Below are 72089 nucleotides of genomic sequence, written 5' to 3'. Positions count from 1 at the left end.
ACAGAAAGGAGTCTAGATAAGAGGTCTTAGAGATAGGCCCTATTCAAGCATAATTGGTATCTTTACATGGAGTCCAAGTCACCTTATAGAGGTAGATACTACCCTCTCCGAGGAGGAGGGGATGGGGGTGTGGAAGGGATTGTGAAAGGTGGTGACTGGGAGGGGGCCAGTGAATGTGACATAAAGTGACTAAGTAAACAAAATTAAATTAAATTAAAAGAAAATCTCATGAGAAGAAATAGGAGCAAGTAGGTACCATCAGGGAGAAGAGCATCATGGAGAACCAAGCCTGCTGGTGTTTGGATGTCAAACTTTCAGCCTCCAGGCTCTGCAAAAGATGTGCTTGTGCTGTTTGAGCCACTCCATTGGTGCTGTTATGGCTGTTGTTATGGCTGCCCAAGCAAACTAATACAGTTCAAGAGTATAACTGTTGAATCATATAGTAAGTCTGTGTCTGCAGTTTTACAGAGCTGCCAAACTGTTCCCAGTGAACCTTATGTCCCACCACAAATGCTAAGGGGTTCCTGTTCTCCAATCCCTATAAAACTCCTTTTCCTGCGTTGTCAGAGCCATCTTAGGTGATAATGTATTATCTTATGGTGATTGTAACATTTTCAAGCTTACCAAACCTGATACTCCCAGGAAGTATCTGACCGAAGTGCTAAGCCAGACCTGAACCTTACTTATCTTCTGAAACTAGGTATGTTAAGTGTGGTATGTCTTTATGCCTGGTGCAAACAACGTGTAGGTAGTAATAACATTGACAGACTTTTCATGTATGCATTGAGTATTTTTATAGCTTCTTAGGGGTATATTATTCAAGTCCTTTGCTGACTTTAAAATTTTGGTTTTGCTTTGGTTTGGTTGGTTTTTGGTTTTCTTGGGCTTGGTTTTTGTTTCTTTGGTTTTGTTTTGCAGGGAGTGTTTTTTTTTTTTTTAATTTTGTTTGGTTTTTTGTTGTTTTTGTTTTGGTTTGGTTTGGTTTGCATTGTTGAGTTGTAATACTCTTTATTTGTATACTATCCAGTATCAGATGTACAGTTTGGTTATATTTCCACTCGTTCTGCAAGTATTTTTTTTTTACTTGCTTAATAATATTTTTTGATGAACAAACTTCCTTGAAGCAGTACAATTTTTCCATTTTTCTTTTACTGCTCTCCTTCTGCTGTAGTATTTAGAAAAATCATTGGCTAATCCAACTTCAGAATATTTAAAATGGTTTCATTCTAGTAGATATAGGGTTTTCTTCACTCTTACGATGATATTTTTTGTTTTATACATGTTTCATATGTGCATGTACACATGATGCATGTGTGTGCGTGTATGTATCTGTCTGTCTGTCTGTCTATCTATCTATCTGTGACTGGGTATTGAGTCCAGAGCCTTATCTATCCTACCTTGACAAGTGATCTACAATTAAATGACCTGATCAGCTTTCAGTCCATTTTGAGTTAACTTTATGTATGATGAGACATAAGATTCTAAACTCACTCCTTCTCATGTGGATAGCCAGTTTTTCTAGATTCGTCTGTTCAAATCATTTTTATTTCCTAAATAACAGCGACACTTGACCAAACACCCCCCCACATCCCCCCCACACACATGCATGCACACACAGTACAAAAACTTCTTTGGCAAACATTAGGTGATCCTTAATTATGTGGAAAAATAAGGGAAAGGATTATTCCCTAACTATGAACTTTAGAGAGGAGAGCTGAAATCATTTTTACATGAATTAGAGTTGATATTGTGGTGGTTTAGTTTTAAAAATTATACTCCCCAAATCATCTGAAATTTATTTTCACCTTTATTCTCCTTCTTTTTCTGCTTGAAATAACACCAGTCTAGAAAAATAATGATGTTTGCCTTTTGCTAAGACATGGAAGGGTTATAATACAATTTAAGAAAGAAGGAGTGGGGAAGTCCAATAAGCCATAGAACTAGGTGTATTATTATTCAGTCTGTTGGGTTTAAAGGACAATGAGATTTTTTTGTGGGATTATTTATATAAAGAGAATTCTTTAAAAGGTTATAATATAAATATCCACATCTATGAGTTTGATGTTCTTTGTGTCTGAGAAGAGTCAACCCTTCTGAGTAGTAGAATGAGCCTCTTGGGACTGATACACATGATGGCTTCATAAAGTGGCTTGGATTATGGTGCAGGTAGAAGACCGCTTCCAATTCTATGCCCATTATGACTCAGGGGCAATGATAATGTGCACATAAAATCTACAGATTGGTTCAGAATGGCACTATAAAGACAGGCTTTTCCTAATCATGTCACCATTTTGTGTCTGCTGGCTTGGATTATAGCCTGGATGGTCAAAGGCAGGACTATAAATGGGAAATGTTGAAAAGCATTTCACCACAAGCCAGAGCAATCTTTATAAAACATGTTAATCGTATCACTTCAATCAATCCCCCAGTATAAAAACGTTAATGGGTTCCTAGGTGTTTAAAAAAATGTCCTTCTTAAAAGATGCTTGCACATATTGCTTGGCTTTTCATGAAGCTTCACAGCCCTCACTTTCCAACTCTCATACTTCGTGTTGTTTCCCTGGGATTGCTAAATCCATTCCTACTTTATGACTCTGTGATGATTTCCTCTGCCCGGAATGCTCCTGCAAATGGGATTTCCATGAGGAATTGGTTTTGTCATTAGTGTCTCTGCTATTTGTATTATCTGATTAGTGTTTAACTTTGTCAACTTTTCTTATAAATCTCTCTCTTTGGTCTCTCCATCTCTCTCTGTCTCTCTGTCTCTGTCTGTATGTCTCTCTACCTCTTTCTCTCTCCTCTCTTCCCATAGAGCTTTATTGATCCACTTACCATCACGTCATACAGCCATTAATGAATCCTATTATCAAAAACTATCCAAATAAAGAAGCAGTACTCTAGGAATACATATCATTTTTATTCATTTTTACATGAGTCTGAGTATGTGTGAGCAAGCAAGACATTTCCGGTCTCTTATAATAATGTACATAAGACTTCTCAGCCATATATATATTTTTATCTTGTTTTCCCTGGAGCAGTCCAACAAAGCTATGCCAAGAAGTGAATTTCCTGGCCTGACCTTGACATTTCTTTCTAAACCTCTGTTTTCTCAGAGTTTTGAATGTAAACTTCCCAGATACCCTCCCCACAAGATAGCTAGAGAAACGGCTGAGTTCAGTCCCAAGGGCTGGTTCCAAGAAAGGTTTAATCCTCTGGTGTTCTTGCAGGTGTTTAGTTAGGTGTGTCTTCAGATGGATGTGACAGTTTTTCTCACACTGAGGGAGCATCTGGCTCTTTGTAGAAGAGACGATATGACAGAAATTAGTGTTAGCCTCATCTTATGTCTTCCTTCATCTCAATTTGCAGGGAAGGCATGCAGTGAGAAGAGGGACTCTCTGTGGATGAAACAGGATAAAGGCATGCATATATGAGGATAAGAGCTAATTTGATAATATGCCTGCTTTCTAGTTTATATTTTAATTAATGTGTCCTATAGCATGCAGTCAATTTGATAGATGATACAATCTACACATAAAACCACACAATCAATAGAGGGACAATACAGAAATTAAGAAAAATAGAGGGAAAAATCACTTATTGATTGTTTTGAACTAACCAATCTATTATTAGCACATTTTGAAAGTAATTCTTTTTATGTTTTTGAGATTATAATATAATCACACTATACCTTTTCATTTACCTCCCTCTTAACAGTCTCATGAACTCCCTTGCTCTTTTGAATATTCATGGTCTCTCTCTTTTTTTTTAAGTGATCAAATTAAAGTGTAATCCTCAACCCCATTAAACAGGCTGCTCTTTGCAACAGATACTGTCACAGAAAACCACAGCCAATTAAAAAGCACAGTTATGGAACCCTGTCCTTACTGATACATGTACAACACAATTTCTGCAATTAAGGCTCAGGAATCATTGCAGAAGGGGTAAGGGGTGGAGAGGAGAAAGAATGAAAGACCAGAGGAACAAGAAATTGGCTGTGAGATTGTACACCTAAAAAAGTCTCACACACATGGCTCCCTAAACATGGCCTAAACAAAATGACACCATCAGACATACTAATAAGAAGGAGAAACGGTCATGAGACCTCAACCCTGACGAAGAACTACAGGTATGTTCTGAGAGATGCTGAGAGTAGGCAAAAACATACTAATTGGTTATTGGACCTCAAATGGTCAGCCTTGAAAATATATGCATACACGTAATATACATAATGAGCAGGTTGTCTTAATGTATATTTTATGTATTGTCAGCCAGTATATTTTATTTTTGCCATTGATAGGGATAAAATTTACTTGCCTTATGCGTGTTAAGCAAGTATTCCACCATTGAGCTATATACCTTAGCCCTCTTATTAATATATTTAATTGAATAACATTGGGTTTACATGTGCTTCCAGTTTTACGAAGTTCAGCCACGATGATGCAAGCCTGAAAATACAATAGAAATTGAAATAAGTGATAAAGGGATTGGGGAGGGGGGGAACTGTTCATAGGGAAAAGTAGACTTTTCAATATTTTTGGGAAATTTTAAAACAATATGTTGACAGTGTATAAGTAGAAACAGAGACAAAATTATTCAATGATAGAGAGCAGCCTGATCACAGGGAATGCAAGGCTAATTCATAAATGCAGCAAGAGCTAAGTTAGCAGCTGCTCAAGGGACCTGGAGATCTCAGTACCTCCGAGCCCAAGCCTTCAAGATGCTCACTTAGTATATTACCTGTCTAAAGACCCAAGTTTCTGTCATAGTTTTGTTTTTCCTTCTTAGTCTTTTATACATGCTGACTATCAAACTGTCGTTCTAAGATAAAAACATGTTTTACATCAAAACAGGACTTGTTAAAAAAGAGATTTCAGGGTCATACATGGAGGATAGAGGTGAGGATGGAGTCTGGAAGTTCTTAAGTAGTTAATGACAACCTGTTTAGAAGCTACACTTTCAGAACCACTGGCTAGAAAAAATATTTTCTTCTTTTTCCTACATCATTTAGATGTACTGTAAATTATTTTGTTTTAATTCTTGGTGTTCATTTATTTATTTAACACAGTTTCTCATTATGAACCTGAGGCTTTCTGGATCTTGCTATATAGATCAGACTGGCCTTGAACTCATGGCTTTGTCCATCTGCAAGTATTGGAACTAAAGTTCTCTGCCATCATACCTGGTCTTGTACTGCAATTTACAAGTAATAATAAAATTAACTTTTATATTTAAAATGAACTAATATAATCTTCACTGTGTTTTGATCATATGGTTCTGAGTAAAATCGGTCACTTTTGAGACCAGCTCATTAATAACCAGTCAAGTCAATTATGGATGGCATAATGCTTCTACATGTTAGAAAGCCTTCCCCAGTCCTTTGCTTTCTCATAAAGATCTAGAGAGGTTAAGGCAAATGAGACATAACATTCATCATCTACTATTGCATGGATTATCTGATCTTCACATTGTGTGATTATATCCTTTTCCTCCCCAACCACATTATTGTAAGCAGCCCATACCCACTGGAAAAATACCCCCAAGTACAGAAAACTTGATAATCTCTTCATGCCTGTCTACTAGGTGGCTGTCACACAGCCATGCAGTTAGTGATGCTTAAAAATTTTCACACTCTCCATGACTCTGTTTTAGCACCACATTATCCCTGTGCTATGTAGAGAAACTTATTCAACTAGCATTACATAACAAAGGACAGAGATGGATGTGTTCATTATGAATCACCAAATCTCTTTACAATAACTGGATCACAATTAAGAAATGAGTGACACAGAGTCCATTTTTGTCTCAGACTGAAATGTACAGTCCTCCTCTAAGCACTTATAGATGATAATTAGAGAGCAGTCCTGATGTCAGTAAAAATTAGTCAAATCACTTTATCTATGCAAACAAATTGTTTAATGCCATCTAGAGTGTACACCCACAGTTCAGTCCAGCATACTCACTGAAACTTTCTAAAGTTTGGCTACCACTCTCACATTAAGGTACAGATTTAATTCTTATGTAAGTTTCTGGTTTGCATCACAGACTTCTCCCACATATCCTCCCCCAGACACTTTATCTCTTAGAATTGTATTTTTGAGTGTTTTAACATACACAGAAGGAAAGAAGCCAAAGTTAGTCTTCTAGCTTGGTCACTTTTGAGACCAGCTCATTAATAACCAGTCAAGTCAATTATGGATGGCATAATGCTTCTACATGTTCGAAAGCCTTCCCCAGTCCTTTGCTTTCTCTTAAAGATCTAGAGAGGTTAAGGCAAATGAGACGTAACACTCATCATCTACTATTGCATGGATTATCTGATCTTCACATTGTGTGATTATATCCTTCCCCCCCCCCCACATTATTGTAAGCAGCCCATACCCACTGGAAAAATACCCCCAAGTACAGAAAACTTGATAATCTCTTCATGCCTGTCTACTAGGTGGACAGTGACAGCATCTTGTTGACAGTCTGAAACTGAATCTGTAAGGGAACGTTCTACCTAACAGTTGACTGAGACACATATAGACACAGCCAAGCACTGGACTGAGGTCTGTAACTCCTGTGGAAGAAGTAGGGGAAGGACTGAAGGAAATGAAGTAGATGACAAGCCCATAGGAAGGTCAAAAATGTCAACTAACCTGGACCCCTGGGAGCTCCCAGACACTGAGTCACCAACCAGAGGGCATGCAGGGGCTGGTCCATGGCGCCCAGCACATATGTATCAAAGGGCTGCCTCATCTGGCCTCAATAGGAGAGGATCCACCTATTCCTGTAGAGACTTGATGGCCCCTTAAGGTGGGGGTATGGGGGTCACCCTCTCAGAAGAGAAGGGGGAAGCAGGATGGGTGAAGAACCCTGTGAGAGGGACCAGGAAGAGTGCAACAAAATTTTGGATGTAAATAAATAAAAGAATTAAGAAGAGAGAGAGAGAGAGAGAGAGAGAGAGAGAGAGAGAGAGAGAGAGAGAGAGAGAGAGAGGGAGAGAGGGAGAGAGGGAGAGAGAGAGAGAGAGTTCCAGAAGCTACATGTGAAGAAACAATACGCAAAAGAGTTCTTGACCCTAGTTTCAAGTGGGCATCACTATTCTTCCTGGATTTCCTGTTATTTCTTTGTATCACTTCCTACATGATTTAGCCTCAATATAAAATTCAGTTGCTTATCTCTTTAGATTATACAGGATGTCAGCATTAGTTCATTTGATAAAGAAAATGTACATCTTGTAAATGCCAGGCATAATTAATTCAATTTCTGGTCAAGTGAAGGGATGGGCAGACAATGTGCATATACATAGAAATATGTAGGTTTGTAAGTATATAATCTCAGTAATGACATGCACAGTAAATAAAGACAGAGGCAGGAAAATAAAAGACGCGGCAACAGAGATACAACCAGTCAACTTAGATTGTGTGAACTTAGACCGGTAAAGTAAATATCAAGAAGATATCCAGCATGCAGGAAGAAAGAATGGACATTAGAGAGAAAGAAAAATGAACAAATGTAGTAAATCATGAGAGATTACAAATGAGTCCTAACATAACTTTTGAATTTCTAAGAAACTACATTTTAACCAATCAAGATTAAAAATAATTACTTTTGGGAGAAAAAAAAGAAGCAAGTAGCTGAACATTGAAGAACTATAACAACAGGATTTGTATGCGCATATGTATGTGTATGTGTGTGTGTTTTAGAGAATTCCAATAATAAAGGTGTTTCTTAATCTCTAGCAAGCATAGCATTCAAAATATTTAACACCGAAACAAAATGGACAGTGGCAGGGATGATGCATAAAGTCAGCTCTACGGGTATTGCTGTAAACAGAACATCAATAACTAATATATCACTGGCGGGAAATCGTGCTGCAACTGGATAATAGCCTTTTCTACCTTATCAGCATCAGAGAGCTACTGCAATCAGCACCACACTTTTCAGAGTTCTTTGTCACTTGTATTGGCCATTACTATACAGAGAAATGCCATCCAAGAGATAGTTCAACAGAAAAGTGTCCATTTTACTATAGGACTCCATAGGACTCCACTTCAATGTCGGTTCTAAATAAGAATTCTAACAGCCACCTGAATATTTAACATTGCATTATCTACCTAATCAATTACATTATTAACAATTTTTGTTTCTTAAATTTATTATCTATTCATCTGATATTTTAATACCTATTATAAAATAAACATTTTTGGAAGCCAAGGATAAAGAAATGAATAAAATATTCTGAAATCCTGCCTTTGTGAAGTTTACATTGTAATGAGAGGACCAGCAATGTAAAAGATAGATGAAGGTTATTCAAGGTTTTTAATATTGTGATAATCAATAAATAAATCAGGGACCAGGTATCTGGAATGCTGACAGGAGATTTAAATTGTCGTCATTATAACATCTCTAAAAGTGCGATTATCTAGCCTTCGCTCACAAGGAGACCCAGGCACTAACTGTACCCTTTTTTTATGGAGAAAAATCCAAGCCAATCAAATGTCAAGTGATATATCACTAAGACAATAGTAACAAAAACCTGTTGTACCACACATAGAAATAAAGTTGAGAGAGAGAGAGAGAGAGAGAGAGAGAGAGAGAGAGAGAGAGAGAGAGAGAGAACAAAGGGAAAGCAGGGTGAGAGATCAGTGGGAGATATAGGTACAGCAAGAATGGAACTGACCATCCACCATCTGTTTCTTGTATAGTGTAAACAATCTCAGAACTTGATCTCTGAGTAAACCAGCTAGCCAGGGAAGGTTCAGAATAGAGTATCAGCCCGGTAAGATATGAAACCATGGGTGTTCCTTAATGCACTTTGGAAGCAACAGTGGATCTTCCTCACACCCTTTTGTTTTGAAAAAAATAAAACCAGGGCTGAAAAACTGATACTACATATCATCAGTCATGTGTCTTCTGATTTCATAAATACAGTACTTGGGTTAGTTGTTTGCAGAAGGGGTATCTAAAAGATGTTATTTGAATAACTTCTTGCTTATATCCTTGTTTTCTTTGTAATATGAGTATTTCATATTCACTACACATTATATTACATTTTTAGGAAACTCCATCCAACCAAGAATTCTGAGCAACTAGTGATGGCTCAGTCAGTGGTAAAGAACACTGGGTTCTTCCAGAGGTCTCAACTTAGATTCTCTATACCAACTCGGCCACCCAAAACTGCCTGTTACTCCAATTCCATGGCATATATTGCCTTCTTCTGGCCTCCTTGTAAGTCAGCCATGCAAGTAAGGCAAAACAGTGAAAACATCTATACACATAAAGTTTAGGAAGAAAGAAAGAGAGAAAGAGAGAAAGAAAGAAAGAAAGAAAGAAAGAAAGAAAGAAAGAAAGAAAGAAAGAAAGAAAGAAAGAAAGGAAGGAAGGAAGGAAGGAAGGAAGGAAGGAAGGAAGGAAGGAAGGAAGGAAGGAAGGAAGGAAGGAAGGAGAGAAAGGAAGGAAGGAAGGAAGGAGAGAGAGAAAGGAAGGAAGGAAGGAAGGAGAGAGAGAAAGAGAAAATTAAAAAATTAAATTCTGAGTCTAAACAAAATTAAAATCTAAAACTAAGATTCTATTTCAAAATAACAATGCCTAGATTTCCCACAGTACCTTCAGGATATAAAATTTAGAAAAAATATAAAGATAAAAACTGAAAATGTCATCCTGTATATATTGTGTATATCAATAAATTCCTTCTACAGTTGTTATACATGATTAAGATCTTATGAATTTTCTAGACCCAGCCTACAGAGCTCCTTGGAATTACCTTGAAGAGGCCTGGCCACACATCAGTTCACTTCAAGTAGAGAAGCAGAAACAGTACGACCTATTCGCGAGAGCCTAAAAAAACAAGTGGAGATAATAAAATCTGCTGTAAGAATGTAGCTATGAAGAAAAACAGGAATTTCTAATTTACCAAGGAGGCTAACTAGACATGAACTGAAATTTCACAGCTAAAAATAAATTTATTTACAAAGATAAATTTACAATAAAAGTACATTTAAGGGACCTGGGGAGTGGCTCTTTGCGTTAGTGCATTTGGTACATAAGCCCTCCATGGTGTTAGGATTACAGACACTAAACCGTTTTTTACATTGATGTTGGGAGTATGAACTCAAGTCTTTATACTGTTCTATGGATCTTTCTAGAAAGCCTATCTCCAGATTCAATAAGGAACATTTTGTTAAAGGAAATAAAGCTAAGAGTAAGAGAAAACACTCAATGTGTCATGTGATCTTCATGTGACACATGGCCATGAGCAGCTGCTATACACACATGTGCACATTCAACATACATACACACAAAGACGCATTGATATACATACACGTACACACACATTCACACAGGAAGATATGAATAAAGTAAAATCACATTGTGCTTCTAAATTGATGAAATTATAGATTTAAAAAAATCATAATCTATGAAGGATTTCAGCTTCTACTTTCAAGTGTCACCTAACCTGATGCTGATACCTAACAAATAGGGTACACATGCACAGACACAGACACACACACAGACACACTCACTCACATTCACACACATACACACTTTCCCTCCTCTCTCTCTCTCTCTCTCTCTCTCTCTCTCTCTCTCTCTCTCTCTGACAAAAAACTCTCACTTTTGAGTTTAGATGTGAAATGAAATCTAAATAAAATACTAGCAAATTGAGTTCAGCAAGGTATTTTAAAAATAATACATTGCAAATAACTGGTGTTTGTTCCAAAAATGAAAGAGTTGTATGACATTAGCAATTCTAATAATAAAGGGCTTACATCATTAGATCAAAAATAAAAATGTTGTTGCTCCAAGAGATGCTACAATATATAATAAAACTAAAATCTCAGGTCCAGGGAAACTTTTGAAAATGGAATATGAAGGTTCAAGTGAGAGAGGAAAATTATAACTAATTATATATAGTTATGTAATTGTTGAATTTTGTTACAGGCTGTTGAAATGTTTAGGCAGGTCAATAGAATGTCAATGCTAAACATTTCTGCATATAAGTGCTACAACAATCATGTGGATATCAGAAGACAAGCTTGAGTCCGACCTTCAACCCTGTTTTAATCTAAGTCTCCGTCAGTCAGGCTAGCAAGCCCAAGACCTTCCAAGGACCTCTTCCCTTCATTTCCCATCTCAATTTAGAAACACTGTGATCACAGATGCACACTAGATTTGCATTTTTGAGGGTTCTGGAGGGTTGAACTCAGGTCTTTCCACTGTCACAACTGACTTTACCTACTTAGATATCCATGTCCCCAGTTCTACAAAATTTTAAGTCGATATTGTGTGTATATTAGCCATTATCCCACCCTGAAACATGAATGTGTAATGGAAAATTAATTACATGATGAATACTAATAAATTATGCCCAATACAATGAATGAACTTAAGATGAAAACTATTTTGAGAAAGAATCTAGCATTAGTGGAGAACACATGGAAACCTTAACAATAAAGGCAAAGTGAAGGCTCGTAAAGACTCATACTGTGAATATAATGTAGATAGTAAAGGAATCAGAATAACATTGTTAATGGTATTTTGAAAAGTAGGATAAGATAGTTTCTAAGCTTAAGTGAAAAGACAAATTAAGGATATTTCTATCAAAGTATCTGGAAAATCAGAATAGTTTATAATATCCAAAAGTCAAGTGGTACTGAATTATAGCAAAAAATAGAATAATCAAAATCTTGTCTCATCTTACCAAGCTTTAGGGGTGGAGACAAGACATCTTATATTCAGGATTTAGATGTTTCAAAAAGACAGGGAACAAATCTATAAAAAGATTTATAACATTTATAAAAATTAAAAATCGATTTAATTTTAAAATGTATTAAGACATCTTAGAAGCATGAAGAGACAATTTTCTGAGCATTGAAATCCTTCCCATTTTAAGGCAATAAAAGTAAATAAGCCCATGCATTTTCCCTGTAAGCATCCCTGTGATAACAGACTTTGCATGGCATGGTGGCCAGAATTACTTAGAGTATGTTCTCATTTCTTTCTCTTGCTGTGATATAACACTGGATATATAAATTGGATTGAGGATTATTTGGCATATACTTTCCACACCAGGGTCCACCATTAAGGGTATTTAGAGGAGAGACACAAGGTAGAATCTGGAGACAGAAACTCAGTTACTTTTCAAAAAAATAAAAAAATAAAAAGCCCTGGTCTATCTGCATATGGATGGTACCAGCCACCTACACTGGGACTTCCTGCATGAATCAACATTCAAGAAAAATACCTCACAGCTATCACAAACTAAACTGAAGAAGGCAGTTCCTTGGCTGATAATAGCCTTCCTTCCCAGGTTTGTATAATGTTGACAAAAAAGACCTAGTCCAGTGTACAAATCTTAATTTCCTGGCTTTTTAGTGGGAAGAAAGAAACCATAGCTGAAAAGGAGATTTTTTTTAACCATTAACTGTAGTCTTTAATATAACATTTGGCACATATGTAATCTGTAATCGTAAGAAATTCAACATTTCATAACTCCAACTTTTTATTAACATAATTATCTTAATTATATCTATTTTGAGTGTATAAATCATGAAATCCATTTGAATAGCTAGGAAAACCATGAGCTTCAATTTGCCTCCCATGCCTGTCCATTTCCAGTCTGTTAGCAGACCGCTACTTTGTTTCAGAGCCTTGCACATCATTGTCTTTGACGTTCCAAATAAGTCTTTGTGGACAATCAGGATTCTCTTTCTTCTCCTTATTTCTGAACTATAGTATCTAAAAACCTCAGAAAAGACCTAATGTGTGTGTGTGTATATATATGTATACACACACACACACACACACACACACACACGTCATGGTTTCATTTAACTGAGAGGTAGGGTAACTGGAGTTAAGGAAGATGGGAAAGAAAAAAACTTTGCCTTCATCACCGGCTGATGGTCAGGGTCACAGTTGCAATTTATTTTAGCTCTAGTTATGCTACTTTTAGTATTGTGGGCAGCAGAGAACCAACAATAAGCAGCTTCCTGTGGTTTCAGTTTCCTGCAAACTGGAAGCAATTTTCTATGACATTTACCAGATCAAATACTCAATGCATTGGGGAAGTCCCAAGTAGTGCAGCTCCCTCTCTATTAGTAGCCAAACCCAATTGCAATTGTTCAATAGTTTCATCCTGCTATTTTTTTATCCTATGATCCCAAGCTGCTCTGCCTCTGAGAGGGAATATTCAATCTTTTCTAGACTTCCTCCCTCGATTTGCTGAATTCTGACACTGAGCCCAGTCCAGGATTGCTGAAGGCAATTTCCACATCATCATCTCCCCCCGCCCCCCAATTTTAGTCACTCCTTTAAAAAAAACTATCCTACAAATTTCAGCAGTTTTCAGCCTCCTTCCAATGAGGCGATTGTACTCAACCTGAACTGCTTGCTGCCAACTGTAGTGACGCCCCCGCCCCCCAACTCACTGATTTTAAGCAATTAAGGCGGATACAAATATCCACATCTGCCAATCAATTGATTTTTCTACAGTCTCGTATATTTTGCAGATTGGATGGGTACAGTGTGTCTCTCCCCCACAGACTGCAGCTGTGGATTTGCAACTTTTGGATTTCTGTTCATTTGCCACTTGAAAATTTTGTTTGGCAAAAATAAAACTTTTCTGCTGGGAAAAATATATATACAGGAATGTATCAGTCAGCAGTTTCCATAAAGACTGTATAAGGAAATGATACCAGAGTAAAGATTAGCGATGTAGTCAATAAGGATAAACAGAGACTTTAAATCATTCATGGTTCAACTGTTTCAATGCCCTGATTCCTGAAGAGAGGAGCTTGGCGACAGATCTGAAGAACCCCAAAGCCTTGAAATGTAAACATGAGGAAGAAATGCTTTTCTGTGCTTGGTTGCATACTGAGGTTCATACATATACCTACATATGAATATTTCCTCACATGATTATTTGGCAAATAATTGAGGATTATGTTTGTAGTCTGTAGAAGAATTTCTGCAGAATTTTCCTTAGCTATGGTCATTGACAGGCTTTTCGACTCGGCAGACAATGTTCCATTAGACCCTTCTTCTTGTTTCAAATAACCAGTAATCAAGTGGTTTAGAAATAAGGTATAGCCTTGAATAAAATTTCTAATATAAAAAAATTAACTTATCAGACACTTTCTTTATCATATGTTTGTACTACAAAATCATTGTTTTCTACCTGAGTAGACAACATTTTAGATGTCCTGTTAGCTTGAAAGTAGCAAGGAGGTTAAAAATATTGAGATAGGAGTTCTTAATATTTTGTGTAGAAATGATGTGGCCTTAGAGAAGAAAGTTATTAGATAACATATGAGTTTTCAATTTTTTTTTTGGTTTTTTTAGATTTGGTTTTTTCGAGACAGGGTTTATCTGTAGCCCTGGCTGTCCTGGAACTCACTCTGTAGACCAGGCTGGCTTCAAACTCAGAAATCCGCCTGCCTCTGCCTCGCAGAGTGCTGGGATTACAAGTGTGTGTCATCACCACCCGGCACTTATGAGTTTAAATATTCAAATATTATCAGAAAATGAAAAATATGGCTTGAAAGAATACAAATAGTAAAACACATTGATAATTACTAGGCAGACTCAATATGCTTCCAGAAACTCCTATAATGAGCATAGAATCTAATGCTAGGGAGTTGCCATTCTTTATTTTATTCAAGCATAATGCAGCATTGAAAAAATTCTAACAGTGGGATTTTTAAGCTTTTAGATGATTTAGCAACTTTCAGCATCTTTCTATTCTGCATGAGAGAAATTGGGACCTGGGCATCCACATTTGGCTGCTCAGTTCATATCTTCAGTCCTGTAGAATTGAGGCACCCAGCACTAGAGAACACCAGCAGTGAAGCAAAGCGATCGAGTCAGGAAAAGTGATAAGGTACTTTCTCAGAAAATCCACTCCGGCACAACCCTGATAGAGCAAGCAGCAATAATCAGGTAAAGCAACACATTTCCAAGAAATAGAAGAAGACAAGAGAGTAATGAACATCAAGAGGGGAAATGCGACCAGCCCTGATGGCTCTACTCAGAGAGGAAGCAGTAACAGAGGGCACAGAAGCAGCTATTAACCTTGATGACTGCAGAGAGAAAAGTAATGGGCTTAGAACTATGGGCACAGAGCTCAACTCTTGATCCACAGGAAGAATAAATTCTTTCCAACACAGAATTGCTGGTTTGATTTGTTTTTGTAGCTTGCAAATAAAACATCCCATATGTTTCAGATTGAGAATGAAATGGAGGGGAAAATAAGACATCTCACTTTCAAAGGGAGATCCAAATGTTCTTAAACATCTCCTTCAAGAAAGGATATCCTATTATGGTCTCAAGAAATGTGAGGATGGACAGCGAGTAAAATTCATAAAGAATATGTACAGGTGTCTGCACAATAAAATTATTTTGAAGAGTCTCTAAATTATTCTATTGTCTGGGGAAGATTAAGTTTAAATTCTTAGGATATTGATTGCTTGCATAAAATACTAAATTAAAACTTTTGGTGATGAAAAGTTAACACTATTATCTGAAAGCTCAAATTCCTGCTAGCATCAATAAGCAGTGCCTACTTCATGCTATGGAGTTAAAGATAATAGGAAAATGTAAACAAATGATGAAATGAAAAAAGTGCCATCATAACTATTTTTTTAATTTATTCAAAATATGTAATACTATTGGGAGGGTGAAAAATTATATCCTACTATGTATGATGTTTAAACAATATTTAAACTATTAGTATTTCCAGATACATTATTTGTCCAGTTTTCTAAATTTTAACCCACAATTCTCATTTTTACAGATCATGTTCAGTTTTAAATAACTCACATTAAAATTCCTCTCATGAGTAGCATGTGAGAAAACTGAAAGTATTGTTTTCCTAACTAGTAAGCTTTTCCCAAACAATTTAATGGTGAGTCTAGCCCATTCTTCATACTTTTCTAATGATCTATAATGATCAGGTATTAGTTAATCTATTCCCAACATAGTTCTAGACTGCCACTGTGAAGACAATAACTCAGTTGTTCATTTTATGTCTTTGTTATATATCCTATTCATTGTCATTTATTTTAGTGTTGCTAAGTAGCTTATTGAAGTCTCACTTTCTTATTCTTTTGAAATTTCTTTCTCATATATTCTCATAGAAGTGTGTTAGAAACAATGTTGCAGGATCAGCAACATGGTACAGAGAGTATGGCCTCTTTCCACGAAATAACTACTTCCTCTGTGGATATATAAAGAGAGTTGTAATCTCAACTCCTCCATTCCACTTATCTCTTTTGGTAACATCCAGAGTCTGTATCTGCAGTGACCATATCAAAGAATGGATATTGTCACCCACTTACTTCCACAGCTCTTTGACATATTTTGAATGATTAAAAAATAGTTTATTAAATACTTACCAAGGGCTTGATGTTATACTTGGGATGGTTTCTAAATACACATACATCCTTCCTTTCATTAAGCAACACTGCCAGACATCATGTAGCTGAAAGCAATGTTGAAGTTGATTTACTCAACATATCTGTAGAGCTTCAAAACAATGAACACTGGGTGATCTGACAACCTCTTCTCCTTTCTCTTGTTCCCCAGTGAAAACTACCTGAAAAGTTTAGGATGAAGTTATGAAAACTATGCTAATTTGACTCTGCCTCAAGTTCAAGAAGTTCTCAAATGAATTTTGATTTTACTAATTCCCTGAAAGAGGCCACAGAACTCCCTGGAGAGCTAACATATGCACTGTTGAAGTTTATCACAGTGTAAGTATGCAAATCAAACTCAGCCAGAGAATCACTTAAGACAGAAAACAAGAGAGTTTCAAACATATTTGCTTTTTCTATTCTCTCCTCTATAGAGTCAGGCTATCTTGTTCTCCAGGCCTGATGTATGACACGATTCATGGACTATTTTCAACTAGGGAAACTCACCCAGATTCCATAGCCAGAGAATTTAATGGGGATGTCATGACATAAATGTGATTGGCTAACTGCTTGTCCATGTGTTTGATTTCAGTCTTAAGATCAATTGATGCCTTACGATGCAAACTTTCTACTCCAAATAAATGTCATGTTTGCTCCCTTTTATGAGGCCAGGCCCTTATCCTAATATGATCAGATATGGCCAACAACACCTTAAAGCCTCTCTGCCATGGTCTCATTGTGCACAAAGACATTCCTGTAGCAGATGTAACTACCTCCTAGAAGCTGAGGCCAATGCCAGACTGGATCACTGTGCAGCGTTCAGCATCTTGTTAAGGCAATCTGGACTATTTATCTTAGCCAGGGATGCTTTGCCAGCAAATAAACTAAACTTGTGGACTCAAAGAAGTCCTGCCACAGACAAGCTCTCTTTCTCTCTGTCTCTCTCTCTCTCTCTCTTACACACACACACACCAGACTTGATCATCACATCAGCTGTTCCGAGTGCTGTTCTTCCTCACTAGAAGCTCGTTATAGGCTTGGCATGTTTTTATAGTACTAAGCTGAGAAAAAGCTCACATGACAGCTGAGTGAAACATCAGGACTGTAAACTGCTAATTGCCAATTCCATATGTTTGCAAGGCAAACAACAGGGAGGAATGTGAGTTGTGAGAAATCACTGAAGCTTGTACTTACATAGCAGGCGGCACAAAATTGATATGAACTCATATCTCTCACGAGTTCTATCTGCATTTTCAAATCAGTAATTGTAAAGATTAAAGACCCTAAATGTAAATCCTTAGTCTTCCATGTATTTTCACTATGTACCTTTATACAGCTTTTAAACCTTGTTCATTTGCTTTGGGGACTGATAAGCAAAGGTAACACTATATACTATAAAAAGGATTAATTGATGCTCTGAACTCAGATTCTCAGATTACACTTACACATTCTGATCTTTCCCAGCTGTGGGTCCCTAAGCATGCCAGGCAATCTTCCTGCATGTATCCCTGGGTAAAATATTTCAGTTCTGTGGGGTCTTCTGTCATTGAGTGTTGAGTGAATGTTATCTAGGATAGTCATCAGTAAGGCTCTGGGAGGAAATGAAAATCTGGGGGCTAAAACAGTTTCATTGTTAAGGACAACTAATCCAAATGATAACTATCTCTTGATTACACGTGCCCATTCATGGGAAGTCTCTGAGAACTAAACTTCAGAGTATCATTATCATGACCTGCCAAGCACGCAGAGGGAGAAAACATACTAGTTTGACTATTGCTAACTAAAAGGGACATGATTTTTGAAAAAAAATACACACACACACACACACACACACATATATATATATATAGTTTTATTAAAACTCTATAGAAACCCTAGTGAAATGGATAACAGCACTGACTTTCCCTAGTGTACTAAGTGATTTCTAGGACAGCAAGTCTCAACTAAGAAAAATGCCCTTTTCCCACTTCCATGGAGACAGGAGAGGGGAACATTCAAATTTGTTTCAGTCTGAAAAGAAGAAAGAATTAAGAGCACAAAGTGGTTATAAAGGAAAACTCCTAAAGAAATCCTTTTCTTTCCCTTTCAATTCTCAGGTTATTGGTCATAGGTTTTTAAAATCTTCTTATTTTTATCTTTTTTTCCGGTAAAGACTTATTTTTTTCCCGTAAAATGAATCATTTTATTGATTGCTCAACAGTTTATCTCTAGCTGTTGAGAGATAAGCAAAATCAAATATACACATTCACAAATAAGGATAATGGTGGTACCAATAATAAATAACATATTCTGGATACATGCAACACAGATTATTCATTAATATATATACCCTATATAAATTTTCTTATTAATAATAAATATATCATATACCTATATTATTAACATATTAATGAACATATCATATATTCATAAGCATATATTTTTAATAAATATTATATAGCTTCCATGATTGTGGAATTTTTCCTTTTTTTTTTTTTACAATTTTGTTCATTTCCTTTTATTTTTACAATTATATTCTTTGGCAATTTTATATGTTGATACTAAAGATCACTGTCATACTCTGTATGCTGTGTTGCTCTGCCCTGTTCTCCCCTCCCACCCCGCTAGCTTTCCCTCCTTCTTACCAGTATGCCTCCTACTATCATGCCTTTTTCTCTAGTTTGTGTTTTTGTTTCTGTTTTGAAACACAGTGAGTTTAAGCAGCGACAAGAGCATGGGTGTGGAACAAAGATATCTACCTAACCATCAAAGCATGCATGACTGAGCAGCAGCCGTACCACTGAGGAACATGACAAGTTCTCCAGGAGCCACCTACTATACCATAACTCTCCTTGATGGGCCTGACCCCATGAGCCCCAACTCTCCCTACATACCTGACAGAACTGTGAATGGTTCAGTCTTCTATTGATGTTAAACAGGTAATTCATGAGCACAATGGTAATGTCCCAAATAGAAGAAAGTGTTTTACAGGCCTCCTCCTTGTCTTGGAGCTCTTTATTCCCCTCCTGCCCCTGGGGACATTCTCTAAGCCTTGGATGGCTTGATCAGAATATCTTCCTGAGGCCCATGCATTCGGCAGTCATTTATTCTCAACATCTGAACCAGCCGTTTCCTGTACCAAACACTCACAGAGGCAGAAGGTTTTAACATTTCTACCCCTGTGAAAGATTCATGGACAAAATTCCAAAAGGTTTTTGTTCTTTAATTAATAAGTTGTATTCTGATTGATGATCTGACACACAGTTAGGTGCAGCCTTGAGGCCCAAATAAAGTTGTTTGATTCTTTGATACTTGGTATTTGTTGTCAATAAATAAATATACTTGCATTAGAATATATCTGTGAATGACATTAAATACATTGCAGTGTTGTTTAGAAGCTTCGGCTAAATCACTTCATGGATGATGTCACTGGTCAACTGCTTTGTTTTGAGGAACTGCAGAGACCAGAATCTTACCTTAGAAAGAACCGGAAAGGGCCAGGACCTAAAATGTACCCTGACCTCTTTTTGTGAAAAATTTCATTTGTTCTTATTTGAGTATGTAATTTGGTCCTCCACAGAGGCCTTATTAACATTGATTTCTTATTGATCTGTCCAATGCCAGCATTCGCTTATAAACATACTTGACATTTGTCCATCATTAAAAAAAAAAAGGGAATTGGCTGATAAGTGCCAACTTAAGGTTTGATCAAAATGCTCCATAATTGAATAGGAAAGCAGTGTTAACGGTATGCATTTGATTCCAGTTCATGTACTCAATCTGCTAACATTTTAGAGCACTGACCCTCAAAATTCTAATGCATGTCAAATCGGCATGTAAATAGCAGCAATTCTGGGGAGATTTGCAATGTGGAGCCTTATGCTAATGAGCAATATCCCAAGGAGCTGTAAGTTTTCCTTCCCCTCTGATACATGAACCAGAAAATTAGAAAGCAGACTCAAGTGCAAAGTAGCTTAGAGACCATTAAAAGATAGACTGAGCCTAGATCATTGGTGAGAGCCACGTGTACTACTGACAATGCATACCAGGTAATTAGTTCCTTTTAATGCCTTTAAATTTCCCTAATGATAAAAATAAAAATATCACCTGTCCCTAATCAAAAAATGTAGCTCCTTTTTAATACAAACAACAGTATTAAAAAACCAAACCAAACTTACTATTCAAATACAGGTAAAATATTTTACCTCAGCCTGTTACAGAAATTTCCAAGTTTGAAGATGAAAATGTCTTCCTTATTTATTCTAGAACTGGGTGTGCTTAATTTTTGTGTGTGAGCAAGAAAGTATGCAGGGGGGTCTATGATCAAAGACACATCTAAAGTTAACCTTTTTATTCATTGCCTTACATTAAAAAGACCTTCTTCATTGAATGACTATTTGTCACTCCTGCTAAAGTACTGGCCAGTCTGGCACAAGTTGCAGAAAGACCCACCCTGTTCCAAATCCATGCTAACATGTTCTAGCCCAGCATGATTTATTACTTGTTAACTGGATAAAGCTGGCTTAAGCTCGGTGTACTGTAAAACTGTACTTCCTCTCTTGAATGTTATCAAAAGAACTAAACAGAAAATGCTTTAGCAAATAAAACTCCCTAAGTGGACAGGAAGATTGCGGTCCACCTCGCTGTCCATTTGACGTTAGATAAAGAATAAACAATGCTCTACCTTCAAGTAACAAAAGGCATCCTGACTCCAGTCACTATAAGTATTTTGGAAATGGGAATCTCCACGTTTAAATTATATTTTCAAAGCAGCCTATTAGAGTGCCTTTGAAAAGTTTACACTGCAGTTTCTTTTGCATGCATGGATTTTGGCTTCTTGTAAAATCCCAGGTCATTTTAAATAAGGAAAGGTCATTTAGCTCATCTGGTTGATTATAGCTATGATCCATTTCCCCAAAGAGAAGCAAAGGATGTATTTCTCAATGTGTATCAGAGGAAGAAATAAAACTCTTAGGGCATTAGTATTAACACATTGCATATGCCACAAGCTCTGGGCACCTAATTTCATCACAGACAATTTACGCTTCTGCCATCCAAGCTGAATCAGACCCAGGACACTGGGACTCAGTGATTTGGTCAGGTGGCAGGTTCACTGCAGCCTTCATCTAGTTTAAGAAATATTTTATTGACACAGAGTATTCTGGGTCATAAAAATACATCATATTTATCACTGCTTCTATGGCATGCATAGATATGACATGGGGCGTTGAGCCACAGAGCATCAGACAAGCATTCATTTCACCCTGAGCAGCCACGAAGAATGCAGACCTCAGCTACTATCCTCTGGGCTGACCCAACAGGATAGATTTTTATCAGAAATAAGCACTGGAGAAAAACACAAAAATCAATGTAGAAGCATGTATTAGCAACGTATCCTATTGGGATTTGCCCCCCCCTTCCCATCCCTACTAAACAAGCATATCAGTAATACAACATCACATCCTTCTGCCAAAGGCATCAGATGGCTAAACTGAAGATTTCTGAAAAAGCCATCATCATTTATGGAAGCGGGCACACAGCCAGAAATTTACCTCTAAGCACTTTAACCAACACCGATAGTTTATGATTATATTATCACCCAGGTTCTGATATACGTTTTTTTATAGAGAGCCGTTTCCTGAAGAATTATGATCCAAGAACATTTGGCTTTTCAGTTACTGAGCAGACAAACAGTTAAGTATGGACCAAGATTTAACAGGAGCTGAGTTTGAAAGGCACCAATAGGCCAAAGAGGCAAGTTACATTTGCAAGTAAATGGTAATTGTAAGAAATTGTGGAAAGGAAGGTTTAAGAAATTTGAATCTGATTTAAGCTTTTGTACATATTCAGCAGAATGCAGTTGCCACAGCTTGTTGGGCAGTATTAGAAAGGTAGTCAAGGCTATAGACCTTTATGAAAGAGATGCAGGGATATGTCTTTATGAATATGGACACAGAAGTGAATCTACAGGTACTCAGCAGGCTGCTTAAAACAAACAAACAAACAAACAAAACCAAACAAACCATCAACAGCCAACGTGAAAACAAAGAAAATCCCCCTTCCTTATCTCTCCCCACCTCAATCTTTCTTTGAAAAGAAAGTTGTTGTTTTTTTTTTTTTATGAGACACTAGTATTGAAAGCTACTGGGGTTCCATTGTCACCTGCCCAGGGGTCCTGTATTCCGGTGTCTGCAGCAGAAGCCACCTTTAAAGAGATGGCAATATGAGAGAGAAAGGTGAGAAATCCTTAGGTGTGATGGAGACTTTTTTGCCTCAGGTGAGCATAGCTGAGAAGTGGACTAGGTTTGCAAACAATCAACAGCTCCTCCTTCCCCCCCTCCCCTTCCCCCCCCCCCTTCCTCCCCCCCCCCCAAGCTACCCTCAGCCTGTGGCTTCTGTGTACTTTTTCTCACAGTGAGTTTTTGGAAGAATGAGTTTCAGAAAGAAAGTTGTTGGGGTAAGAGTTGAAGAGAAATGTAGCAAACTTCTTTATATCAGGATTGGGTCCTAAAGAAGGGTTGCCACAATGGCTCCCTTTCTAGGGGTTACTAAGACTTTCCTGAGTGGAAACATGGAGAGTAATCTTGTCAGACCACTTGTCCTACCTTTAAGATGTTTGTCTGCCTCTCTGTCCTAGTCCTAGTGTCTGTATTCCTTCACACAGCTTTTAGGAAGATGTAGTCATTTACATTGGTGTATAAAAGGAGGGGAAAGGAAAGAAAGAATAGGAAACCAGAACATGAAACAGAATACCGAAACATTTCTGTCACTTTTGGTCAGTAGGAAGGATTCAACTGCAGATAAAAACCAAGGTCATTTCCAGATTCTAGCCTAGAAAGAACTGGATGTTAAGGACAAGAAACGGAATTATTTTTTGAGGTCTTCACACATAAATGTAGAGAGTTTTGGTACTGTGGGCTGTTCGTAATTTGTGTACTACATATAAATTAGTTTCTTGAACATACTTTATCTGTTCCTGTTATATTTTCCCATTGCTGTGACAAAACATCATGGTCAAGACAACTTATAATGGAAAGCATTTTATTGGAATTCATGGTTGCTGAGGATAAAGGAGTCCATGACCATTATAACATGGAACATGGCAGCAGTCAGGCAGACATGACAATGTAGCAGTTGCTGAGAGCTTACATCTGGTCAACACATCTGTATCAGATGGAATGAAAGCTAACTAGCAATACCTTAAGTCTTGAAATCAACCCTCTACCCAATGATACACCCCATCCACAAAGCCACCTCTCCTAATCATTTCCAAAGAGTTCCATCAACGGAGGACTTGCATTCAAATCTGTGAGGCTACAGCGGCAATTTTCATTCTAACCACCATCTTACTTATAGTTCTATATACAAGTCTGTGCCTTGCATGTCTCATTAGCCTCTCAAATCTCCACTCATGTGCAGGTATTTTAATTTACAGTAAAATATTTGTCATCTTCAGTCACTACCGTGCCTTTGAATCTGTTCCAGTAGATGAAGAATTCTACTGGGCCTTGGACAAAGAGGAAAAGTTTCAGACTTTCTTGTCACCAGCAGGCATTTTATGATAAGTTTTCAGTCTGTATGTGAGGTGCTCTAGAACTCACTCTCAGCCTCAACACAGCCATAATTTTGTTTCTGTCTCACATATGAAATAGACATTTAAAAGCAGTATAGCTGAAAAGCATCTACTCCTCCTTTGAGTCCATAGGAGTGAATCCCTATGCAAACCTGCCTGATGTGTCTATTTTCATTTAGTCTCTCTCTATCTCCTTTATGCTGACCAAAGGCGCCATGAATAATCATAAATAGTCTTTAGTGTAACATTTTCCCTTTAGTCACTTCAGCAGGGTCATGACAGACACTGCTCATGAGTCTAGAAAGGGCAATCATATCCTTGATGGGCAGATCATATCCTGAGAAAAAGTGATCTTGTCAGAACTAGACTTCTCCCCTTGAGCCATCACAGGCTTAAGATCTTCCCCCAACACCATACCAGAACCAGAAGTGAGAGAACGATTAGCTGGATCATACCTTGAACAGTGCAGCTTCATTTATACCCCTTGCCCCTTGCATCAATTCTTCCATTGTTTAACTCTCACATCAGTGCCCCAAAGATGAAATTTGAGTCTCTGAATGTTTTCATCTGGTTTTCTTCCAACATTTATACAGTAAACACATCTTCATTTTCACTATTACCTGACTCTTTAATTGGCATGCTGGAGGTTAGTTGGCAGAACCTAGACTGCTGGGGCTGCCAGAACCATTTCGCCTTAGGATATCTGGTCACAGATACATTACTTTATCTCTTTCAAGACAAAATCCATCTTGAGGATGATATTATGAACCCAGGCTTACGGTAGATATATCAGGCCATACGTATAAGTGGTGAAAGAATGATTGAAGGAATTAAAACTGCTATGAAGAATGATGCCGTTATGATGCCTGGCTTGTGGGCACTTTGCACAATGGCAAAATATTTGCCTAACATATGTGAGAATTAAGGTTGTTCTCAAGCAACACACACACACACACATACACACACACACACACACACACACACACACACACCACCCTACTTGTATTATGCAGTAGTCAAAAATATGCACCATATCTATTAAAACTATTTAAAATAAAAGTTATCATTGAATGATAGGCCAAAACAGTTTCTTTAAGGAAATAAAAATGCAAAGTAAATATTGCTTCCTTGTAAACATGTTGGGGATTGGTTCTAATGTTTTGTCTTAATTTGGCTCCCAAAATCACACAGAAATCTAAGTGTCCAGATGCTGAGGGTCCCTGTCCACAATTCATTTTTGATTGATCTATAGAGCTAAGAGCTAATGGTTGGACAGGATGAAAAAGGAAAGACTGAGTAAGAAATGCAGAGGAGAGAAGGAACAGAATCACCATGACAGGGAAGCAGAAAGATCAGACTTAAAGATGTCTGACATGTAAGAATTTAGGAAAGTGGCCCTAAGGGCCACTCCACCGATTGGCTCTGTGATAGCAGCGTTAAAATACAGATTTAGCAAGAATAAAGGGGGAGGGGCATGTGTGTGCTAGGCACGGGAGGTTTGGAAATGCCCAACTGTTGAGCTAGTCAAGGCATATCAAAATATAAAGTTGATATGTGTGTGCGTGTGTGGTGCAAGTGCATTTATGTGTGTGTTGTGTATGTGTGTGTTTGTGTTTCATTCATGCATCTAGAAGTTTTGTGTAGGTGCACAGTACACATGTCCCAAGTGAGCTCAGAGCAGATTAACTATTTCCAGCTACATACATATACCTGCTCCTTGTTGTGATTGGTAAAATTTAATGTCTGATTTTACTTGGGTCCATGACAGGTATCTGTGACCAGGTTTGGTCTCACTCTCAGACAACTGCAAGAACAGACACATCTTCAGCTTAATAAAGCAGTGGTTTTCTTGTCACTAAAACATATTAGGCTGTCAGATATCTTACAATAAACTAGACTCTAGCAAGTGTCTTTTACAATAATCTTATAAAATATACTGAATTCCTTTCTGTATTCCAAAGATAGAGTATCCTGGAAGGAGTACTATGGCCCTGTTGTACTACAGAGACATTGGTTGTCTGGGATGGCTTTCTTTGGGACTGTAAGGAAATACAGGCACACACTTTTATCTTGGCAGAACAATTGATCACACTTATTTCAACTCCAATCTCTAGTTTACAAGATACCCCCAAATAACTGTTATCTGGAAAAGAAAAATAAATTAGCTCTTCTTAAGAAATTTATTATTAAAGTATGAGACTTGCAGTGCCTTGATTGTATAAACTATGATAAAAGAAATTAAAGTTAACAACAAAACCAAAAGAGACAGAAAACTGTTCCCTCAAATTCCAGTAATTAAGACATCTTTGTCCCAACTGCATTTTATAGAGAAAGTGTGCTAGTTTCAAATGTTTGCCTGGCAGGTTCGATCCTTTCCTTTCAGTTTTTCCAAACCCTATTATACTAGTCTAATGTACTTTGCTCTAAAGGAAAAAAACATAGACTATACATTAAAAAAATGCAAAATGAAGGTATGTCTTCCCCACCCTTTCTAAGCATCCCCATTTAAAGCAACATTGAAAAGGAGCACTCCCCCAGCGCTGCACCCCCTCCCTGTCTTCTGGAGAAAATGCCAAGTGGAGTCTTGCAACAGTTCTGTCCTTCATTGGCTGGAGGTTGGCTCAGGTACTTAACTTCACCACTCTCTCAGGTTCTCCATCTTTATAAAGCCAGATAATAAAATAGGCATTTCTGAGAAAGAGCTGACATATTTAAAACTCAAAGAGCAGAGCCTGTCTTCCTGAGAGTGCTTTTTTGTCTTAAATGTCTCTCTCAATGCCAAAAGGTACTTTAAGGTCTTGGACTTAATTTGCCTTTCCTGATTTGTCTTTTTTAGCTAGTTGACAGTGTGCGAAAACTTTTCTCTTGTCAGCTCTTTGTTTCAACCCAACCATTGTCTTTCCTTTTCAAGTGCTACCTGTAATATCATTTTGTTGTTGTTGTTTCTTGATGACTCTGTGGGACTTTGTTTTGTTTTAAGTCTGCACTACTTCTCAATGACTTCGAAACAGTGCTGAAATACCTTTTATGAGTATTTTTGGCCAACTGTTACTTCAGGAGGCTCAAATTCTAAAGCTCTTAACCTTTTATATGTGGTCCTGGTGTCCTGCTACCTCCAGCTACTTCCTTTGAACTCCTCTAGTACTCTGAATAATAATCTACCCCATATTTACATGACCAGACTGTAGTTGATAAACAGTTTGGGATGAGTTATGGGCTGTGGCCTTGTTGGATGAGGTGTGGCCTTATTGAAGGAGATATGTCACTGGATATGGCCTTCGAGATTTGGAAAACACACTCTCTCTCTGTCTCTCTCTCCTTCCTGTCTAAAGATGATGATACAAATCTCTCAGCTCCTTTTCCAGCTCAACCGGACTACATACCACCATATTTCCACCCATAATGATCACGTACTAATCCTTAGAAAGTGTTAAGCAAGTCCTGTACAAAATGCTTCTTTTTATAAGAGTTGCCTTCATCATGGTATCTCTTCACAGCAATAGAACCTAACAGAGACAGCTAGTATCAATGCAAACTACTTACCATTTTCTTTTATGTAAAGTGACTTTCTTCACTATCCCTATTGGTTCAAACCTTGCCTTTTCTTCAAAGAAGAACTTGTAAAAGTTATTTGTAAGGGTTTCCCAGTGAGTCATCCTGGAAGAAAGGCTCACTTTCCTCCTTCAGATTTTAGTGTCATTTTCTTACTTCCTCTTAGCATAAGGTTTTCACTTTAGAGTCATTTATCATGGGAAACATTTTGATCAATTAACTACATTCTTCCAAAAAACCTGAGCAGAAGCTCCTGTCACTAACCTTTGCTATAAAAGACACTTGATAAACACATCACAACCCAATATATCTGCTTATTTGTGTCCTGGCAACATGAATATAGTATAACCTTGATGTTGTCTAGGAGATGGAGATAGCTCACAATCTTCATTCATTGAGTATGTAGTAACCAATATTCACACAATTTGTGATAGAAAATCTTTGAACATAAGATCCTCATTTGCAATATCCTTTTGAGGAATATATTAAAGCACAGATTTTATGGTCCAGCCACATATAGTTTCATAGACATAAATAACCAAGCCTTAAAGGATGTTTACTTTTGCTTCCCAGTATAGATAAGGCTTTAACTGAATTGAACCCAGGAAAAAGTTTTCGATGAAATGACTGTTAAGAGTAACTGAATGAGAAAATTCATCACCAAAGACAGCAAATGATCAAATGACAGATAAAAAAGTTCAAAGAGTAATTAAGATGTACTGTGTTCCTGTTATATGTTAGGTACTATATCAGGTTCCTCAATGGTTATCTAAATTAGATAAAATTATTATCTTCAGCCTACCGAAGAAGATATCATACTGTATTTTTAAAGTTCTACAGAAAAAACACTAAGATGTGTGTACATTTTTATTTATATAAGTTATGCATCTATGCTTATATTTTATAAACATATATATATATATATATATATATATATGTATATATGCATGCAACTGATAGAGGAGAGATAAAGACAGAGAGAAAGATTAAAGAAATTGGCTTAAGTAATTACAAATTTGGTTTGGGAACCCCAAAATTATCCAGTTGTACTAGTGTACTGAAGATTTCAAGAAGAGATATAGTTACAGTCTGAAAACAGAAACATTGCTTTGGGAACTCAGGTAAAGACTGATCACGTGTTCAGGGTGATTACTAAAAGATAATTGATTTAAGTGGTAATTTTATCCAGAAACCTTTATCACAAAATTATCCAACATGATATTTGAGCAAATATCTGAGTACTAGCTAAGTCTAAGTACTAGCAAATTGCTATTACTCTTTAGATTTACAAATCTAAATTGCTGAGCACTAACAAATATATGAAGACTAGCTAAGAGCACAAACTTAGTTATCATGTCTGACCTATGTAGAGATCAAGTTACCTACTAGGATTCATAGAATAAGTCTGGGTCAGTGGTAGGACAGAAACTTCCACTTTATATTGCTTATTTTGCAAATCCAGAAACAAACCAAATTGGTAGAAAATAAAAAAAAATAACAGTGGATCACATAAATGCCAGATCTCCTAAGGAAAAGCTGAAAAACAGAACATGAAAGATTTGTGGTGACTGCCAAATTCAAATGACTAAGCCAAGAGTTGGTAGCCAAGCAGAAGCAGAATCAATGTGGGAACAGAAGTTGAACAAGAAGAGGCTCTGCAATGCCTAATCACCTTCTTGGGCAGCTGAGATAATGAATGGATTAGTGTATTAGCGTGGCTTATAAGAGAAGTAGTCTTGTAGCAGGCTTATTAATGTCTATCCAACCAGGGTTGAATGTTGTGAAATTCCCCGTCCCAAGTGATTGCAATCTAAGCTAAAGAGAAAAGTTAATAGATATAAAGAAGACAGATTCACATGTCCATCAAATGGCACAACTCCCTTTCCTACTTTGTAATTTACATTTACCTGTGTAGTTCTGGCTTGGAACTTGGACATAGGAAAGTAAAAGAGATTTAAGTATTAGAAGCATTCATAAAAAGAAATGAAGAAACTTTATCCAAATTTCAGAAAACCCCTGACACTGCCTCTCTCTAAGTCATTAGTCTTACAAATTTATAATTTTGCAAATTCTCCCAGAACACCCACCCACCATCGAATTCACACTGCAGACTATCTTATGTCATTTAAACTCTTACCCCACCACTGGAGAAATTGAGGGCTGTCTCAAGAATCATATACTAAATTCTTACTCTCCTGACTGTTTTGATAGATGGTTCTGCCATAAAGTCTGATTAGACGTCATTCTGGTTCCAGGACAGGTGTCTCACATGTGGGAGATGTAAATTACTACGTCATGTTGGACGAACTCTTGCCTACCTTCCACCTACTGGTGAACCTGAAAATGCCAGAAATCAATTTCCCATTCCAGATGGAGGAGGAGCAAAGTTTGGCCTATTTTGAGCCTCACTCCTTTCTAAAGTAAATTCTAAAAGCCAAGTTAAGGAAATTGAAGTTGCTCATAAATTATAAACACTGCAGCTGCCAGTGCATTTCTCTATCAGCATATAAACACCATGATAAAAGTGGGAAAAGGGATTATTTTACAAACTATAATATGGTAATACTGTAAGAGAATTTTCAAAAACTATTTAAACTTTCAAGCTGATAGAAAACCACTAATGAAATTCATATATTCATACACTCTTAAAATTTTATTTGAATACTTAATATTGCTTTCTAGATTAAACTAATCTCTTTACTTTTCATGTTTGCTTTGCTTGATTATGTCAGGTTGAAAAAACTATGGATTTGTATCAGTGAAGATATAGGAGTCTTCCTTTGTTTGAGTCTTCAGGGAAAAAAAGGAAGATACACATATAATATTTATACAACAACAATCCAAAACCTAGCATGTGGTTCATTATAAAATAATTGTAGAGCACCTACTATACACTAGACCCTTGTGGTTAAAAGTAATGACGATATGTCTACTATGAAAGAGAGAAACTCTAATTATAAGGACTAATTATAAGCAGTTCTATATATTTAACTAGAACATTACACATTTACACAAATGATTAGAAAGATGGATAGTTGGGTGGTCAGCGGAGTAGATAAAATGAACTGAGTTATATAAAATTTATATCTGTCTTAATATGCATATATGTATATATAGTATACACACATATCAAAAAATATCTTAAACCACTAACATCTAATGTGATTGCTTTGGAGATAAAAACTTCTTGAATATGATTAGTTAAAATGAAGTATGAAAAGCAGGATCCTAATTCCTTTACAGTGGTGTTTTTGTTTCTTTCTTGTTTAGTTTTCGCAGCAGAGTTTCATTGTGCAACCCTGGTTTACCTGGAACTTTGTAGACCATGCTGGTCGCTAACTATCAGATTTACATCAGCCTGTGGGATTAGATACAGGAGCTACAACAAACCCTATGCCCCAACACACAAAGAGCAGAAGCAACAGGAGGCAGAACAGGAAGAAATAATTACCTATTATTTATTATCTACAAGCCAGGGACAGAAGCCCTACCTGAAAGATGGCTTTTAAAATTTAAAATGAAACCATGGGGATCTTAAAATTTTCTCTTCTGTCACTGGAAGAAAAGTTTTGATGCATAAGCCACTCAGCTTGGAGTATCTTGTCATAGAAGCCTGAGCCTGCTAATACAGATGGTATGTACCACAAAGGATTCAGAGTAAGACTTATCTAAATCTAAGGCTTCAAAAAGACAGCGATGATTTTATTTTCCTCCTTGATTTGTATATTATAAATTATAAAGGTAATATATGCTCATTATAACTTTACAACAATACAGAAGCTATTCCAAGATCAAAGGCAGGAATGTGTTCATTGTGTTGTGTCCAACTCTTCAATAGCAGAAATCAGCATTAAGAGTTCCAGAAAATTTCAATTGCGGTGATCTGCAAGGGAGGGACTATCCCTTTGAGAGAACAAAAGAATAGATAGAGGGAAAGGGCAAGCACAATAACTAGGAAGTTACAAATTATGAAGAGTCTCTCAGCTGAAGTGGAAGCATGTGTGTAAACTATGGACATCAGATTAAATATTAAATATGGTCCAAGGCATGTAGACAATATGTGGTTAACTGGGCCAGAATCTCGTAGGAATGGCCAATAGAAAAAGAAATAAAAATTAGCAAGTTCAGTTCAGAAAAGGAACCTTAACGTAAAAATACATCAATAGGATTTAAAACTACACTAAATTGACATTTTCATAGTTCTGTTGTTAATGGTCTAAAAGCTTTATAAAATGCCATGAGGGTTTGTGACTACACCAGATATTGATGATATTGATGATAGGAATGCAACCTCGTAGAAAATAATATGAAATAAATGGTGGAATAAATTCTTTGTTATTGTTTGGACATGAATTTTTAAGAAGGCTACTGTGATTAACATTTAGTTCCAGCTGGTAATGTGATTTTTTTACAGGTTCTTAAAACTTTAAGAGCTAGAGTATAGATAAAGGAAGTGGATACATAAGGTCTTTAGGACACCTATTTTGTAGTGTCCAGGAAATATCTCATTGTTTTCTAAATTCTCTGTTCTTTTGACTTTTCTCTTCTCTCCTCTCTTTCCCTTTCTTCCCCTAACATCTCTTTCAACTTGGGAAGACTAGTCCTACTCACATTCCCTCTGCTCTGATGTTTTGTCTTACTGTAGGCCTGGGATCAGTAGAACCAAAGACTCTGGGATGAAACTCATGAGACAGTGAGCTAAAATAAATAATTCCTCCCTTTAAGGCCTTCTGCTGGTTGTTTTGGCATGACCAGAAAACTTCTTACTCCTATTTGACCTAGTCCTTTTACCTCTTGGTAAATACTGCTAAGAGCCTTTGGTAAAATACAAATAAATCTTTAGAATTTATATATGGGTGGTCTTAGAGCAGCAACTCTGGGTTTGAAATGATTTTGAAAAACACAGAAATTAGAATGTTAATGGTTTTGCTTCCTTTCTCCTCAAATTATTGACACTATAAAGTAGCTGACTTGCAGTATAGCTGTTTAAAGTAACAAAAGCTCAGACCAATTGGAATAAGTTTGAATGAGTTTGTGAGGAGGGCATAAGGAATAATGTTGTATTCACATTAACTTGCACATTACTGCACCAATCTTTCTCCCACATTTAATCAATCTTTCAGGTATTATCTCTCACTGAGAAAATTTCCAAAGCAATTCTTGTTTGGAATTCTTGTCTGAATTCTGCTCTTTCTGAATTTCTGTTTTGATTTCCAAGTGACACCACATTACTCTCATTTTCTATACAAGAACACATTCTAAGCTGCGGTTTTTTCTTCTTTTCATAAACTTCCAATCATTAACTATCTTCTGTTCACTTAAGTGTTATCAGAGCAATTTCTCAAAGACATATTTCAACCCCATGCCTTTTTGCAGCCTCACATTTAAACCAGATGATTGGTTTAACAGTTTTAAGTTTGAAATTATATGGGACTCTTCTGGTAACTTTGGGGATATCTATGTCAATATAATCTCTATTTATATCTACAATCGATATTTATATTTTATAATCTACTTATCCTAGTAAGGATTATTTATAAAAACTAGTTTTTTTAGTAATCTTCTAATAAGAAATATTTTCAATACATAGTAAACTGTCTCATATTTCTCCCTAGCTTGTCCCTTAATTCTGTAAGTATTTCATCATGTCTTCATTGTAACAGCCTCAGGATGTGCGTGCTGCTGTTACCCTTAGAGCATCTGTGGTATTTGGCTTGGTTTACTTGGTTTAAGACAACTTTCTTTTATTTTCAATTATTATTATATAGTTTTATTTTCTATATTCTTTGTTTACATTCCAAATGATTTCCCTTTTCCCAGTTCCCCCCTCCCCATATGTCCCTTAAACCTTCTTCTCTCCACCCATTCTCCAATCACCTCCCTCCTTTTTCTCTGTTCTGGTACTACCTACAATGCTAGATCAAGCCTTTCCAGGATCAAGACCCTCTCCTTACTTCTTCATGAGAGTCATTTGTTATGCGATTTGTGCCTTGGGTATTCAGGGCTTCTGGGCTAATTAATATCCACTTATCAGAGATTGCATTCCATGTGTATTCTTTGTGATTGGGATACCTCACTTAGGATGATATTTTCCAGATCCAACCATTTGCCTAAAACTTTTGTGAATTCATTGTTTTTAATTGCTGAGTAGTATTCCATTGTGTAAATATACCACATTTTCTGTATCCATTCCTCCACTGAGGGACATATCGGTTCTTTACAGCTTCTGGCGATTATAAATAAGACTGCTATGAACATAATGGAGCATGTGTCTTTATTGCATGACGGGGAATCCTTTGGGTATATGCCCAGGAGAGGTATAGCATGGTCCTCCAGAAATGTCATGCCCAGTTATCTGAGGAACCACCAAACTGATTTCCAAAGTGGTTTTACTGTCTTACAACCCGACTAACAGTGGAAGAGTGTTTCTCTTTCTCCACATCCTTGCCAACACCTGCTGTCTCCTGAGTTTTTAACCTTAGCCATTCTGACTGGTATGAGGTAAAATCTCAGGGTTGTTTTGATTTGCATTTCCCTAATGGCTAACGATGTTGAACATTTCTTAAGGTGCTTCTTGGCCATCCGAATTTCTTCAGGTGAAAATTCTTTGTTTAGGTCTGTACCCCATTTTTTAATAGGGTTATTTGGTTTTCTGGGGTCTAACTTCTTGAGTTCTTTGTATATATTTGATATTAGCCCTCTATCAGATGTAGGGTTGGTGAAAATCTTTTCCGAGTTTGTTGGTTGACCTTAGTTTTATCCTTTTGACAGTGTCCTTTGCCTTACAGAAACTTTGTAATTTTATGAGGTCCCATTTGTCAATTCTTGACCTTAGAGCATAAGCTATTGGTGTTCTGTTCAGGAACTTTTTTCCTGTGCCCATGTCTTCAAGGGTTTTCCCCAGTTTCTTTTCTATTAGTTTCAGTGTGTCTGGTTTTATGTGGAGGTCCTTGATCCACTTGAGTTGAGTTTAGTACAAGGAGATAAGAATGGATCAATTCACATTCTTCCAAAGGATAAGCAGGCTGAGAAAGAAGTAAGGGAAATGATATCCTTCACAATAACCACAAACATTATAAAGTATCTTGGTGTGACTAAGCAAACAAGTGAAAGATCTATGCGACAAGAACTTCAAGTCCCTTAAGAAGAAAACCTCAGAAAATAGAAAATCTTCCATGCTCGTGGATTGGCAGGATTAATATAGTTAAAATGGCCATCTTGCCAAAAGCAATCTACAGATTCAACGCAATCCCCATCAAAATCCCAACTCAGTTCTTCACAGAGTTAGAAAATGCAATTCTCAAATTCATCTGGAATAACAAAAAACCCAGGATAGCTGAAACTATTCTCAACAGTAAAAGAACTTTTGGGGGAATCAGTATCGCAGATCTAAAGCAATACTACAGAGCAATAGTATTAAAAACTGCATGGTATTGGCACAGTGACAGGCAAGTGGACCAATGGAATAGAATTGAAGACCCAGAAATGAATCCACACACCTATGGTCACTTGATCTTCGACAAAGGAGTGGAAAATATCCAGTGGAAAAAAGAGCCTTTTCAACAAATGATGCTTGTTCAACTGGAGGTCAGCATGCAGAAGAATGTGAATTTATCCATTCTTATCTTCTTGTGTTAAGACAACTTTCAATATATAGTCTAGGCTAGACTTGAATGCACTGTGAAGCTTAGGCTTCAGTTTATGACCCTCCTGATTTATCCTACAAGGCCTAGATTTGTCTGTATACGCTACTATGCCTATTTACTTCATTTATTCAAAATTCCAGGCAAAATATATAGTAGACACATATTGCATATGCATAGGCCTATAGGGCATACTCCATTAGACATTCTACTGATGGACCCATCTTCTCTCACCAAACCCTGTTTTACACAGTATTTCCCCCACTGAGTAATTTAGGCTGGGGTCCTCATATCATTTAGATAAGCATTGCAATGCTGTTTGTTCAGATCCTCTGGCTGACACAGGATATGCATTTGATATTACTGGGCCTATTTATTGGCTCTGGTTTCTTTATGGGGTTTCATTTAGGCTCAACATGTGAGGATGTAGACCTAATTTTTCCAGGAAATATTCTACCATCAAAAGAGTCAGTGAATAAAATCACCATGAATTAAAATAGACCAAATGGATTAGAGAGATGGATTACTAGATAAATAAAGCAGTTTCTAAATTGAAATCTAAATAACTGAAAACTTCTATCCATCCCTTCCAGACATGTACCATACACCCACTTCCAGTCTTTTTGGTAAAGTTGGCAGATATATCAGAGGAATATGGCAGATGATAACTGCATATAGAATAGAACAATGAATGGCTAACACTTGGCAAACTCTTTTTTCCACACACAGAGATGGTCAGAAAAAATGTATTATTTAATCTATTTCCTGAGCATTTACAGGATAGACCCACCATCACAGTTAACAATCAAATCTAAAATTTCTATGGGCCTGACCAAGCATTGCCAAAGAGGAATGTAAAAATCCAAAGTAATAATCATTTTCTCAGTTATGTGCAGCATGATTCTTTGATCTTTATGAAGCATTAGACATTCTGGTAATGAAGCCTGTCCTTCTTTACATCCCAGTTAGCCTGACACACAGTTCCACTTGCTCCTTAACCATTACTCTGCTTACCCAGAAGCTTGTCTCCACAGTCAAAACTGTAGTATATAAGAAGTCGTCAGACATGCTAATAGAATATTATTTCTCTGCCAGTCAAAATTTGAGTATCATGGAAAGGAGAATGCTCATCTTTCCTCTTTTTTCCCTCTCTTATGCTCTGTGCATGTAAACACATACACAAACACACACACACATATGATATGTACAAGCATGTGTATGCGTATGTACCTATGTATATTTACATGTGTGCACATGTATGCATGTAGAAGAATGAGGTATATATCTGGGATCTGCCTGGTTTACTCTTTGTCATTTCTCATTAAGACAAGGTTTCTCAGACAGTGTCAATGCCCATTGATCAGTTTACTCTGACTAGCCAGCTTTCTCTAGGAATTCTGGTAGCCACCTCTGTAGGGCCACCATATCCATCCCATATCTTCTTCAGTAACTGGGGATCTTAGCTTTTACATCTCTCTCTCTCTCTCTCTCTCTCTCTCTCTCTCTCTCTCTTTTCAATTTTTATTATTTTATTTATTTACCTTTCAAGTGTTATTCCCTTCAGTCCCCGCTCCCATAGTTCCTTATCCTATTCCACCCCCTGCCTTGGCTCTGAAAGGGTGCTCCCCCTACCAAGCCTCCCTCTTGCCTGGACCTCAAGTCTTTCCAGGCACATATTCTCCCACTAAGGCCGGACCAGGCAGACATCTGCTTTATTTGTTCCAGGGCCTTGGACTGGACAGTGTATGATCCTAGTTATTGGCTCAGTGTCTAAGAGATCTTAGGGGTCCAGGTTAATTGAGTCTGCTTGCCTTCCTATGGGGCCATTCTGCCATTCAGCTTTGTCTATCTTTCTCCTAATTCAACTATAGGGGTCCCTGACATTCAATGGTAGGGTGTAAGTATCTCCTTCTGTCACAGTCAGCTGCTGGTAGGGACTCTCAAAGGCTCTGAACTGTAAGCACATCACAGCATCCATGGTAGTGTCAGGTCTTGGTGCCCTCCCATGAGATGGATCCTATGTTGGACTGGTCATTGAACTGCCTATCCTCCAGTCTCTTCTCCATTTTTGTCCCTGTAGTTCTTTTAGACAGGAGCAGTTCTGGGTCAAAAATTTTGACTGTAGGTTAGTAACCGTATCTCACCACTTAAGGCCCTATCTACTGACGATGGACTCTTCCAGTTCCTTCTCTCCAATGTAGGGCATTTTTGCTAAGGTCACCCATGAGTCTCTGGTACTTTCTAGAGGGACCCTCTACCTCCTACCCCCTGATGCTGCTTATCTCCATTCATTCTCTTGGCCCTCTGGGCATCTCTCCTGTTCCCCCACTCCCATATTGGATCCTGCTCTCCTTTTCCCCTCCACCTTCCCTTTCCCACCTAAGTCCCTCTCTCCTTCTGCCTCCCATGATTATTTCCTTCCCCCTGCTAAGTGGAATTAAAACATCTACACTTGGGTCTTGCTACTTGTTACATTTCTTATGGTCTGTGGACTGTACTTTTTGTTTAATATCAACTAATCAGTGAGTGCACACCATGTATGTTCCTTGAAGTCTGAGTTACCTCATTAAGGATGATATTTGCTAGTTACATTCATTTGCCGCAAAACACAGGAGGTCCTCATTTTTAATAGCTGAAGACTGTTCCATTGAATAAATGAAACACATATTCTGTATCCATTGTTCAATTGAGAGACATCTGGGTTGTTTCCAGCTTCAGGCTATTACAAAAAAAGGCTGCTATGAATATGGTGGAGAACGAGTCCTTGGAGTATGGTGGGGAAGCTTTTGGGTACATGCCCGAGAATGGTAAAGCTTGGTCTTCAGAAAGAACTATTTCCAATTTTCTGAGGAACCACCAATCTTATTTCCAGAATGGTTGTTCCAGCTTGCAATCCCATCAGCAATGGGATGTTCCTTTTTTTTTTTTTTTCCAAATCCTTGCCAGTATCTACTGTCATTGCCCTGCAATGCTGGATCAAGCCTTTCCAGCATTAGGGCCCTCTTCTTCCTTCTTCATGGGAATCATTTGATATGCTAATTGTATTTTCAGAGTTCAGAGCTTCAGGGCTAATTAATATCCACTTATCAATTATTGCATTCCATGTGTATTCTTTTGTGATTGCAATACCTCGCTTAGGATGATATTTTCCTGTTCTATCCACTTGCCTAAAAAATTCATGAATTCATTGTTTTTAATTGCTGAATAGTACTCCATTATGTATATATACCACATTTTCTGTATCCGTTCCTCCATTGAGGAATATCTGGGTTCTTTCCAGCTTCTATTATAAATAAGGCTGCTACGAACATAGTGGAGTATGTGTCCTTATTGCATGCTGGGGAATCCTCTGGGTATATGCCCAGGAGAGGTATAGCAGGGTCCTCCAGAAGTGTCATGCCCAATTTTCTTAGGAACTGCCAGACTGATTTCCAGAGTGGTTGTACCATCTTACAATCCCACCAGCAGTGAAGGAGTGTTCCTCCTTCTCCACATCCTAGCCAACACCTGCTGTCTCCTGAGTTTTTAATCTTAGCCATTCGGACAGGTGTGAGGTGAAATCTCAGGGTTGTTTTGATTTGCATTTCCCTAATGACTAATGATGTTGAGCATTTCTTAAGGTGCTTCTTGGCCATCCCAATTTCTTCACATGAAAATTCTTGTTTAGGTCTGTAGCCCATTTTTAGTAGGGTTATTTGGTTTCCTGGGGTCTAACTTCTTGAGTTCTTTGTATATATTGGATATCAGCCCTCTATCGGATGTAGGGTTGGTGAAGATCTTTTCCCAATTTGTTAGTTGTGGTTTTGTCCTTTTGACAGTGTGCTTTGCCTTACAGAAACTTTGTAATTTTATGAGATTCCATTTGTCAATTCTTTTTTTTTTTTAAAGCTTGGTATGTTATTCTACTTTTTTTAAAATATTTTTATTTTCTATATTCATTGTTTACATTTCAAATGATTTCCCCTTTCCCGGATCCCCCCTCCCCATATGTCCTATAAACCTTCTTCTCTCCATCCCTTCTCCAATCACCTCCCTCCTTTTTCTCTGACCTTATATTCCCTTCCCATGCTAGATCAATCCTTTGCAGGATCAGGACCCTCTCCATACTTCTTCATGAGAGTCATTTGTTATGCATTTTGTGCCTTGGGTATTGAGAGCTTCTGGGCTAATTAATATCCACTTATCAGAGATTGCATTCCATGTGTATTCTTTTGTGATTGGGTTACCTCACTTAGGATGATATTTTCCAGATCCAACCATTTGCCAAAAAATTTTGTGAATTCATTGTTTCTAATTGCTGAGTAGTATTCCATTGTGTAAATATACCACATTTTCTGTATCCATGCCTCCTTTGAGGGGCATCTGGGTTCTTTCCAGCTTCTGGCTATTATAAATAAGGCTGCTATGAACATAACGGAGCATGTGTCTTTATTGCATGCCGGGGAATCCTTTGGGTATATGCCCAGGAGAGGTATAGCAGGGTCCTCTGGAAGTCTCATGTCCAGTTTTCTGAGGAACCTCCAGACTGATTTCCACAGTGGTTGTACCATCTTACAACCCCACCAGCTGTGGATGAGTGTTCCTCTTTCTCCACATCCTTGCCAACACCTGCTGTCTCGTGAGTTTTTGACCTTAGCCATTCTGAGTGATGTAAGGTAAAATCTCAGGGTTGTTTTGACCTGCATTTCCCTAATGACTAATGATGTTGAGCACTTCTTAAGGTGCCTCTCGGCCATCTGAATTTCTTCAGGTGAAAATTCTTTGTTAAGATCTGTACCCCATTTTTAATAGGGTTATTAGGTTCCCTGGGGTCTAACTTCTTGAGTTCTTTGTATATATTGGATATTAGCCCTCTATCATACGTGGGGTTGGTGAATATCCTTTCTCAATTTGATGGTTGCTGTTTTGTCCTTTTAACAGTGTCCTTTGCCTTACAGAAACTTTGTAATTTTATGAGGTCCCATTTGTCAATTCTTGATCTTAAAGCATAAGCTATTGGTGATCTGTTCAGGAACTTTTCCCTTGTGCCCATGTCCTCAAGGGTCTTCCCCAGTTTCTTTTCTATTAGTTTCAGTGTGTCTGGTTTTACATGGAGGTCCTTGATCCACTTGGAGTGAAGTTTAGTACAAGGAGATAAGAATGGATCAATGCGCATTCTTCTGCATGCTGACCTCCAATTGATCCAGCACCATTTGTTGAAAAGTCTATCTTTTTTCCACTGGATGTTTTTGGCTCCTTTGTCGAAGATCAAGTGACCATAGGTGTGTGGATTCATTTCTGGATCTTCAATTCTATTCCATTGGTCCACTTGTCTGTCACTGTGCCAATACCATGCACTTTTTAACACTATTGCTCTGTAGTATTGCTTGAAGTTAGGGATACTGATTCCCCCAGAATTTCTTTTGTTGTTGATAATAGTTTTAGCTATCCTGGGTTTCTTGTTATTCCAGACGAATTTGAGAATTGCTTTTTCTAACTCTGTGAAGAACTGAGTTGGGTTTTTGATGGGGATTGCATTGAATCTGTAGATCGCTTTTGGCAAGATGGCCATTTTAACTATATTAATCCTGCCAATCCACGAGCATGGTAGATTTTTCCATTTTCTGAGGTCTTCTTCGATTTCCTTCTTCAGAGACCTGAAGTTCTTTTCATATAGATCTTTCACTTGTTTGGTTAGAGTCACCCCAAGATACTTTATATTGTTTGTGGCTATTTTGAAGGGTGTCGTTTCCCTAACTTCTTTCTCAGCCTGCTTATCCTTTGAGTATAGCAAGGCTACTGATTTGCTTGAGTTGATTTTATAACCTGCCACTTTGCTGAAGTTGTTTATCAGCTGTAGGAGTTCTCTGGTGGAGGTTTTCGGGTCACTTAAGTAGACTATCATGTCATCTGCAAATAGTGATAATTTGACTTCTTCCTTTCCAATTTGTATCCCCTTGACCTCCTTATGTTGTCTAATTGCTCTAGCTAGAACTTCAAGTACGATATCGAAAAGATATGGAGAGAGAGGACAGACTTGTCTAGTCCCTGATTTTAGTGGGATTGCTTCAAGTTTCTCTCCATGTAGTTTGATGTTGGCTACCGGTTTGCTGTATATTGCTTTAACGATGTTTAGGTATGGGCCTTGAATTCCTGTTCTTTCCAATACTTTTAGCATGAAAGGATGCTGGATTTTGTCAAATGCTTTTTCTGCATCTAATGAGATGATCATATGTTTTTTTTCTTTGAGTTTGTTTATGTAGTGGATAGCATTGATGGATTTCCTTATATTGAACCATCCCTGCATTCCTGGGATGAAGCCTACTTGATCATGGTGGATGATCGTTTTGATGTGTTCTTAGATTCGGTTGGTAAGAATTTTATTAAGTATTTGTGCATCAATATTCATAAGAGAAATTGGCCTGAAGTTCTCTTTCTTTGTTGGATCTTTGTGTGGTTTTGGTATCAGCATAATTGTGGCTTCATAGAACGAGTTGGGTAGAGTTCCTTCTGTTTCTATTTTGTGGAATAGTTTGAAGAGTATTGGTGTTAGGTCTTCTATGAAGGTCTGATAGAACTCTGCACTGAAGCCCTCTGGTCCCGTGCTATTTTTGGTTGGGAGACTTTCTATGACCCTTTTTATTTCTTCAGGTGTTATGGGACTGTTTAGTTGATCTATTTGATCCTGATTTAGTTTTGGTATCAGATATCTGTCTAGGAAACTATCCATTTCCTCCAGATTCTCCAGTTGTGTTGAGTATAGGCTTTTGTAGTAGGATCTAATAATATTTTTTAATTTCCTCAGTTTCTATTGTTATATCTTCCTTTTCATTTCTAAGTTTGTTAATTTGGATACTGTCTCTGTGCCCTTCGGTCAGTCTGGCTAAGGGTTTATCTATCTGGTTCATTTTCTCGAAGAACCAGCGCCTGGTTTTGTTGATTCTTTGTATGGTTCTCTTAGTTTCTACTTGATTGATTTCGGCCCTGAGTTTGATGATTTCCTGTCTTCTACTCCTCCTGGGTGAAATAGCTTCTTTTTGTTCCAGGGCTTTCAGGTGTGTCATTAAGCTGCTAGTGTATGCTCTCTCTACTTTCTTTTTGGAGGCACTCAGGGCTATGAGTTTTCCTCTTAGCACTGCTTTCATTGTGTCCCATAGATTTGGGTATGTTGTATCTTCATTTTCATTGTGTTCTAAAAAGTCTTTGATTTCTTTCTTTATTTCTTCCTTGACCAAGGTATCATTGAGTAGAATATTGTTCAGTTTCCATGTATATGTGGGATTTCTGTTGTTTTTGTTGCTATTGAAGACCACTTTTACTCCATAGTGATCTGATAGGAGGCATGGGATTAGTTCGATCTTCTTATATTTGTTAAGGTCTGTCTTGTGACAAATTATATGGTGCATTTTGGAGAAGGTACCATGAGGTGCTGAGAAAAAGGTATATTCTTTTGCTTTAGGATATATATATATATATATATATATATATATATATATATATATATATATATATATATATATATTAAATCTAATTGGCCCAAAGCTTCAATTAGTTTCATTGCGTCCCTGTTTAGTTTCTGTTTTCCTGATTGGTCCATTGAGGAAAGTGCAGTGTTGAAGTCACCCACAATTATTGTGTTAGGTGCAATGTGTGCTTTCACCTTTAATAAAGTTTCTTTTACGAAAGAGGGTGCCCTTGCATTTGGAGCATAGATGTTCAGGATGGAGAGTTCTTCTTGTTGTATTTTTCCTTTGACCAGCAAGAAGTGTCCCTCAGAGTCTCTTTTGATGACTTTGGGTTGAAAGTCAATTTTATCTGATATTAAAATGGCTACTCCAGCTTGTTTCCTGAGACCATTTGCTTGTAATTTTACTCTAAGGTAGTGTTTGTCTTTGACCCTGAGGTGTTTTTCCTGTAAGCAGCAACATGTAGGGTCCTGTTTATGTATCCAGTTGGTTAGTCTATGTCTTTTTATTGGGGCATTGAGTCCATTGATGTTAAGAGATATTAAGGAATAGTGATTGTTACTTCCTGTCATTTTTGACATTATTTTTTAAATTTGATTGGTTAACTTCTTTTGGGTTTGATGAAAGGTTAGTATCTTGCTTTTTCCAGGGTGAAGTTTCCCTCCTTGTATTGGTGTTTTCCTCCTATTATCCTTTGTAGGGCTGGGTTTGTGGATAGATATTGGATAAACTTGGTTTTGTCATGGAATATCTTAGTTTCTCCAACTACGGTGATTGAAAGTTTTGCTGGGTATAGTAGTTTTGGCTGGCATTTGTGTTCTCTTAGAGTCTGCATGAGATCTGCCCAGGATCTTCTAGCCTTCATAGTCTCAGGTGAAAAGTCTGCTGTGATTCTGATAGGTTTTCCTTTATATGTTACTTGGCCTTTTTCTCTTACTGCCTTTAATATTCTTTCTTTGTTTAGTACATTTGGTATTTTGATTATTATGTGACGGGAAGTATTTCTTTTCTGGTCCAGTCTGTTAGGAGTTCTGTAGGCTTCTTGTATATTCATGGGCATCTCTCTCTTTAGGTTAGGGAAGTTTTCTTCCATAATTTTATTGAAGATAATTTCTAGTCCTTTAAGTTGTAAGTCTTCACTCTCATCTATGCCTATAATCCTTAGGTTTGGTCTTCTCATTGTGTCCTGGATTTTCTGGATATTTTGGGTTACAAGCTTTTTGCATTTTGCATTTTCTTTAACTGTTGAGTCCATGGTTTCTATGGTCTCTTCAGCATCTGAGATTCTTTCTTCTATCTCTTGTATTCTGTTGTTGATATTTGCATCTATGTACCCTGATTTCTTACCAAGGCTTTCTATCTCCAAATTTGTCTCCCTTTGAGTTTTCTTAGTTGTTTCTACTTCTGATTTTAGATCCTGGATGGTTATGCTTAACTCTGTCACTTGCTTGTTTGTGCTTTCCTGTAATTCTTTAAGAGATTTTTGTGTTTCCTCTTTCATGACCGCAGCCTGTTGACCAAAGTTCTCCTGTATTTCTTTAAGTGTTTTTTGCGTTTCCTCATTATTGGCTTTTGTATTCTCCTGGATTTCTTTCAATGGCTTTTGTGTTTCCCTTGCAAGGGCTTCTAACTTTTGATCCATTTTCTCCTGAATTTCTTTAAGTATGTCCTTCATGTGTTCCTGTACCAGCATCATGACCAGTGATTTTAAATCCAAATCTTGTTTTAATGGTGTGATGGGGTATCCAGGACATGCTGGTAGAGGAGAATTGGCTTCAGATGTTGCCATATTGCCTTGATTTCTGTTAGTGATGTTCCTGTGTTTGCCTTTTGCCATCTAGGTCTCACTGGTGTTAGTTGGTCTTGTCAATGCTGGACTCACTAGTGCAAGCTGACCCTTCCCAGGTGGCCTCTGGTACAAAGCTTACCTCCTGGACTGCCTGGAGACAGGGTGCTGTTGCCCATGCTGTTCAGATCCTGAAGCAGACACCCGAAGGCTCTTGCTGGGGCCTGCTGGATTCACTAGAGCACACAGACTTTTCGCCGCTGGCCGCCCGGAAGCCCCTCTTGCCTCTTGCAGGACCTGGAGATGTGGTGTTGCCACCCAGGCTGATCTGGATCCGGAAGCAGAGAGATCCCATTTGTCAATTCTTGATCTTAGAACATGAGCTATTGGTATTCTGTTGAGGAACGTTTCCCCTGTGCCTATGTCCTCAACGGTTTTCCCCAGTTTTTTTTCCTATTAGTTTCAGTGTATCTGGTTTTATGTGGAGGTCCTTGATTCATATGGAGTTGAGCTTAGTACAAGGAGATAAGAATGGATCAATTTGCATTCTCCTGCAGGCTGACCTCCAGTTAAGCCACCACCATTTATTGAAAAGGCTATCTTTTTTCCATTGGATTTTTCCAGCTCCTTTGTTGAAGTTCAAGTGACCATAGGTGTGTGAATTCATTTCTGGGTCTTCAATTCCATTCCATTGGTCCACTTGCCTGCCCTGTGCCAATACCATGGATTTTTTCACACTATTGCTCTGTAGTATTGCTTGAGGTCTAGGATACTAATACCCCAAAAGTTCTTTTACTGTTGAGAATAGTTTTAGCTATCCTGGGTTTTTTGTTATTCCAGATAAATTTGAGAATTGCTTTTTCCAACTTTGTGAAGAACTGAGTTGGATTTTGATGGCGATTGCATTGAATCTGTATATTGCTTTTGGCAAGATGGTCATTTTAACTATATTATTCCTGCCAATCCATGAGCGTGGAAGATTTTTCCATTTTCTGAGATGTTCTTCAATTTCCTTCTTCAGAGATCTGAAGTTCTTGTCATATAGGTCTTTCACTTGTTTGGTTAGAGTCACACCAAGATACTTTATATGGTTTGTGGCTATTGTGAAGGATATCATTTCCCTACCTTCTTTCTTAGCCTGCTTATCCTTTGAGTATAGAAAGACAACTGATTTGCTTGAGTTGATTTTATAAACAGCCACTTTGCTGAAGTTGTTTATCAGCTGTAGGAGTTCTTTGGTGGAGGTTTTTGGGTGACTTAAGTATACTATCATGTCATCTGCCAATAGTGATAATTTTACTTCTTCCTTTCCAATTTGTATCCCTTTGAACTCCTTATGTTGTCTAACTGCTCTAGCTAGAACTTTAAGTAATATATTGAAAAGATATGGAGAGATAGGTCAGCCTTGTCTAGTCCCTGATTTTAGTGGGATTGCTTCAAATTTCTTTCCATTTAGTTTGATGTTGGCTACTGGTTTGCTGTATATTGCTTTAATTATGTTTAGGTATGGGCCTTGAATTCCTGTTCTTTCCAAGATTTTTAGCATGAAATGATGCTGAATTTTGTCAAATGCTTTTTCAGCATCGAATGAAATGATCATATGGTTTTTTCCTTTGAGTTTGTTTATGTAGTGGATTGCGTTGATGGATTTCCGTATATTGAACCATCCCTGCATCCCTGGGATGAAGTCCACTTGATCATGGTGGATGATCATTTTGATGTGTTCTTGGATTCGGTTGGCAAGAATTTTATTGAATATTTTTGCATCGATAGTCATAAGGGAAATTGGCCTGAAGTTCTCTTTCTTTGTTGGATCTTTCTGTGGTTTTGGTATCAGTGTAATTGTGGCTTCATAGAATGAATTGGATAGTTTTCCTTCTGTTTCTATTTTGTGGAACACTTTGAAGAGTATTGGTGTTAGGTCTTCTTTGAAGGTCTGATAGAATCTGTACTGAAGCCATCTGGTCCCTCCCGTGTTTTTTTTTTTTTTTTTTTTTTTTTTTTTTTTTTTTTTTTTGGTTGGGAGACTTTCGATGACCCCTTTTATTTCTTTTGGGATTGTGGGACTGTTTAGATGATCTATTTGATCCTGATTAATTTTGGTGTTTGGTATCTGTCTAGGAAACTGTCCATTTTCTCCAGATTCTCCAGTTGTGTTGAACATAGGCTTTGGTAGTAAGATCTGATGGATTTTTTTTGAATTTCCTCAGTTTCTGTTGTTATATCTCCCTTTTCCTTTCTAATTTTGTTAATCTGGATACTGTCTCTGTGCCCTTTGGTCAGTCTGGCTAAGGGTTTATCTATCTTGTTCATTTTCTCAGTCCATTCCTGGTTTTGTTGATTCTTTGTATGGTTCTCTTTGTTTCTACTTGATTGATTTCATCCCTGAGTTTGATGATTTCCTGCCTTCTACTCCTCCTGGGTGAAATAGCTTCTTTTTGTTCTAGGGCTTTCAGGTGTGTCATTAAGCTGCTAGTGTATGCTCTCTCCATTTTCTTTTTGTAGGCACTCAGGGCTATGAGTTTTCCTCTTAGCACTGCTTTCATTCTGTCCCATAGATTTGTTTATGTTGTGTCTTCATTTTCATTAAATTCTAAAAAGTCTTTGATTTCTTTCTTTATTTCTTCCTTGACCAAGGTATCATTGAGTAGAATATTGTTCAGTTTCCAAGTGTATGTGGGTTCTCTGCTGTTTTTGTTGCTATTGAATATCACTTTTACTCCATAGTGATCTGATAGGAGGCATGGGATAATTTCGAGCTTTTTATATTTGTTGAGGTCTGTCTTGTGACCAATTATATGGTCGATTTTGGAGAAGGTACCCTGAGGTGCTGAGAAAAAGGTATATTCTTTTGCTTTAGGATAAAAAGTTCTCTCTATATATGTTAAATCTAATTGGTCTAAAGCTTCAATTAGTTTCACTGTGTCCCTGTTCAGTTTCTGTTTTCCTGATTGGTCCATTGAGGAAAGTGCAGTGTTGAAGTCACCCACAATTATTGTATTAGGTGCAATGCGTGCTTTGAGCTTTAGTAAAGTTTTTTTTTTTTTTTTTTTATGAATGAGGGTGCCTTTGCATTTGGAGCATAGATGTTCAGGATTGAGAGTTCTTCTTGGTGTGTTTTTCCTTTGACCAGCAAGTAGTGTCTCTCAGTTTCTCTTTTGGTGACTTTAGGTTGAAAGTCAATTTTATCTGATATTAGAATGGCTAATCCGGCTTGTTTCCTGAGACCATTTGCTTATAAAATTGTCTTCCAGCCTTTTACTCTAAGGTTGTGTTTATCTTTGACACTGTGGTGTGTTTCCTGTATGCAGCAAAATGTAGGATCCTCTTTATGTATCCAGTCCATTAGTCTATGTCTTTTTATTAGGGAATTGAGTCCCTTGATGTTAAGAGATATTAAGGAATAGTGATTATTACTTCCTGTCATTTTTCATGTTATCTTTTATATTTTATTGATTATCTTTTTTTGGGTTTGATGAAAGAAGATTACTATCTTGCATTTTCCAGGGTGAAGTTTCGCTCCTTGTATTGGTGTTTTTCTCCTATTATCCTTTGTAGGACTGGGTTTGTGGATAGATATTGGGTGAACTTGGTTTTGTCATGGAATATCTTGGTTTCTCCATCTATGGTGATTGAGAGTTTTGCTGGGTATAGTAGTTTTGGCTGGCATTTGTGTTCTCTTAGAGTCTCATGAGATCTGCCCAGGATCTTCTAGCTTTCATAGTCTCTGGTGAGAAGTCCGGTGTGATTCTGATAGCTCTTCCTTTATATCTTACTTGGCCTCTTTCTCTTACTGCCTTTATTATTCTTTTTTTTTTTTGTTTAGTACTTTTAGGGTTTGATTATTATGTGACGGGAGGTATTTCTGTTCTGTTTCAGTCTGTTTGGAGTTCTGTAGGCTTCTTGTATATTCATGGGCATCTCTCTCTTTAGATTAGGGGAGTTTTCTTCCATAATTTTATTAAAGATATTTGCTGGCCCTTTAAGTTGTAAACCTTTGCTCTCATCTATGCATATAATCCTTAGGTTTGGCCTTCTCAATGTGTCCTGGATTTCCTGGATGTTTTAGTTTACAAGTTTTTTGCATTTTGCATTTTCTTTGACCGTTGATTCCATGGTTTCTATGGTATCTTCAGCATCTGAGATACTTTCTTCTATCTCTTGTATTCTGTTGTTGATATTTGCATCTATGGTCCCTGATTTCTTCCCAAGGTTTTCTATCTCCAAAGTTGTCTCCCTTTGTGATTTCTTAGTTGTTTCTACTTCTGTTTTTAGATCCTGGATGTTTTTGCTCAGTTCCTTCACTTCCTTGTTTGTGTTTTCCTGTAATTCTTTGAGAGATTTTTGTGTTTCTTCTTTCTGCCTGTTGATCAGAGTTCTCCTGTATTTTTTTAAGTGATTTTTGCATTTCCTCCTTATTGGCTACTATCATTTGACCCATATTCTCCTGAATTTCTTTAAGTGATTTTTGTGTTTCCCTTTTAAGGGCTTCTAGTTTTTGATCATTTTTCTCCTGAATTTCTTTAAGAGATTTATTTATGTCCTTCATGTGTTCTTGTTACAGCATTATGACCAGTGATTTTACATCCAAATTTTGCTTTTCTGGTGTGTTGGGGTATCCAGGACTTGCTATTATAATAGAGAATTGGTTTCAGATGCTGCCATATTGCCTTGATTTCTGTTAATAACGTTCCTACATTTGCCTTTTTTCATCTAGATCTCACTGGTGTTAGTTGTTCTTGTTGTCAATGCAGGACTCACCCTTGCAAGATGCCTTCCTGCAGCAGGCCTCCGGATACACTGCTGGCCCTCTGCACTGCTTGGGGTGGGCCCCGTGGCCCAGGCTGCTTCCAATCTAGAGGTGGCAACCTGAAGGCTCCTGCCAGAGCCTCCAGATGCACCATGGCCAGCCTCCAGATGCACCGCTGGCCTTCTGCACTGCTTGGGGATGGGACAAGTGGCCCAGGCTCGTAACTATGGTTTCATGTAATGAATTAGGTAGTGTTTCTTTTGTTTCTATTTCATGGAATAGTTTGAAGAATACTAATATTAGTTCTCCTTTGAAGCTCCATAGAATTCTACATTAAAGCCGTGTGGCTCTGGGCTTTTTTTGGTTGGGTGAGTTTTGATGACTATTTCTATTTCCTTATGAGTTATGGGAATATTTAGATAGTTTTCCTGCTCTTGACTTAACTTAGGTACATGGTATCTGTCTAGAAAATCATCCATTTCATCCAGTTTTGTTGAGTATTGGCTTTTGTCATCAGATCTGATTCTTTCTTTTTTCTTTTTTTAATTACCTCAGTTTCTGGTGTTATCTCTCCCTTTTCATTTTTGTTTTTGCTGATTTGAATACTCTTTGTGCCCTTTAGTTTGGCTAAAGGTTTATCTATCTTGTTGATTTTCTCAAAGAACTAGCTCTTGTTTTGTTGATGCTTTCTATTCTTCTCTTTGGTTCTACCTGGTTGAGTTTAGCTCTGAGTTTGACTCTTTCCTGCCATATTCTTCTCTTGGATGTCTTTGCTTCTTTCTGTTCTAGAGCTTTCAGATGTTCCATTATCTTACTTGTGTAGGGTCTGTTTAATTTCTTTGTGAAGGCACTTAGTATTATGAATTTTTCCTCTTATTACTGCTTTCATTTATTTTATAAGTTTGGGTATGATGTGTCTTCATTTTTATTGAATTCTATAAAGCCGTTGATTTTTTTTTTTTCATTTCTTCCCTGACCAAGTTATCACCGAATAGATAGTTGTTTAGTTTCCATGAGTATGTGGGCTCTCTATTGTTTTTGATATTATTGAAATGTAGTCTTAGTCCATGGTGGTGTGATAGAATGCATAGTACTATATCAATCTTGTTGTATACGTTGAGGCTTGTTTTGTGTCCTGTTTTATGGTCAGTTTTGGAGAAGGTACCATGAGGTGCTGAAAAGAAGGTATATTATTTTGTTTTAGGGTGAAATGTTCTGCAGATATCTGTTAAATCCATTTGATTTATGACTTCTATTAGTGTCACTATGTCTTTGTTGACTTTCTCTTTCAAAGACCTGTTGATTGGAGAGAGTGGGGTGTTGAAGTCTCCCACGATTATTGTATAAGTTTCTATGTGTTTTGAGCTTCAGTAGTGTTTCTTTCACAAATGTGGGTGCCTTTCCATGTGGGCAATAGATGTTCAGAATTGAGACTTCCTTCTGAGATATTCTTGTGTTTTTTTTTTTTTTTTTTTTTTTTTTTTTTTTTTTTTTTTTTGCATGCAGCAAAATGTTAGATCCTGTTTGTGTATCCAGCCTGTTAGCCTGTGTCTTTATTGGGGAATTTAGTCCATTGATGTTGAGAAATACTAAAGACAGATGATTGCTAGTTCATCTTATTTTGTTGTTGGATGTTGTATTATTTGTGGACAATTCTCTTCTTTTGGGTTTGTTGTGAAAAGTTTAATCTCTTATGTTTTCTTGGGTGTACTCTCTTTGTATTGGAGATTTTGTTCCTGTATCCTCTTTAAGGCCGGATTAGTAGAAAGATATTGTTTAAATTGGGTTTAGTCATGTAATATATTGATTTCTCCATCTAGAATGATTTGACAGTTTTGCCAGATATAGTATTCTGGGATGGCATTTGTGTTCTCTTAAAGTCAGGATGACATCTGTCCAGGACGTTCTGACTTTTCTGGGCTCTGTTGAGAAGTATAATGTAATTCTGATAGGTTTTCCTTTATATGTTACTTGGCCTTTTCCCCTTATAGCTTTTAATATTCTGTCTTTGTTCTGTGCATTTAGTGTTTTGATTATTATATGATGAGAGGATTTTCTTTGTGGTCCAATCTAGTTGGTGCTCTTTACACTTCTTGTACCGTTATGGCCATCTCTTTATTTAGGTTAGCAAAACTTTCTACTATGGTTTTGTTGAAGGTATTTTCTGGCCCTTTGGGCTAAAATTCTTCACTTTCTTCTATTTCTATTATTCTTAGAATTGATCTTTTCTATTGTGTCTTGCATTTCCTGGATATTTTGCATTAGGAGCTTTTTACACTTTGTCTTTTCTTTGACCAATATTTCAATATTTTCTAAGGTATCTTCTATGCCTGAGATTCTTTCTTCTATCTTTTCTTTTCTGTTGATGATGTTTGCATCTGTAACTCCTGATCTCTTTCCTATGTTGTCCATCTCTAGGGTTTTCTCCCTATATGTTCTCTTTATTGTTTCTATTTCCATTTTTAGTTCTTATTCCATTTTGTTCAATTCCTTTACCTACTTGATTGTATTTTCCTGTATTTCTTAAATGGATTTATTTGTTTTCTCCTTAAGGGCTTCTACCTGTTTAACCATTTATATTTCTTTAAGGAAGCTCTTCATATCCTTTTTAACGGCCACTATCATCTTCATGAGATAGGTTTTTAGGTCACTATCTTGCTTTTCATGTGGGTTGGGTTATTCAAGGCTTGCTGTGGTGGGAGAATTGTGTTCTGGTGGTGCTGAATTACACTGAGTTTTGTTACTTATGATCTTGCATTTGCCTGTAGCCATCTGCTTATCTCAGGTGTTAACTGGCCTGGGTGTCTCTGACTAGAGCTGGCCTCCTGGAGGCAGGCACTCCTGTCTCTGGTTAGGTTGGGCCTCTTCTGTCCCTGGTTAGAGCAGGCCTCCTGTGTCCCTAGTTACTGCACACCTCCGGGGAGGCAGGTAGGCTGTGGGATATAGGAGGGTATTCAGCTGCTGATCTGGCCCAGATAGGAAGCATCTGGAAGAAAGGTGGAGCTTAAGTGTGGAGTTGTTCCCTCATCAGCTGGGCCCTGTGGTTGTCCCAGCTGGCATGGGTTTTTGGGTGATGTTCTCACCTGTGGCTTTGATTACTAAGGACTTCTTGGGAGGTACACAGATTGTGAGTGTGGGCAGGTGTCTAGCCTCTGATCTCTCTTATTTGTGGAGAACAACTTTAGCCATTTTTCTATCCCCAGGCAGGCCTGAAGGGTTTTTTTTTTTCTTTTTTCTTTTCTAGTTCTGGAATATGGAAATTATGATCTCTGACCTGGAACATAGAACAAAGAGTACAAAAGTTTACAATTTAAAATTCTCATCATGTCTTTACACCAGTATATTCTATATAGTGATAATTATTATATTAAAAAATGAAATGGCAATTTCTAGTTTGTTTCTAAACTATATTAATGTTGACTGAATAGGGAAAAGAATGTTTTGTGGGGTGTAATAGCAAATGGCAGTCACTTTAAGACCTAAAATATGATTTCAGTACTTGGCTCAAAGAGTAGCTAAATGTGCCATTTTACTCTGGCTGACACCTCTATGCAAAGTTCCAGAACAGTGCCATTCTGTCACAGCTTTGGCAGATGGCTATCACCCAGAGACCTTTTATAAGACTGAAGTTGAACAGTGCAATGTGAAACCCACCACATTATTGGATCACTTAGCTGTACCCAGTGGTCTGGAGCATTACAAAGTAAAACCCACTTCCAACTTTAAATTGCTGCCACCCTGGGGTGAATGGAAAAATACCAGCTAAGTTGTTTCCAAGCTTAGAATGACCTTGTCTTATTGCAGAAGAATCAAATGGCATATGATATATTGTTGAGATTAAAAAACAGTGTACAAGATATGATGTCTGTGTAAACAAACCACCCTGATGTCAGTACAAATTCGCATATTCATGAATGTCATCTTTCTGGGAAACTACACTCACAGAAGTCAATGGACCATAAGGGAACCAACCCATCAGTACGATAAGCTATTGTATATAAAAGAAGCTTTTACTCTACTAAGAGAATTTCAGGAGCCAAGAATTTATAAAAAGTCTAACATTTGAGCAATATAAGAAAATGTTAATATCTGAAGAGTTAAGTGTTTGATCAGAGTTAGCAAGTTACTTGAAACACTGTAACTTCTTCCATTTAGAAGAATTAAATTTGTTCCTAATACCTTATTTGAGGCCGTTCTATGTTTGTTTTGAGTAAGAAATAGCATTTTATTATATTTTATCCTGAGAATCATGATTTAGTCTCAATAGAAATTCAAAAAGTACATGCACAAAGAAAGAAAGTGTTGAAATGAAGGACTGATGTAAGAAGTATTACATTTGAGTCAACTTGTTTTAGTCCCCCAACTTCCATAAACTCAGTGTATATCACTTAGTGACTCAAACATTGTAACCGCCAGAGGCTACATGTGAACCAGGTTACCTGTTGAGAGAATCTTGGGGTACAGGGACACAGACAAGGGATTAGAGTCAAGCCTAGGATTCTGGTCAAGACTGCTTTTAATAAATTGAAGACAGGTTTTATAGACATTTGGGGGATCGGCCAACCCCCCAGAAGTCGGTAGCTTCAAAGGCGGTGCTGTGAATCCTCTGGCTCCAAGTCTCAGCGGGTCGTCTGCCTACTGCCTGGCAGCTCAGGTGAACGCCGGCCTGGGGGCGGTGTCGATAGCCGAGGTGTGGAGTCCCTTTGTTCGCAGAACAAAGGCCGGAGGTAGCCATCGGAAGAGTTGGGTGCCCGCTAGCCAACTAGTTGCAGGGGGGGAAGGATACAAAACATCACTCTATTTGGACCTCTTGTATTATTAAATATGACACTGTTGGCTGTATTTTATGACGATACTTTTTCAAATCATCTCTAAAAAGCAATGAGACTGTTTTGATTATTTTAGACAATTTGAAGATAAATGATATTTCCCTCAAATTATCTAACAGTGCCTTATATTGAAGACTTGTCTGTTTGTTTATTTTTGCTTCTATAGTTCCTGAAAGATTAAAATTGTAATTATTGTCAGATTCAAAGCCCACTTGATCTCTATGGTGGTGGCTATGCTGGTGACGTTTTCCTAAATAGAAGGATTTTTGCCAGGTAAACAGAAGGAATATAATTGGGTAAACAAGTCTAACAACATGCATCCTACCAGGAACTACCCTATCCTTTCTCCAAAGGCCAACTGAGGTGCTGGTGGGGAACAGGGGCTGGGAGAAATGTGCATCTACAAATAGCCTGTAATTAGCTCAGATAATCACCCTCATGACTGTTACATAAAGTCTACTTGTTTTCTTGCCATTTAGTTATTCTCTTTGCCTCCCTCCCCCTTCCCCACCTCCAAGAGAATCTTGGTAGTTTGATCTCTAATAAACCTTTCTTTCTACTCACAGAGTGATGTGGTTCGCTAGTTTCTCTGCAACATTAATTATAACTTTCAGCCACATATTCCTAGTGTCTTTACTAAAAACCTGTGTTTGGTGTTGGATTTTACATGTAAGATTTCATCATATATAATTCAAGGTCTTGTGTTTCCTCTGTCAGTTTAGTTATAGATTGAAACAACTATGAGAGAAATAAATTTTAAATACTGAAAATAGGTCCATGAGCAGCAAGGTTTCATTTTTTAACTAACTGTTCATCTTAAGCCTGTAACTCTGACACAACAATGTAAAATCCTATACACAAATGAAAGAAAAATAAACAATTGCATTTATTTATTTGTTTGTTTGTTTATTTAAAAACATTCTTAGTATTTGAAATATCAAAACACTGAAATTCCTAGGAGGAATAATTCAAGTAGCAGTGATCCCATAAACGGAAATATATGTGAATTATAGCCCTTACAAACATTATGGATAGGCCATAGTTCTTTAGAAATGTGAAATACATGAATAAAATCACAGAAAATAATGGAAAGAATGGTATAATAAATAGAAGAAAAGGAAGATCATGCATTAAAATTCTACATATAAAATAGCAATTTGTGTTATGTTTTCACTCTGACTTGTAGGGAAATTTACTATCATTAAAAATAATGATAAAAATAAAAATAAAAATATAATAATTAATAAAAATTAATATGCTGAGGATTAGACTAAGGACCTCACATGCTATACATACATAATATAACTGGCCTACACTTCCAACTTTTATGAGTATATTTTTACTTTAAAAATAAGTAAACTATAATTACCGCACTTGTCTCCTTTGTTTTCCTTCTTCCAACCCCTCCCGTGCCTACTCCCTCTAACTCCTCCCTCTTCTCTCCACTCCGATCTTTCCCAGTCAAATCAATGGTCTTCTTTTCATTGCTATCATCATGTCTGTACATATGCATAAATCTAAACATATGACCTTCTGAGTCCATTTAGTGTATATGATTTCTATATGTATGATTTTGGAGTTGACTACAGGGTATCAGATACCAACTTGGGGACTCAAACCTGGAGAGGCTAATATTCCTTTTCTTAGCATTTATTAATTGCCCATAGTTCTTTCTCTAGGGGTAGGATCCAATGAGATTCCTCTTTCTCCATTAGCATGTCTATTGATATTGTCATTCTTTAGCTATTTTTTAGGCAACATATTATTCATATATTATAAGCATAGCTTCCTTATCACTTCTAGGAGACACAATACCACAGACAACTTCTAGTTTTCTTTTCCAATTTTTCTGCCTCTCTTTGTGTGATGTTTTCTAAGCCTCAGTTGCAGGACTTGTGCTGTAGATGCATCTGCTTTGGCTGGACTTCCCATGGTCCATTAACCTTTATATTATGACCAGTCATGACTTTCTAACTTCATTTTAAAAGTCATCCTTATACTCACAGAGAAATGTAGCTCTCATCTTTACCAAAAATCTCCAGTTTATAATGTTTTCTTCATTTACTGAGTGGGTGTGTATAGTTTGTATAAGCAAGCTATGGGATACATGTGGAGGCCACAGAAAAACTTGTGAGAATGTTTTCTTTCCTGAAATGTAAGTTTCAGGATTGAATTTAAATGCTAAGCACCTCTACATACTATCTTAGTCACTGTTCTGTTGCTGTGAAGAGACACCTGGAAGGATCTGCCAGTGCATGACAAATTCAGAGGGGGACACTCTCAGCCAACCATTGAACTGCACACTGGGTCCCCAATGAAGGAGCTAGAGAAAGGACCCAAGGAAGTGAAAGGGTCTGCAGCACCATAGGAAGAACAACAATTTGAACCACCCAGTGCTCCCAGAGCTCCCAGGGACTAAACCACCAACCAAGCATACACATGGAGGAACCCATGTCTTCAGCTGCATATGCAACAGAGGATGGTCTTGTTGAACATCAAAGGGAGGAGAGGACCTTGGCTAGATGCCCCCCAGTATAGGGGAATACCAGGACAGAGAAGTGGGAGTGGGTAGATTGGTGAGCAGGGGGAAGGGGAATGGCTTAGGGGATTTTTGGTGGGGGAGGGGGAAAACCAGGAAAGTAGACACCATTTGAAATGTAAATAAAGAATATATCTAATAAATAAATAAATAAATAAATAAATAAATAAATAAATAAAGAGACACCATAACCAAGGTAACTCATAAAAGAAAGCTTTTAGTTAGGGGCTTTTTCACAGTCTTGGAGGTTTAGTAGTTCAATATCATAGTAGAGAGCGTGGCAGTATGCAGGCAGGTGTGGTGCAAAAATAGTAGTTGAGCCCTACATGGTGATCCAGAAAGAGGGGAGCAGAGTGCAACTGGGAGTGACATGGGCTTTGAAAGCTTCAAAGCTTACCCCTACTTTCTCTAAAGAGCCAAACCTACTCCAACAAGGGGACATATTCCTGTCTTTTTGGAGACTAAGCGTTCAAATGTATGATCTTGCTGAGGACCATTCTTATTTAAACCATCACACTCACTGAGCCATTTTACAGTTGTAACACTTATCCATCTGAAGACTACTTGGAAAAACACAGAATTAAAAAATGTTTTAGAAATAGAAAGGCTTTAACTGTGATCTCATCTAAAGGTCTTGGGAAAAAAATGAGCATAGGATGTTGTTATGTCAGCCTTTCCACTCACAGGACATGAGATGATTCAGCAGAAAGTCAAAGATAACATTTTATTCCAGATGAGGTGTGTACATTAGGAAGCAGCAAAAATGATGCAATAGGAAGTTGGAATTGGGGCTGGAGAGGTAGTTCAGTGGGGATGAGTGTGTACTGTTCTTGCAGAGGATTCTGGTCAATTCCTAGTATTTACAGGAGAAGATCATAACTACCTGCAACTCCTGCTCCCAGAGCATCCAATGCTTCTGACCTTTGTGGGCATCTGTACTCATGTGCACAAATGCACACACACACACACACACACACACACACACACACACACACAGCCCCTACTCTAATTAAGAGCTATAGACACTGGGAAAAGGAGAATCAACTTACTTTAAGAGTGTTCCCTGGCACGCAATAAAGTCACATGCTCCATTATGTTCATAGCAGCCTTATTTATAATAGCCAGAAGCTGGAAAGAACCCAGATGTCCCTCAAAGGAGGAATGGATACAGAAAATGTGGTATATTTACAAAATGGAATACTACTCAGCAATTAGAAACAATGAATTCACAAAATTTTTAGGCAAATGGTTTGATCTGGAAAATATCATCCTAAGTGAGGTAACCCAATCACAAAAGAATACACATGGAATGCAGTCTCCGATAAGTGGATATTAATTAGCCCAGAAGCACTGAATACCCAAGGCACAAATTGCATAACAAATGACTCCCATGAAGAAGTATGGAGAGGGTCCTGATCTTGGAAAGGATTGATTTAGCATTGGAGGGGAATATAAAGGGAGAGAAAAAGGAGAGAGATGATTGGAGAATGGATGGAGAGAAGAAGGTTTATGGGACATATGGGGAACGGGGCATCTGGGAAAGGGGAAATCATTTGGAATGTAAACAAAGAATACAGAAAATAAAAATATTTATTAAAAAAAAGAGTGTTGTAACAGTAGATAGCATTACTCTAGAGTATTGGGATGGCACAAATGGAATCCAAGTATTATTTTTTTAAAGAAATACAAACATGAAATACAAATAAAGGAGGAACTGAAGATGCATGGGTGAAAGTGGGGAAGCATGAGGGTTCTGAGAGGGGTCATGTAGAGGAGTCAGGGATGAATATAATCAAAGTGTGCCATATAGCATTATCAAAGAACTATTAAAACATTTTTTAAAAGAAAGAGAAAATCAAATAATCGGCATGTGCTTGAGAAAAAATAAGGATGGAAAACTTGATTGTGAACTTTCATTTTCTTTGTTGTAAAATATTTTCCTTTAGAATTTCATACATGTATACAATGCATTATGATCATGTTCAGCATGTTACCCTCTTCCATCTCCGTCTAGTCAGCCCCAATATGCCTTCTTCCAATTTCATGTGCATTATATATTTATTTATTAATTATTTTTATGTTATCGCACTGTGCCCTAGTTTTGACTTTATCTTCTCCACATTCATGAACATGGATGGAGTCAACCACTCTAGCATAGGCAACCTACCAGAGCCTACACACTTAAAGAAAAATGACAATCTCTCTCTGACTCATCAACAACTGCTAGTAGATCCTCATCTAACAGACAATGATTTGAAATGTAAAAGAGTAAATGTTGCTTATGTACAAGCACTAACAAATGTTCTAGACATCGGTAGCATAGCTGGAACTATTGTTGAATATATTTCAGGGTTCAGAATTTGATTTGGCTGAATGACATTCTCTGAGTTGGAACTGGATGGGTGTTATCATAAAGAGATGCTTTCTTTGCCACTATAAAAATAGGGCAAACAGTGGGAAATAGTTCCAGTGCATCTGTTTATAGAGGAATTTGTCATTTGAAACAAAATTATTCAGATAGGTTATAGGAGCTAAACAATGACTCTTTTCCCAACTTGCTAATAATTTGTGCACTTTGGTATTGAAAAAAATAAACTTTGACTTTTATTAAGAAATAAATAAGATGCAAACTACTATTGATTCCAGAGTGAAGATTGTGATAGTTTTAAATAAAATTCCCACACCCAAGTAATTTTGTATATATCCTGGTTATGTGAAATAAAGGGTCTTCATTAACTAAGATGTAAATTGTACTGCAAATAAGGAAAAACAAGCTTTCACCTAATCAGAAAGTTAGCAAAATTAAAACAAAAATTTTTCAGAAGCAAAGTTTTTCCAAACTTTGGAAAAGATGACAACTGGTTGGTCTCAATTCAGAAATGTACCTATTTTTAAATCTAGTCTAGATCAGGTATACTTCATTAACAACTTAATTACATTAGTAGTCCCAGTCAGGGTCATGAGAAAGATGCAGGGCTTACCCAGACTCCTAGATATAATACAGAAAAGTTAACACAATATCGGAAACTGCAATTATTTTGGTGACTCACTCTTTGCTGGAACTTTTACCATTTCAAAGTACCATTTCAGATGCATAACGTCTCACATATATTTTTGTAATATGAAGTATACAAAATCTTTGATATGGTTGTGAACGCAGTATATGAACAAACTACTGTGTGCATTGGTAAATTATTTCATAAGTTATTTTCCCCTAAATTCATTACATAGACTGGGAGATTTCTCCTGGATATAGATGCTTTCTTTATTTGGATTGTCTCCAAAAATCTTGTGAGGAGTTTCACCTCTCAGAGAATGAGGCATAATATTATCAGAAGTAATAGTGAGTTTTTTTGACTCTTCATTCTCCAGAGCTGTGCCAGGTGATACAATTTGTATTAGTTTCAGCTTCTCATGGACTTTCACCAGTTAAGACATGAATTTTTACCTCTGTTTTATGCCCAATTTGTTTATAGCCATGTCTTTAACAAATGAACAATTGTTCTACATTCAAGGTGACTTTGGAAAGAGTTCATTTAATAAACATGTTCTAGAAGAGCAATTTGTGCCAGAACGTGATTTGTCAGATAAAGGAAAATTCTTTTATTAGTTTACCATGCATTAAAGGTATCACAAATCATTTATTGATTTTTTTATGGACATATAAGAAGTATCAGCTACCAAAAAGTAAAAAAAAAAGGAATGATTCAATTATTAAGTATGAAATAGGCACGATGTATTACAGGCTGTTTGTCTTTTGCTGAATTCAAAGTCAAATATGGCATTACTGTGATGTCCAAATTAAAAGTTCAAATGCAGGCCTCGCATTGTGCTAGCATAAAGTGAAAATATCAATAGATTAAAGAGCCCATGTGTGTCTGTATCTCTTTAGAACATCACATACTATCTATTGATTTATTAAGAAGAAAAATGGGGGGAGGAGACTTTTGGTCATAGAAAGAGAAAACTGTTTTCCATGGGAAAAAAAACTACCATATAGAAAACTAAATATGCTTGGTGCTGTGTAATTGTGGAGAACATCAGAATAACATTTTATACAATATATTTACATTCTTTTTAGAGATACCCTTGAATTTTGTCAGAACTGATGGTTACATTTAAGAACATAGCATGCACATTTACATATATATTGAGGTCAGAGCTCTTGGTATGCCTCCATTCTATTGATGGAACCAGCTCTTAATAATGATTTTTGTACTGTTTTGATAAGTAATTTTTTATGATGGAGATTCAATTTGATTAAATCCATTTTAATTGTACAGCTATTGTTCCACAGCAAGACTCAAATGTTGGTGAATATAATTCATAACATTTTAGCATTTTATACAGATTTAATTTTTCTAGTGCCAATTGAAGAAAAATAGTAAAGTCATATATATGCAGAGCCTTAAGCTGTTTTCATTTATTTTAAAAATGCTTTTCTAAGGCAGGCATGATAATGCATATCTGTAATCTCCATACTTATAGTGAAGAGACACAAGGATCAAACTTTTAAACCTGGGTATTGCGAAGATATTAATAATAATTTTATATTTTAAAATATATCAATGATGCTATCTTTGAGTTTTACCATGGACAAAGAAAACAATCACATTCCAGGGATCTGGTGAGTTGTCTCAAAGATGATACACAGCTCTTGCAGAAGATCCGAGTTTGGTTACCAGCATCTAGCCATGGGATTCACATGCATCTATATCTCCAACTTTGGACTGTCTTAACAGGCTTTCTGGCTTCAATGGGTCCATCACTCATGTCCACACACAAGATTAAAAATATTCTTTAACATCCACATTTCATATAAGAGGAGCAACCCTATCTTTTGAAAAATAGATTATTCCATGTCAAGTAGAAACTTCTTTATGCAAACTGTATGCAAATTTACCAAGAGTTGTGATCTCAAAGTATACCATTGGCTTCCTAGTGCCTCAGCATTTACATGCACTTCCTCTAAGCTGTGCCATATTGCTGTAGTGTAAGAGTGACCATCACATTCATTTCAAAACTGTGACAAAAAAATAGATCATTTCACTTGAAAACCAAGAACAAAGACAAGTATAGCAACTTAAAACCTCTAAGAATATAGATGACTTCTACAACTATTTATAGAGGAAGGAATAGAAATAGGTGACCCTTATCCTGACATCTCCCATTTCTTATGCATATCCTTCTTCCAACAGCTTCCTGCCCCCCTTCCCCCCCCCCATGTATGTGTAGGGGAGTCAGCTTCTGAGTTCAGGGACTGGTGGGATGAGCCTTCTGGGTGCTGATGAAATTTAATAAAACCCTCATAGATTTTTGCTGCTCAATTTCAACCAGGAAACTCAAAGACGCCATTTCAATGCAGATAAAGAAAACCAATACCGAGGAAGAGTCAAAAAACACATCCTGTGTACCAAGCAAGAATGCTGAGTGGTTGGGTATTGAATAAAGCAGTTAACTTCAGTTTTCTTTTCTTTTCTTTTTTTAAATTTATTTATTTTATGTATGTGAGTACACTGTCACTCTCTTCAGACACAGCAGAGGAGTGCATCAGATCTCTTTACAGAGATGTGGATGTGTGCCACCATGTGATTGCTGGGAATTGAATTCAGGAATTCTGGAAGAGCAGTCAGTGCTCTTGACCACTGAGCCATCTCTCTAGACCAACTTCAGTTTTCATTGTTGTCTTTTCCCCTAGAATCAGAATCCATCCTGACACAAAGTCTGAGAACACCATCAGCTCTGTGTGCTACTGCTCCATATATAGAATTAACAGCAAAATGCCCTGGGAGCATCTGAAACAGGGAAACTGCTGCTTTCAAGTCCAGTGTATTCTTCCTTAATCAAGGTAACTTGAACTACGTGATACACCATATTTCACTTTTCTCTTGGTTACCATAATTAAAGCTATAACTTAATCCTATGCCCCATTTCAATAAACATCTTTGCCTGGGTGGGAGCACAGCCGTTCATCTGCAATCTTATTTCCTCTGTCACTATATTTTGTCTTCATTTTATTTTTATTTTTGTTCCTGCTGGCTCAATATTTTTTCTCAGAAATCTACTTGAATGGAAAAAAATTTAATTGTGCAAATACTAAAGCAATAAATATTCAAGATTTACCTACTGTTGATAAAAAACAACCCTGTTTGGAAGTGCTATTTGCAATAATATCAAACCTCTGCACTGAATAATGAGTGTCTTAAATCAGCAAAATAACACTAGAAAAGAGGCAAAGTAGATTACTATGATTTTTTCCAGGATATTATTTGGAATTATGGTAAGGGGACCAAAAAAATGACTGTGTATGAAATTAACTTATGAGTTTGAGTGAATGAATCGATTATGGAAATTAGTTTACTAAATTAATCATTTCTTTCTATGTTGTGATTGAACAATTGATAATATAACACACACACATACACAATACAGACAAATGTTTTCATCATTATATGGATGACCATGTCCACATAGGTAATTGATTTTTATGTCTCAGACCGATGAAAGAATAAAAACATTAACTAGGGAATAGAAAAAGCCTAAATGTCTCATATGCCTGCTCTGGGAGGGCTGAGCCCCAAATTGAAAAGGAATTATATAATTAAAGCCACAGTTTAAATAAATTTAGCACAAAGGAAAATGTACCAAAAAGATGGTCACTGAATCAAATTGCAGACATAACTTCATCAAAACTGGGTTCTGAAGAAATGAACGGGCAATGAGACCCTTGGATATAAGCTGAGAATTCCAGAGGTAATGAAAGCTAAGTTTTTGTCAAGATTTGGAATCCATTTAAAACAGAAAAGGCAAAGTGTTAAAGTGTTGGCTGGAAGGAGCGAAAAGTAAAGGCAAATTAGGTAAAACAAATTCAAGTAAAATAGTCAGTAAGGCTTTCCATATTCTTCTCCAGAAACACCAGGAATTATAGTTTGTGACAGCATGTGTGTAGATAGCAATTTCAAATAAGAGAATCAAGATGAAGTAATTATTCACCCTGTCCAGATTTGAGAAATAGAATACAAACCGTGTGTCAAAACATACAGGAGTAAGACTATGCTGCCTTCTTCGATCACAGTTGGCAATGCCATTTTTTATGTTTATATGTGTGTCACTTTATCCTTATCTTTTTATTTATACTTTGTAATGTATGGCTTCTTTCTATATCAGGCTTTACAGACAAGGGCATATGTTTGAAGTCCAGTTAATTCTGGATTATAAAACTTACTACAAAAATTCAATATACATTGTCTTCTAAAATCCATAGTAATTAAATAGGAACATCACATCAGAATGAAGGCCTGAAAAAAAGAAAAATAACAAAAAAGAGAGAAAGAAAGAAAGAAAGAAAGAAAGAAAGAAAGAAAGAAAGAAAGAAAGAAAGAAAGAAAAAAAAGAGAGAGAGAGAAAAGATTCACCTGAAAATTTTTTCACTAGATAAAAGAACCAGAACCAGAACTGTGTAGCCATGCCCGTAAAGAGGATATTCTAGAAATATTAAAGATCTGTCCCATACAATAATTATTTGAAGATCAACAAAGAGCATTAAATAATGGATTCTTCAACTGACTCAGCGACTTATGTCATTGATCCCAGACTTCACTGATACCAGAGGACTGGAAGGTTTTCCTGGACACATAGTAAGGTTTGTTGTGGCCATGGCTATTGAATAAGACTCTCCCTCAGAAACAAATTATGTTAATTGGATTTAAGTTTTCATTAAACATGTGGGTCAGAGGACTACCACAGTATCTATTTAAAGATCTTCAAGGCAGTAGCAACTTTTCAAAACATTGGCATATGACCACAAACTCCCAAAAACTAATAAGCATTTATTTAACAAAAATATTTGAATTTTAGCAGAAACAGAGAAGATTGTAGTAGTCCATCCTATTTCCCATCTTTTCTTCTGCTTCTCTGGTAAAGATAACATCTCAAAATCACAGTGTCATACGGAGGTGCAGCCTAGAAGTGACTAGAAAGACGAGAATAGTTAATGATCCTAGAAGCCCCCCCAAAGATAACTACCATTTCTACCATATTGACCTGCTTCCTAAAAACCTAGTAAACATTCATGCACATGAAAATTTACATACACACAAAGTACCTCATTATTGATAAGGAAATGCAAATCTAGCCCACTATGAAGCAACTATTTATGAAGCCAAAGCAGATAATGACAAGCATTGTGGATGACACAGAGGACTTGAATCCTTTGTGCACCAATGGGTAAATGTAATCCAGTGCAAATGCTTCTGGAAGTGCCAAGGCATTTCGACTTTCATTATCTCCCCTTGTCACTAAAAGCGTATGAACTTAGTGCTCATAAATCGATGCTTTGACAAATAAAATTGTAGTTTTGCTTTAAAATTAAATATTGCTCAACCATACAATTGAAGACCTGGCATTCAAATGAGCATTTACAACTCACACCAAATAAGAGAAACCAGTTAGAAAAGTTCCCATATTGTGTGTCTACAGTATTATAAGACTTCATTTATAATTCTGTCCAGGATCAACAATCCATAAAAGAAAAATGAAGAAAACGAGAGACTATAATGGGCCTTGTCAGGGTTGGGGAGAGCAACGGGTACATGATGTTAGGGGAATTACTAATAGGTTCAGATTCTCCTTTTAAACTGATAAAAATATTCTTATACTCTAAAAAGAAGGAAATGATGAGTGTGACTTTAGATGATTTCCATGGGATAAGCTCAAGTAGATATTTGACAGCTCTTTTTATTGATTTTATTTAAATAACAAGTGTTTTCAATTCCTATTCAGATGTAATTACCATAAGATTAAAGAATCTTTTATAGCCCTAGGGGGGAAATCATGTACAATTATATAGTCAAGGACTTAAGCTTCAAATTTTAAATACAAATTGTCCCTTTTATGCATAGTATCTAAATAATTAGAATTTCACTAAATAATGCAAACAGCACTGGGCATATGTCTGATTGTTTTACATACACATTCACCAAATTTAAATGTTAATTTCCTCAGGCTATGCTTCATAGAGCTGTACATCAAACATAATCCTCATTATTTCACCAGGTTTCAGTGACTGTTAAAAGCAGAGAGGATGCAAACATTCCACTGATTTAGTATCTTCTGACTACAGCTTCCATGGGGCTTCTTATTTACAGTCAGAACTCTGATGCTCATCTTACAAACATATGTCCAAAGTGAGTGGGCAGCTGTTAGGAAAAGCACAAACATTCCTCATGTTATCACCTCTCCATCAGCATTTATAAACTACTCCAAGGTGACCCCGTAAGGACTATGGCAGGCCTTTTCTGCAATATTAACAATCTGAAAACAGAAAGCTTTATTTTAAGACAAATTTTCAAAGGTTTTATAATTTGGATTGAAGAGCCTACCAAAAGTTTAGGCTATTAAGATGCCCTCGGAACCTTCTGAGCTTTGTACTGTGCCTTACTGTCTGTCAAAAGTCTATTTTACTTACTATTTTCCTGTCTCGATGTAATAGTTTTTACACTGTTCATGAAAAGTGTATTAAGTCTTTCAAAACAATCTAGATTACTAATTCTCGATCTGTGGGTTGGACCCTTTGGGCAGGGGATCAAATGACCCTTTCATAGGGATAACATTTTAGATATCTGGCACATTTACCTTACAATTCATAACAGTAGCAGCATTACAGTTATGGACTAGCAACAAAAGTAATTTTATGGTTGGAGGTCAGCACAACATGAGGAACTTGATAACCAGGACAACTTCTCACCCACTGGGAGTCATCAGGCCTATTGCACTCCAGGCTGGGGGAGGGGAAGCAAGCTAGCAGGTGGGAGGGTGCAGACAGGATCTTCATCAGTGGTGAGTGAACAGGCAAAGAACACACACACATATGAAATAACTTCAGACAATTGGTTGATTTTAATGTGTGTGTGTCTGTGTGTGTGTGTGTGTGTGTGTGACAGAGAGAGAGAGAGAGAGAGAGAGAGAGAGAGAGAGAGAGAGAATATTTATTCCCCTGGAGAGGTGACCAGGGTATCTGGGTCAAAGTTTTTGTGGCCTTGTACAATTGGCCAGGACATGGTTGTTGGAAGATGTTTCAGCTGCATACTCAAGGAGCACAAGGAGTGAAGCCAGATAAATGTCAGGGTAATAAAGTTTTACTAGGGTTGATGCTGGGGGCAGCCGGCTTTATGGTACCAGGTTAGGATCAGGTCCGGATACCTGTCCTCTGAAGTATCTGTGGTTGAAGTTCTCCTAGACTCTTCTTTCATAACCCTGGGTCGTTGCTGTCCCACAGGAACTGAATTAAATAGCATTGGAAACATTGGTAACCTCTGCTGTAGATCTGCTAATAAATATTTCACATGGAGCCAAATGATACTTGAACTTCATTTTGTTTGTTTGTTTGTTTGGGGTGAAGGTCTCATGTAGTACAGGATGGCCTTATACTTGTTCTCTCTCCTCAGCTGGCCTCAAACTGCTGGACCTCCTGCCCTACTTTTAGTTCTGGGAATGTAAGTGGGTATTACAACAACCAGAATGGAATTAGACTTGGAGTTGTACTTACTATGTTAATACAAATAAAATTGCTACTCCATTACAGCAAACTGCATACACTATTGGCATACTACACACTTCTTATTCAGACTTAGCATCCCCAGAATGCTAAATAAAAGTAGTATTAAGTAGGTAAAAGCTGACATTTTTAAAATAATCACAGAAGTTAATTACAGAGAGAAATTATTTAACTTAATGGTTGTTACCTGGATGTTGAGTCACTGACCAAGAAAGGCTAATTGGAAGTCAGAAGTTTTCTCTGGACACAATGGGGTTGGTAAGGAGAAATATCAGGATATTTCTTGAAACAATGTCCACAGAGACATTTCTTCTCTATTTGGTGTTCTTGGTCTAATCTTGATGGACTCATTTGAGGTTTGACCCTGAAGAAAGTGGCTCTGAAAGGATAGAATATACAGCCTAACTCTCTAATGACCCCAAGAAGTCAGAAGCTTAAAATGCTATCTCTATAGACTGCTTTTGGCAGGATAGCCATTTTAACTATATTAATCCTGCCAATCCACGAGCATGGAAGATTTTTCCCTTTTCTGAGATCTTCTTTGATTTCCTTCTTCAGAGACCTGAAGTTCTTGTCCTATAGATCCCTCACTTGTTTGGTTAGAGTCACACCAAGATACTTTATATTGTTTGTGGCTATTGTGAAGGGTATCATTTCCCTAACTTCCTTCTCAGCCTGCTTATCCTTTGAGTATAGGAAGGCAACTGATTTGCTTGAGTTGATTTTACAACCAACCACTTTGCTGAAGTAGTTTATCAGCTGTAGGAGTTCTCTGGTGGAGTTTTTTGGGTCACTTAAGTATACTATCATATCATCTGCAAATAGTGATAATTTGACTTCTTCCTTTCCAATTTGTATCCCTTTGACCTCCTTATGTTGTCTAATTGCTCTAGCTAGAACTTCAAGTACTATATTGAAAAGATATGGAGAGGGAGGACAGCCTTGTCTAGTCCCTGATTTTAGTGGGATTGCTTCAAGTTTCTCTCCATTTAGTTTGATGTTGGCTACTGGTTTGCTGTATATTGCCTTAACTATGTTTAAGTATGGGCCTTGAATTCCCATTCTTTCCAAGACTTTTAGCATGAAAGGATGCTGAATTTTGTCAAATGCTTTTTCAGCATCTAATGAAATGATCATATGGCTTTTTCTTTGAGTGTGTTTATGTAGTGGATTGCATTGATGGATTTCCTTATATTAAACCATCCCTGCATCCCTGGGATGAAGCCTACTTGATCATGGTGGATGATCGTTTTGATGTGTTCTTGGATTTGGTTGGCAAGGATTTTATTAAGTATTTTTTGCATCGATTCATAAGGGAAATTGGCCAGAAGTTCTCTTTCTTTGTTGGAACTTTGTGTGGTTTTTGGTATCAGCGTAATTGTGGCTTCATAGAATGAGTTGGGTAGTGTTCCTTCGGTTTCTATTTTGTGGAATAGATTGAAGAGTATTGGTGTTAGGTCTTCGTTGAAGGTCTGATAGTATTCTGCACTGAAGCCATCTGGTCCCCTGCTTTTTTTGGTTGGGAGACTCAGTTCTTCACAGAGTTAGAAAAAGCAATTCTCAAATTCATGTGGAATAACAAAAGTCCCAGAAATGAATCCCCACATCTATGGTCACTTGATCTTCGACAAAGGAGCATTTCCTTCCACAAAGGAAAAAAAACGATAGCCTTTTCAACAAATGGTGCTGGTTCAACTTGAGGTCAGCATGCAGAAGAATACGAATTGATCCATTCTTATCTCCTTGTACTAAACTCAACTCCAAATGGATCAAGGACCTCCACATAAAACCAGACACACTGAAACTAATAGAAATAAAACTGGGGAAAACCCTTGAGGACATGGGCACAGGGGGAAAGTTCCTGAACAGAACACCTATAGCTTATGCTCTAAGATCAAGAATTAACAAATGGGACCTCAAAAAATTACAAAGTTTCTGTAAGGCAAAGGACACTATCAAAAGGACAAATCAGCAACCAACAAATTGGGAAAAGAATTTCACCAACCCTACATCTTAGAGGGCTAATATCCAATCTATACAAAGAACTCAAGAAGTTAGACCCAGGGGAACCAAATAACCCTGTTTAAAATGGAATACAGATCTAAACAAAGAATTTTCACCTGAATAAATTTGGATGGCTAAGAAGCACCTTAAGAAATGCTCAACATCATTAGTCATTAGGGAAATGCAAAGCAAAACAACCCTGAGATTTCACCTCACACCAGTCAGAATGGCTAAGGTTAAAAACTCAGGAGACAGCAGGTGTTGGCAAGGATGTGGAGAAAGAGGAACACTCCTCCACTGCTGGTGGGATTGTAAGATGGTACAACCACTTTGGAAATCAGTCTGGCGGTTCCTCAGAAAACTGGACATGACACTTCAGGAGGATCCTGCTATACCTCTCCTGGGCATATACAGAAAGGATTTCCTGGCATGCAATAAAGATACATGCTCCATTATGTTTATAGCAGCCTTATTTATTACAGCCAGAAGCTGGAAAGAACCCAGATGCCCCTCAAAGGAGGAATGGATACAGAAAATGTGGTATATTTACCCAATGGAATACTATTCAGCAATTAAAAACAATGAATTCATGAAATTTTTAGGCAAATGGTTTGATCTGGAAAATATCATCCTAAGTGAGGCAACCCAATCACAAAAGAATACATATGGAAAGCTATCTCTAATAAGTGGATATTAATTAGCCCAGAAGCTCTGAATAACCAAGGCACACATAGCATAAAAATGACTCCCATGAAGAAGTAAGGAGAGGGTCCTGATCCTAGAAAGGCTTGATCTAACATTGGAGGGGAGTATCAGGACAGAGAAAAAGGAGAGAGGTGATTGGAGAATGAGTGGAGAGAAGGTATGGGACATATGGGGAGGGGGAAACTGGGAAAGGGGAAATCATTTGGAATGTAAACAAGGAATGTAGAAAATAAAAATATATAATTAAAAAAACAAAATGCTATCTCACTCCAAAGAAGCTCTAACTCCAGGCTTCTAAGGAGCCCCAAATACTTCATATTCCTTGAACCCACTTTGTTAGAAACTAGGTGAAAGGTCACATTCCAGAGCCTGCCCTTTGTTAAGAATTTATCTGGAATAACAAAAAACCCAGGATAGCTAAAACTATTTTCAACAGTAAAAGAACTTCTGGGGGAATTAGTATCCCAGACCTCAAGCAATACTACAGAGCAATAGTGTTAAAAACTGCATGGTATTGGCAAAGTGACAGGCAAGTGGACCAATGGAATAGAATTGAAGACCCAAAAATGAATCCACACACCTATGGTCACTTGATCTTCGACAAAGGAGCAGAAAACATCCAGTGGAAAAAAGATAACTTTTTCAGCAAATGGTGCTGGTTCAACTGGAGGTCAGCATGCATGAGAATGTGAATTGATCCATTCTTATCTCCTTGTACTAAGCTCATCTCCAAGTAGATCAAGGACCTAGACATAAAACCAGACACACTGAAACTAATAGAAAAGAAACTGGGGACAACCCATGAGGACATGGGCATAGGGGAAAAGTTCCTGAACAGAACACCAATAGCTTATGCTCTAAGATCAAAAATTGACAAATGGAATCTCATAAAATTACAAAGTTTCTGTAAGGTAAAGTACATTGTCAAAAGGACAAAATGGCAACCAGCAAATTGGGAAAAGATCTTCACCAACCCTATATCCAATAGAGGGCTAATATCCAATATATATAAAGAACTCAAGAAGTTAGATCCCAGGGAACCAAATTACCCTATTAAAAAATGGGGTACAGAGCTAAACAAAGAATTTTCACCTAAAGAAATTCGGATGGCTGAGAAGCACCTTAAGAAATGCTCAACATCATTAGTCATTAGGGAAATACAAATCAAAACAACCCTGAGATTTCACTTCATACCAGTCAGAATGGCTAAGGTTAAAAACTCAGGAGACAGCAGGTGTTGGCAAGGATGTGGAGAAAGAGGAACACTCCTCCACTGCTGGTGGGATTGTAAGATGGTACAACCACTATGGAAATCAGTCTGGCGGTTCCTAAGAAAACTGGACATGACACTTCAGGAGGATCCTGCTATACCTATCCTGGGCATATACCCAGGGGATTCCCCAGCATGCAATAAGGACACATGCTCCACTATGTTCATAGCAGCCTTATTTATAATAGCTAGAAGCTGGAAAGAACCCAGATATCCCTCAATGGAGGAATGGATACAGAAAATGTGGTATATATACACAACGGAGTACTATTCAGCAATTAAAAACAATGAATTCATGAATTTTTTAGGCAAATGGTTGGAACTGGAAAATATCATCCTAACCGAGGTAACACAATCACAAAAGAATACACATGAAATACAATCATTGATAAGTGGATATTAATTATCCCTGAAGCTCTGAATACTGAAGATACAATTAGCATATCAAATAATTCCCATGAAGAAGGAAGAAGAGGGCCCCAATCCTGGAAAGGTGTGATCCAGCATTGTAGGGGAGTACCAGGACAGAGAAAAGGGAGGGGGAAAATAGGAGAATGGATGGAGAGAAGAGGACTTATGGAACATATGGGGGGCGGGACTGGGTAAGGAGAAAGTTTTTAGAACGTATACAAAGAATATAGAAAATTAAAAAAAAAAAAGAGCTGGTCAAAAAGGCCTTGAATAGGTGACTGAAAATGAGCTAATTATCACTTATCTTGCTTCTGTAAACTGCTTACTCCATTACCCCCACCAGGGAGTTCACATAGCTGTAGACCTCCAAGAAAATAGGAAACTAATTGGTCCACAGAGCGTGGGCTCCGATAATTTAAACTGATTGGCCTAAAAACTATGGAGTGGTACAAATCAATTGGCTCACACTTCACGGGCTCTTGATGCTAAGGAATGATTGGTTTGTGATTCGTGGGCTTTGTTGTAAACTTATAAAAGCTGTCCAGATTCTGCACTCGTTGTCCCACAGTCCTCTACCCCTGTGTGGTGTACGACTGTAGACCCCAGAGCCTCTGGAATAAAAATCCTCCTGCTAATTGCATCAAGACTGTT

Source organism: Apodemus sylvaticus, chromosome 6 (assembly GCF_947179515.1).
Source record: "Apodemus sylvaticus chromosome 6, mApoSyl1.1, whole genome shotgun sequence".
In the NCBI taxonomy this organism is placed as follows: Eukaryota; Metazoa; Chordata; class Mammalia; order Rodentia; family Muridae; genus Apodemus; species Apodemus sylvaticus.
Note: the sequence above shows the minus strand (reverse complement) of the source record.